This window comes from Heterodontus francisci, unplaced genomic scaffold, assembly GCF_036365525.1.
Source record: "Heterodontus francisci isolate sHetFra1 unplaced genomic scaffold, sHetFra1.hap1 HAP1_SCAFFOLD_222, whole genome shotgun sequence".
In the NCBI taxonomy this organism is placed as follows: Eukaryota; Metazoa; Chordata; class Chondrichthyes; order Heterodontiformes; family Heterodontidae; genus Heterodontus; species Heterodontus francisci.
In genome coordinates this window covers 3,019,978-3,092,066 of record NW_027141699.1, presented here as the reverse complement: position 1 = coordinate 3,092,066, position 72,089 = coordinate 3,019,978, and the positions used below count along the sequence as shown (strand labels likewise).

General features: G+C 45.3%; 2 non-coding genes and 1 pseudogene across 2 annotated transcripts; all 3 read right to left on the bottom strand.

The window, feature by feature from the left end:
• Positions 1 to 32,476: 32,476 nt before the first annotated feature.
• Positions 32,477 to 32,559, bottom strand: trnal-caa (transfer RNA leucine (anticodon CAA)). The gene has a single exon. It is a non-coding gene; the product is annotated as a tRNA-Leu (tRNA).
• Positions 32,560 to 38,587: 6,028 nt separating this feature from the next.
• LOC137364429 (histone H2A-like) lies at positions 38,588 to 65,291 on the bottom strand (annotated as a pseudogene).
• Positions 65,292 to 69,194: 3,903 nt separating this feature from the next.
• trnat-ugu (transfer RNA threonine (anticodon UGU)) lies at positions 69,195 to 69,268 on the bottom strand. Its single transcript has one exon. It is a non-coding gene; the product is annotated as a tRNA-Thr (tRNA).
• Positions 69,269 to 72,089: the final 2,821 nt, after the last annotated feature.

Here is a 72,089-nt window from a genome sequence, read left to right as displayed (position 1 = left end):
AAGCAGCAAGACCTGAACAACATTCAGGCTTGAGCTGATAAGTGACAAGCAACCTTCTGGCCACACATTTTCCAAGCAGTGAACATCTCCAATGAGAGAGAAAAAAATCTACCTTTTGATATTCAGAAGCATTATCATCGTTAAATCCCCCACCATCAACATCTTGACCAGAAACGTAACTGGACCAGTCACATCTATGATGTGGCTCTAAGCGCAGGTCAGAGATTACGATTCTGCAGCAAGTATCTCACCTCCTGACACCCCAAATCCTGTCCATCATCTACAAGGCACAAGTCAGGAGGGTGATCGAATACATCCCACTCAACAAAACTCAAGAAGCTCAACACCATCCAGGACAAAGCAGCACACTTGATCGGAACCTCACCCGCCACATTAAACATTCAATCCCTCCACAACCAGTAAACAGTGGCTGCAGTGTGTACCATCTCCATATGCACTGCAGCAAATCGCCAATTATCCTTCAACAGCACCTTCCAAACTCGTGACCACTACCACCTCGAAGGACAAGGGCAGCAGATGCATGGGAACTCACTACCTGCAGGTTCCCCTCCATAACACTCACCATCCTGACTTGGAATGATATCGCCATTTCTTCACTGTTGTTGGGTCACAATCCTGGAACTCCCTCCCCAATAGCACTGTGGGAGTTCCTGCACCATTTGGACTGCATCAGTTCAAGAAGTCAGCTCTCCACCACCTTCTCAACGGCAATAGGAATGGGTAATAAATGCTCGCCTTATCAGTGATAATCACACCCAAGAATGAATAAAAACCAAATCACTCTCCACAGATTCCCCACAATCTGGTCTTGGACATTTACTTCAGGAGCACAGAGCTTTATATCGCTGAAACATGAGTTCCAATCTTCATATTCTGTTCACTTTTCACATTATTTTCCAGCAGTCCACTAGCTTTTATTAATTCAGTATTCGAGTCTCTGCTCCTCCGCCGTTTCTAACATCTCACCTCTTACAAAAAAACACTCTGATGTATCGTCGGTAGTCGATGACCCCTCATTTTAAACTCCATCTGCCAAAGCATTGCTCACTCACTTAATCTATCAAGAAGATTTGAAAATAAATTTCTTGCCAAAGGATAATTTTCTGCATCTGCTCCCTCGCCATTTGCTTTTCCCATTTGTCTTGCACTTGGTGCAAATCGAGAGAAAGTAAAGATGGAAGGAAGGAGGGGAGGGAAAATCCTGCTCCGTTTCGTGATCCCTATTTGATCTTCATTCCAGTGCAGTTTGGGTGAAGAATTCCAATTGTCTGTCTCAATTTTAATAAAGTATAACCAATTCTGGAATCACTGTCTGGACATCGAAAAGAACAGGTTTCGAGGCTGACTTGACAAATAAACTCACTCAACATCAACAATACACGAAACAATTCACAAACTAGCGACAAGGATGGGATTCGAGCCCACGTGAGCAGAGCACAATGGATTAGCAATCCATCTCCTCAACCTCTCGGCCACCTTGTCAGTTGCATGGGTACAGTTGTCATCTTCAGCACAGCTTCTGGCTGTGCAGCCAGCTGTGTAATGATGGAAATATATCTTCTGCAAGTAAATGAAGTTGGGACTGGAGCGGTGTGAAACATTTCCAGACCATGTCCAACACGTTTCTACTCAGTGTGAAAACCCACCACGGAAAGACTGGAACATACAATCATTTGATCACATCATGATTAACATCACTCAGACACCTGAACCATTCGGTCACTGACGAAGTCATGATGACCGAATTTCTCATGAAATGACAACTGAACTAACTGACTGGAAGAATTGCTTTAACCCCACATGATCAGCGAGGCACTGCATTAGGTCGACTTGTCGGGTGGTGTAAACAGATATCACTGCTTCTGATCTTCACCAGAACAGAGAGTGAGATGTAACATTGATCATCAAACAGACTGTGAGAGAATACAAGAGAATAAAACACATGGAGAGACACTGTGGAATAACAAATAGATTTGATTGGAATGTTGAAATTTTGATTGGAATAGATAAAACACCAGAAACAGCTGATTAATTGGGATTCTCATCATTATATTGATCTGGGACAGAAAAGAGAAACTGATGGAAAGAAGAGAAGAAGGAAGAAAAGAAAGGATGGAACTGTTCAATTTTTTCAGTTTTTTCACTCGCCCATCAAAGCTAATAAAAAAAATTGCAAATAACAGAGAATTTCACCAAAAAGGGAAATTAAATGTTGCTGAAACCTTGGATCGAATGATGCCCCAACAGATCACCTGTTTAACTGTCTCCTCACTGGGGGATTTCAATCAGTGAGCAATATTATACTCTGCTTTTTTTGTTAATTGGTCCCAGAACTGTCACTTGGAATTAATATCTGTGTTCCGACTCCTGAATAATAAAATTGTGAGTTTCTCGATATTTTCTGGACACAGTTCCTGCTGAAAGAACTAACAACTCTTTTCTAATTTGCACAATACTATATACACACTCATCAAGCCTGCTAAGCTAGCATCCTTGGTGTTGCTCTCTCTCTTCTCCCAAACTTCATCTCATGTGACTGTTCCATCATCACTCTGACAGTGGGAGGGGTTGATCCCACTATCTTCAGCATTAACTCTTTACATCCTTATACCATACTGTCTGTCCAAAATAAATGGGTGGAGGGAACTTCCTTCATTTATCAAAACACCAACAGCAGCACAGTGGCGCAATGGTTAGCACCGCAGCCTCACAGCTCCAGCGACCAGGATACAGTTCTGGGTACTGCCTGTGTGGAGTTTGCAAGTTCTCCCTGTGTCTGTGTGGGTTTCTGCCGGGTGCTCTGGTTTCCTCCCACCTCCAAAAGACTTGCAGGTTGATAGGTAAATTGGCCATTGTAAATTGTCCCTACTGTAGGTACGTGGTTGGAGAATGGTGGGGATGTGGTAGAGAATATGGGATTCATGTAGGATTAGTATAAATGGGTGGTTGCTGTTTGGCACAGACTCAGTGGGCTGAAGGGCCTGTTTCAGTGCTGTATCTCTGAATAAGAAAAGTAAAATAAAATCTACCAGTCGTAAATCAACTCAAACCCTTTAGAGAGATAGAGGGAGACTGTCAGAGAACTTCCTGCATCCGGTCCTGAACCTATCACACTCAGCAGCTTCTCACCCAGACCCCACTATCATCAACACTGAACATTGTTACCGAGACCCTTCAAATACTGTTTATAAAAGATAGAAAAATTCAAACTTCATCACTGCTAGATTGAATAGAACAAAGTTCAATATCTTCTCGTCGTCACTCGGTAACCACATGAGACAGTCTTGAAATCAGTAGCATAAATTATTAGCTGTAAGAATGTTTGTCATTGGGTTGAATCATTTCTGTGTGATGAATGTTCCAGCATCATAAACCAGGGGAACGTGTTGACTGAGCTGTGTCTTCATCTCTTCTGGACAGTTCACCCTTCATTCTGCTCTGATTCACTTTCCCAAAGCGGATCTACAGATTCTCAAATCTGGAGACTGGGTTTTCTTATTTTGTTCCTTTTGATTTTTCTTGCTCCTGAATGATAATATATTCCAACCTCGGATCAACCTTGCCCTGTCTCCCAGTCTCGGTTAAAAGCGAAAAATAACGGCACCAACATTCTGAAACATACAACACGGTCACATTCTGCTTCAGTGAGATTAATGCTGAGGCAGTTTCCGTGTCGAATGCGATTGTGAACAAATTTCTCTCAAGGAAATTGTGAGTGATCAAGTATTTGCACTGAATTTCTGTGCAAGAAGGGACAGTTTCAAACAGCCATTCCCAAATCACTTCCTTCACAAAGACAAAGACTGTGCTGTCTTAACGTGTGACTCAACTTCACAAACAAATTTGAACTCTAAGTTCAGGAGAAGACAGAAATGTGAATGATTGACAGTGTAATCTTTAAATCATAATTTTCCGTTTCTTCGTTGAAGTGAGGCTCAACCCTAATCCACGAGAGATTGCAGAAAGCTACAAACTTGGATCCAGAAATCAGAAAAGTAGTGAAACAGTTGGCGAGTGCATTGTGACACTGAAGAATTTATCACCACATTGCAACATTGGCACATTCTTAGACCGTACATTATGAGACAGATTTGTGCTTATATTGGTGGATGAGGAAAGATACTAAACACACAAAATCCCAATTTGAGCTTGTGTGTAAGATTGCTCTTTCCACAGAGATAGCATCAAAGAATGCTCGTGAATTTCGTCCTATGCCAGTGACAGTAACACATTTCAGAGGAACTTAAACACACTGGTAAAATGGGCTTTCACACAACAGATAAAATTTTACACAGAGAATTGTGAAGTGATACAGTTTGGGAGGAAGAATGAGACAATGTACACCAATCTTTTTTGATCAAGGTTTGAAAAGGTTGCTAAGAGCAAAAAGGACACTTGGCTTTATTAATAGAGGCATAGAGTAAAAGCAAATAAGTTATGCTGAACCTTTATAAAAGAATGGGGCTGAATGGCCGACTCCTGCACCTCCACGGAAAGCTTCCACTCCAGGCTCGGACACCCTCTTCAGGATCACTCTCCATACATCCCGCCACTCCACGCACGGATATCTCCCTCAAGATCAGTTCACAGCTCCACAGTCCTGCCACATCCATTCGTGAATGGTGGTGGATAATTAAATAACTAACAAGATGAGGAAGCTCCAAAAACATTCACATCCTCAATGATGGTGGTTCTGAGCACGTCAGTGCAAAAGATGAAGCTGAAGCATTTGCAACCATCTTCAGTCAGAAATATTAAGTGGATTTGATCTGTGCTAATTTCAGCTCCTCATGCTCGCTGGTGACTTGGTTCTCTGGTGCTAATTTCAGAGTAAATCATGCAGCTTGACAATTGGAGCCAAAGAAAAAGACACAGGAGAGGTTGAAAGTGCCAAAACCTGGTATTGAACCAAGAACTGTTTAACTGTTAGTACAGCACGAACTCAACAAAGCTATTTCAACAACACACTAAAGCCACCATTCTGTCACTGCTTTGGAAGACAATATATACATTAAAGTGTTTGTAAAAAGTTACAGAACACAACATGTGAGTAATATTCCCCATTGTTTTCACAGTACTGATGGACTGCGAAGTGGGAGACAGCCAGATGTCCCACTGTGCCACACTGACCCTGAGCTGTGAGTGAAATGAGATAAAGTTCAATCTTTAGCAGAGAGATTCTGGAGAGAGGTAAGAGTCCTGAATCAAGGAAAGACTTTCTGACACAATAAAAGCAAAATACTGCAGATGCTGGAAATCTGAAATAAAAACAAAAAGTGCTGGAAATACTCAATAGCTCTGGCAGCATCTGTGGTGAGAGAAACAGAGTTAACGTTTCTGTTCTGTGACCTTTCATCAGAACTGACACAGGTTAGAAAAGAATTAGGTTTTAAACAAGTGAAGGGGAGGGGCATGTGGGAGAGAACAAAGGAGAAAGTGTTTGATAGGGCAGAGGGCAGGAGAGATTAAATAACAAAGCTGTCCTGGGACAAAGGCAAAGAGTGTGTTAATGCTTGTGGTTGCCTGACACCAGTCATGCTCTGAAGTTATTGAACACAAGGTTCAATCCACAAGGCTGTAGAGTGCCGAATCAAAAGGTCGGGTGCTGCTCCTCGAGCTTGGGTTGATTTTCACTGGAACACTGGAGCAGACCAAAGAAAGAAATGTTGACATGAGAGCAGGGGGGAGTGTTGAAATGGCAAGCAACCAGAAGCTCAGGGTCATGCTTTCGGCCTGAGCAGAGGTGTTCCACCTAATCTACGTTTGGTCTCCCCAGTTTAGAGGAGACTGCATTGTGAGCAGTGAATACAGTATACATAATTGAAAGACGTATAAGTAAATCGCTGCTTCACCTAAAAGGAGTGTTTGGGGCTTTAGATAATGAGCAGAGAGGAGGGAAAAGGGCAGGTATTATATCTCCAGCGATTCCATGGGAAGGTGCCTTGGGAAGGGGACGAGGTTTCAGGGTAATGGAGGAGTGGACCAGGGTGTCGCGGAGGGAACAATCCCTTCAGAATGTTGACAGGGGAGGGGAGGATGCGTTTGGTGGTGGCATCACGCTGGAGGTGGCGGAAATGGTGGAGGATGATCCTTTGGATGTGGAGGCAGGTGGGGTGGAAAGTGAGGACAAGGGAATTCCCTGTCACGGTTCTGGGAGGGAGGGGAAGGGGGAAGGCAGAGGTTGAGAGTCCTGTCAACTACACTGGGAGGGAGCGGGGGGGGGGGGTGGGGTGAGTATTTGAAATCTGGTTATGTTGTTGAATTTAATTTCAAACACTCCTTGAACTCTCTGCTGATGAAGACTGATAAAGGGAAGAACAACCACACAACAAGGGTCTCAAATCCAAGACCCTGAGATTAAAAGTCTCATGCTCTACCAACTGAGCTAACAAGGCCTGATACAGTACTTCTACTCTGTCTGTTATTGGACGGATGCAGCTGTTGGCTCCACCCCAAGGGCGGGAATTTGTTCCACCAACTATGAAGCAGCTTCCCATCAATTCCCCAGATTATCAGTAAATCCACTTCCAGAAGCCCCAAAGTGTGATATATTCCTCTCACTCATCAATAATAAAATTGAAATCTTTTTACCTTCCAAATGCTGCCATCTATTTTGTCAGTATTTATTTCTCTCTCCTTTATACTTAGTTGATGCATTTCTTCAGAATTGTTTTTTCAATTATATCTGATGGAAGAAATGAACAGATCTTTCAGCTCAAAACTGGGCATCGATGAGGCACTGTGGGTCATCAGCAGCAGCAGAATTGTATTTAAACACAATATGTTACCTCATGGCCTGACATATCCCTCACTCTACCATTACCATCAAGCCAAGGGAGCAATAGTGGTTCAATGAAGTGTGCAGGAGGGCATGTCAGAAGCAGCACCAAGCAGACCTAAAAATGAGTGAAGCGACAACACAGGATTACTTGCATGTCATATAGCGCAAGCAGCATGCAATAGACAGAGCTGAGTGATCTCACAACCAACAGATCAGATCAAAGCTCTGCAGTCCTGCCACATCCAGTCCTGAATGGTGGTGGATAATTAAACAATTAACAGGAGGACGAGGCTCCACAAATATCCCCATCATTAATGATAGGGGAGACCAGTATATCAGTGCAAAATACAAGGTTGAATCATTTGCAACCATCTTCAACCAGAAGTGCCAAGTAGATGTTCCATCTCGGCCTCCTCCTGAGGTCCCCAGCATCACAGGTGCCAATCTTCAGCTAAATCCACTTCACTCCACATGATATCAAGAAATGGCTGAAGGCTCTGGATACTGACAACATCCTGGCTGCAGTGCTGAAGACTTGTGCTCCAGAACTAGCCACGCCGCCCGCCAAGCTACAACACTGGCATCTCCCCAGCAATGTGGAAAATTGCGCAGGTATGTTCTGTATACAAAAGGCAGGACAAATCCAACCCGGTCAATTCCTGCCCCATCAGCCTCCTCTTGATCATCAGTAAATTGATGGAAGGTGTCGTTGACAGTGCTATCAAGCAGCACTTCCACAGCAATAACCTACTCACCAATGCTCATTTTGGGTTCCGCCAGCGCCACTTAGTTCCTGACCTCATTATGGCCTTGGCCCAAATATGGACAGAAGAGCTGAATTCAGGAGGTGAGGTGAGGTGACAGTGACTGCTCTTGCCAAGGGCATCAAAGACCCCTTGCAAAATTGAAGTCAATGGCAATCAAGGAGAAAACTCTCCACGGGTTGGTGTCATACCTTGCGCAAAGGAATATGGGGCTGGTTGTTGGTGGCAAATCATCTCAGTACCAGACATCGCTCAGGAGTTCCTCAGGGTAGTGTCCTGGGCCCCAACCGTCTTCAGTTGCTTCATCAATAAACCTCCTTCCATCATAAGGTCAGAAGTGGAAATGTTCACTGATGATTGCAAAATGTTCAGTTGCATTAGTAACTCCTCAGATACTGAAGCAGTCCGTGTCCACATGTAGAGAGACCTGGGCAAGATTGGGCTTGGACTGATAAGTGGCAAGTAACATGCACGCCACAAAAATGCCAGGCAATGACCATTTCCAACAAGAGTGAATCTAACCATCTCCCCTTGACAGTCAATGACATTACCATTGCTGAATCCTTCACTGTCAACATCCGGGGGGTTACCAATGAGCAGAAACTGAATTGGATCAGTCATATAAATACCGTAGCTACAAGAGCAGGTCAGAGGCTGGAAATTCTGCTGCAAGTAACTCACCTCCTGTCCACCATCTACAAGGCACAAGTCAGGAGTGTGATGCAATACTCCCCACTTGCCTGGATGAGTGGAGCTCCAACAACACAAAAGAAACTCAACACCATCCAGGACAAAGCAGATCACTTGATCAGCACTCCATCCACTACTTTAAATATTCACTTCCTGCACCACCAGTGAACAGTCGCAGCAGTGTGTACCATCTACAAGATGCACTGCAGCAACTCACCAAGCCTCCTTCGACAGCACCTTCCAAACCCCCAACCTCGACCACCGAGAAGGACATTGGATGAATGGGAACACCACCATCCGCAAGCTCCCCTCCAAGTTACACACTGTCCTGACTGGGAACTACATCACCATTCCTTCACTGCCACTGGATCAAAATCTTGGAACTCCCTTCCTAACAGCACTGTGGGTTTACGTACAACACATGGACTGCAGCAGCTCCAAAAAGGCAGCTCACCACCACCTTCTCAAGGGCAATTAAGGATGGACAATAAAGGCTGCGTTTGCTGACAACGCAACCACTAGGTGGCACAACTCGCTTTCTCCCCCTCCTTCGCACCGGCCGTTTCCACCCTCCACAGTCGCTCGCTCCAGACCTCGCTGCTCCCACCCCCCCTACTTCCCTGGCCGATTGTCTCCCGATCACATCACCCCATTCTCTGGTCGTTCGCTCACTCCCAACCCCCCCTCCCCTCCAGCCACTAGCTCTATGCTGCGCTGCTTCCCTTCTCTCGGCCACTTGCTCCCACGTTTGTCCAGTCTCCACGCGCTGCCCGAAGAAGCAAGGGGGGCTGCAAAGTGTGACATAGGAGCGAGTAGTGAGTGGCCTAGAGGAGGGAAGTGGCATGGCCTAGAGCTAGGGGCTGGAGCGGGGGTTGGGGGGCAGAGAGCAAGCGGCCATTGAGCTGGATGACGCGAGCGGGGAACTATTGTCCAGGGGAGCATCGAGGTGTGGAGCGAGCGGCTGAGGGGAGGAAGTGTCGAGGCCTGGAGCGAGTTGCCGAGGGGGGAGAGCTCCAGCCTCAAAGTCTCCTATTCAGCCGCTTCCTCCAGCTGAGTGAGGGGCTGGATACCCAATGACGCTTTAGCGTGCATGTGCGAAGATGGACCAGGCGCGGATATGCGATGACATTGGCGCTGTGCAATGACATCATCCTGCGCATGTGCCACTTAATCCTGGCAAGATGTAGCTGTGCCTATGCACAGCTTGGCACAGTCCGATGATGTCAGCGGGCCGCTGCGTTGACAGGAATCACATTGTGTCAGCAGTGCCCACATCCCATGAAAGAATGAAAAAGAGATTTACCACAATGGTAGCAGGGTGAGAGATTTCAGTTATGTGGAGAGATTGGAGAAGCTGGGTTTGTTCTCCTTGCAGCAGAGAAAATTCAGAAGAGATTTGACACATTTGTTCAAAATCATGGAGGTTTTCAATAGTTTAAATAAGGAGAAACTGTTTCCAGTGGTAAAAGGGTCAGTAAGCAGAGGACACACATATCAGGTGATTGGCAGAAGCACCAGAGGTGACATGAAGAACCATTTTTACACAGTAATGTGTTGTGATAAAGAAAGAAAAGACTTGCATTTATATATCACCTTTCCTGACCACTGGACATATCAAAGCACTTTATAAACAATGAAATACTTTTGAAGTGTAATCACTGTTGTCATGTCAGAAATGCAGCAGCTGCTACCCACAAACAGCAATGTGATAATGATCAACTGATCTGATTGAGGGGCAAATATTGACCACAACACCAAGGAGAATTGCTCTTCACTTGTTTGAAATTGCAGCATGGGATTTTTTACATTCACCCAAACATGCAGACCAGGTCTTGGTTTAACATCACACCTGAAAGGCAGCACCTTCAACACCCTCAGTGCTGCACTCGAGTGTCAGCTGTGAAATCTGAACCCAGAAGCTTGTGATTTCGAGGTGAGTGTGACCAACTGAGCCACAGCTTTTACCTGAGTCTCAATCCTTCCACCAACAGTTTCTCTCTACCCGGTCTGTCACGACCCCTCATGATTGTGAACACCTCTATCAAATCTCCTCTCTAAGGCGAACAACCCCAGCTTCTCCAATCTATCCACATAACTGAAATCCTAACCACATGTTGCAGAAATGAATTTTTCCTCATGTTCCTTCTGGTTTTGTGAGTCACCTTAAATCTGTAACCTTCGGTTATTGACCGTTCAGCAGTTAGAAACAGTTCCTCCGTATTTACTCTACCTCAAACCTTCAAGGAAGCTCTGCAAAGTAACTGAAAATCAAGTTGTCAGAAGTGGGATTTAAACACATGCCTCCAGTGAAAGCTGCAACCTGAACAGAGAAGCTGAAACCGCTCAGTCACCTCAACTGTTCAGACTTTTTTGACCTCGTCATCACTTCTGTACTTTGAAAGGTTCACTCAGTTCAGGAACTTGTTCAATGTTACTGGAATGCTCAGTGATTGGGATATTATCTCCCCCGGGTTTTCCTGAAATGTTGCTGATTGTCCCGGCCTCACTCACTCTAAGAAAAAGTGAATAATAGATGCGTCTGTTTCTGTATCTGAAATGTGACTTAGATATGCTGTTATTAACCGAGGCAGCGCTGCAGAATGATACGTTAATGTTAAAAAGTATAATGGTGATGTAATGAATACAGACTCCGAGCACAGAGCTTCCTGTGGGGAATTGGGGACATGAAAACCAGCAGACTCTGCAGGAATTTCCACTGGGAGCGAAAATTCACAAAATCTACCTTTTATATTTCGATTCATTTTGATTGTCCTTCTGGAAAATTATTTTGAAACAATTTAAACATCAACCCACAGCTCCATGACTGGGTCAATTATGAGGTCATCCTCTGACAGGTCATGTGACAGCTGGAGCCACAAGACATCAGAACCAGATTTGTGACTGGATTAAAACCCGGAATCCTGTCATCATGGATTTTCGAAAAAAGCTGTTGCTGTTTGAAAACACAGCAGTTAAACCTTCTGCCTGACCATGAGGGGAGCTAGGGAGAAATTTACAAAACTAAATCCTTTTTCAAAATAGTTCAAAAACCATTCACTGAGAAATCATGTGAGGATTCATATGCAGTAGAGATACAAGCAGAATACAGAAAGTCCAAAGGACAGCTGGAAAAGGAACTGAGATGAGCAAGAGAGTGTATGAGAAAAGATTAGCGGCACACGTAACTGGGAACACTGAAGTCTTTTACCAACATATGGACAGTCAATGAAAGAGTGGGTCAATTAGGAGATCCTGTGGAGGCAGAGGGTGTGGCTGAGGTACTAATTAAGTACATTTCAACTGTCATCACAAAACAAACGGATGCTGCAAATGTCACAGTAAAGAAGGTAGAAGTGGAGAATTTGGAGGGGATGAAAATAGATAAAGAGGAGACAATTACAAGGTTAGCAGTGCTCACAGTAGAAAAGTCACCCGGTCTGGATGGGCTGCATCCTGGGTTGCTGAGGGAAGTCAGGGTGGAAATAGCAGAGACTCGAACCACAGTCATTCAATCCTCCTTGAATATGGGAATGATGGCAGAGGACTGGAGGATGGAGGTAAGCTTGGGTAGTTCAATCTTAGTTTAACTTGACCATTTGTATGATGTATTCATTGTCATAACTAACAAGGTTAAGAAAGCCATTTTATAATGAACACATGACCAAAGGAGCCATTTTGTGTTCAGTACTAACGTTTATATCCTGTATAATTAATGAGTAGCTACCCATCCTGAAACAGATGATTGTAAAAGTAATGAACCTTGATTGAGGTATAATTAATGAATCAATGAACATTGTAGAGAGAATGGGTTTTCATTTAAAGTTTGTTAAATCTAATTACTGTGAGTTTCTGTGTCTGTGTGGGAAAGGGCAGTTTCTCCTAAATGTATTCAAACAATGGACCTTTCTAGGACCCCTGATAAAACCCATGGTATGGTACATCGTGACCTTCAAGACTCTAGATTTAATGAATAGGAAACGTGTTTCAGATCAGATTGGGAGACAGTGTGAAACCATTCCATTGTACTCATGTCTGAGATTCTGAGGACAGGTGGCTGTTAGTGGAAGACATTATTAAGAGCTAATTAAATGGATCTAGCAACAGCTCGGGCCAATTATTATTTTACAAGGTGGTGTGATGGCCATCCAGGGGTTAAAAGTAGGGATCTTGTAAGGTTTCAGTGTGCAGGAACACGAGAAGAGCTCAGGGGTAAAGGCTCAGATTATCAACCAAGTTCTCCACCTGATGAGGGATCTAGGCTGGACAAAGAGGACCGTGACACTCTGAGACCAAGCTCGACCAGTCCACACACCTGCCAGAGCTGTAAAGTTATATTCCCCAAGTTTGTTAAGTATAATTTTACTTTCAATTATTAAGTACTATTTTACTCTCAATAAAAGTTCTGGACTTATTAATCAAGTATCCTGTTGCTTTAATTGGTTAAAGTCATGCCCAAAGTGATTGTCTGCAATAGACTTTCCAGAATTAAAAGATAAGTCTGCAAGGGTTGCGAATATTACAGCCCTGTTTAAAAAGAGAGATAAACCCAGGAACGACAGACCAATTAGTCTAATGTCAGTGGTGGGGAAACTTTTAGAGAAAATTATCCAGGAGGAAATTAACTGTCACTTGGTAGAACATGGGCTAATAAATGACAGCCAGTGCAGATTGGTTAACAGAAGATTGTGTCTGAAATAATTAATGAATTAATTTCTTTGATGAAGTTTCAGAGAGAGTTGACGAGGGTGGTGAGGTTAATGGTGCGTGTCTGGACGTCAGAATTGTGTTTAAAAAGCTACCATAAATTCAACTTGGTGCTGCACAATGGCACAGTGGTAGGCACTGCAACCTCACAGCTCTCACAACCCAGGTTCAGTTCTGGGTACTGCCTGTGCAGAGTTTGCAAGTTGTCCCTGTGACTGTGTGTGTTTCTGCTGGGTGCTCCGTTTTCATCCCACAAGCAAAGACTGCAGGTTGTTAGGTAAATTGGCTGTTGTAAATTGTCCTTAGTGTAAGTAAGAGAATGGTGGGGATGTGGTAGGGAATATGGGATTGGTGTACGATTACTATAAATGGGTGGTGGTTGGTCAGCACAGACTCAGTGGGCCGGATGGCCTGTTTCAGTTTTGCATCTCTCTATCACTTGTTAACAAAATTCAAGCAGATGGGATTAAAGGGGCAGTGGCAGTGTGGATACAAAATTGGTTGCAGGGTAAGAAGTAGGGTGAATGCTTGTTATTCAGAATGGAGGGAGTAATACAGTAATGTCCTTGTTGTTGCAATATGTTCAATGTCAGACCCCGAGCTGACCGAGGGATGGGGCAATTTGTGACGTTCCTGTGGTTGCAATATTTGCAGTGTCTGACCTTGATCTGTCACAGGGACGTGGCATTTATGAGGTCCCTGTGGGGTGCTGTTTGTTTGGTGTATCAGACTGACCTGTCCCAGAGAGCGGGAAGGTTGTGATGTCCTTGTGGGTTGCGGTCTGTTCAGTGTCTGACTCTGAGCTGTCCCATGGATGGGGCAGGGTGTGATATCCTTGTGCATGTCACACAGGCCCACTGGTGTGTGGTTCCATCCTGATGCCAAGAAACAGAGCCCCATCTCTGGGCAAAAAGTCTCACTTCTCAATGGGTGTCTCGAGAAGACACAGTGGCGCAGTGGTTAGCACCGCAGCCTCACACCTCCAGTGACCTGCGTTCGATTCTGGGTACTGCCTGTGCAGAGTTTACAAGTTCTCTCTGTGACCGCGTGGGTTTCTGCCGGGTGCTCCGGTTTCCTCAAACAGCCAAAGACTAGCATGTTGATAGGTAAATTGGCCATTGTAAATTGCTCCAAGTGTAGGTAGGTGATGGGGGAATTGAGGGGATGTGGTAGGAATATGGGATTAATGTAGGATTAGTATAAATGGGTGGTTGAAGGTCGGTACAGACTCGGTGGGCTGGAAGGGCCTGTTTCAGTACTGTATCTCTAAATAAATAAATAAGAAGGCTGAGGGAGTAAACCTGGACAGTAAATCCGGAGTGGAGTCCTGGAGGCGGTTACCTGTTACTTATCAGGCAGTTTCCAGCAACTCCAACAGCAGATCTGGTAACAAACAATACTGGTTTTTCCTTTCCTTTGGACAATACCAGCAATGCTGACAGGGGGTCCTGATGCTCAGGGTCTCCATACTATTTGCCCAGGCCTGTGCCCTAGAGAGGACACTCCAGCTTCGTGGTTAAACATGAGCACAACCCGGGAATGAACAGTTACTGATTATAAGCTCTCATTCAATTGGTGTAGAGTATGAGCGCCAGGGGTTACTTCGGACAGTGGGAGAGCTCTTTGTATCTCATTGGATAGCTACCATTCACTCCAAGCTGGGCAGCCCCCAGTCAGTTAGGTGCTGTGAAGCCACGACCTGCTTGCTTCAATGGGTGCTTGGAGCTCAGAGAGTCATCTCTCAACAGACGGATTGATAATCTATGCACCAAGAAAAACAAACTCAACAAAGAAGACACCAGTCCTTCGCATCACAAGCTGGAATGTGAGGACCATGTGTCCTGGCCTTACCGACAACCTTCTGCAGGTTGATGACATGCACAAGACAGCTGTGATCGACAAGGCTCAATGTGGACATTGCTGTGCTGCAAGAAACTAGACTCGTTCAAAGTGGATCCCTCAAGAGAAACACTACACCTTCTTCTGGCAGGGGAAAGACGAAGAGGCAACTCGTGAGCATGGAGCGGGTTTCACAGTAGAATACACGCTACATGAGATGAGTGAACCCCCCACAGTAGGCTCTGAGAGACTTCTTACTCTTCACTTGTCAACAAGCTAATCCAGTTAATCTCATGTGCATCTATGTCCCGACACTCACCCCCACCCCAGATGTCAAGGATCAATTCTATGTGACACTTGACACTGCCATCAGTAGAATTCCCAGCACTGAGGGACTGTACCTTCTAGGAGACTTCAACACAAGCTTGGGTACTGACTACACAGCTTTGCCAATGTGCATAGAGCACCAGGGGATTGGCAAGATGAACGAAAATGGACAGAGGTTACTGGAGCTGTGCTGTAACCATGGATTCTGTGCGATGAACAGCTACTTCCAGGTCAAGCTGTGCTACAAGGTGTCCTGGAGACATCTGAGATCACGCCATTGGCACCAGCTAGACCTTATCATCACCAGACGTACCACCCTCAGCAGTGTCCTCATCACTCACAGCTATCACTGCGCTGACTGTAACACTGACCACTCCCTGGTGTGCAACAAGGTCAGGCTTCAGCCAAGGAAGCTTCATCCATCCATGAAGAAAGCTCGTCCTCTGATCAACACTTGCCGAACCACTGACCCAGAAAGGACCCAGGAGTTCCTCAACATCCTCGATCAGGCTCTTTCAGACAACAATGCTCAAGGCCTCAGTGCAGTGTCAAAGTGGAATCATCTGCACACCACCATCTATAACTCTGCACTCACTGTGTATAGGAAAAGAGATGGGAGGAATGCTGACTGGTTTGAGGCTTATTGGACTGAAATGGAGTTAGTTACTGTAACTAAGAGGAGAGCCCTCAGGAACTACAAACAAGTCCCCCGCAACCAACATCTAGATGCTCTCGGAGCTGCCAGAAACAAGTCTCTGCAGACTGCTTGACACTGCACCAATCAATGCTGGTTAAAACTCTGCAACAGCATACAATCTGCTGCTGAATCCAAGGATGCTCGAGGGATGTATGAAGCAATTAAGAAAGCAATGGGCCCAGTAGTAACTATTTCAGCACCTTTTGAAGACAAAGAGAGGGGTGATCATCACTGAACCTAACAAGCAGATGGAAAGGTGAGTGGAGCATTACCTTGAACTCGACATAACGGAGAACATTGTGATTGAAGTAGCTCTCAGTGCCATTCCAGACTTCCCTGTCATGGAGGAACTGGACAGTGAGCCCACCATAGTCGAGCACAACAAGGGCTCAAAACATGCGTGATGCAAACATTGTCACCTTGTACAAAATTAAGGGGGATCGCAGTGACTGCAAATATTATCGGAGCCAGCTACTCAGTTCCACTCAGCTGCTCGATCCCTTTCCTCCTGCAAGTTCCTTTGCTTCAAGTATCCATCCAATTTCCTTTTCAAATCATTGATTGTCTCTGCTTCCACCACACTCGTGGGTCAGTACATTACCACTCACAGCATAAAAAAATTCCACTTCACCCAAGGATGGGAAATATTTATATCTTCTATATTTAGCGTATTCTCTATCTCTATGAGAATAGAATGGCAGTCAACATGAAAGGGAACCCAAAAATCTTCAAGCAGCATATAAATAATAAGCAGGTAGTAAGCGGTGAAGTGGGCCCCATTCGGGAAAAAGAGGGTAATATATACTTAGAGCTGCAGGGCAATGTTAATCTAGTTAATGAGTATCTTGTATCAATGATCACTAAGGAAGTGGAATTTGACAAAATATCAGTAGAAGTGGAGAGTGTAGAGACAATGGAGAGGGTACAAATTGAGAGAGGGAGGTACTTAAAAGTCTGGTTATGCTTCAAGAAAATAAATTACCTGGTCCGGATGGCTTTCATCCCAGGTTACGATAGGAAATGTGGATGCCGACAATGGAAGGGCATGCTGTAATCGTTCCAATCTTCCCTGGATACGGGAGAGGTGCCAGAGGATTAAATAGTGGCAAATGTGACGCCGTTGTTCAAGAAAGGGTGTAAGGATAGTCCGGCTAGCTACAGGCCAGTTAGATCAACAGGGAAAAAAATAAACAGTCACTTGGAGAGGTTTGAGTTAATTAAGGAGAGCAAGCATGGATTTATAAATGGAAGTTCATGCTTGACTAATCTAACTGCATTTTTGATGACCTGACAGACAAAGTTTATGAAGGGCATGCAGTGGATGTTGTTTATATGGATTTTAAGAAAAGACGAATAAATGGGTGAATAACAAAATTGAGGTTCATGGAATAGGAGGGTCAGTGTCCAATTGGAAAGAAAATTGGCTTCAGGACAGAAAACAGCAAGTAATAATAAAAGGCTCTTTGTCAGACTGGAAGGTAGTTGACAGTGCTGTTCCCCAAGGGTCACTGCTGGAACCACTGCATCTATTCTGCCCAGTTCTCTCAGAATTTAGTATGTTTCTATGATACATTTAATTCCCTCATCTATATCATTAATATATATTGTGACTGTCTGGGCTCCCAGCACTGATTCCAACAGTACCCCACTAGTCACTGCCTGCCACTCGGAAAAAGACCCGTTTATTCCTACTATTTGTTTCCTGTCAGTAAACCAATATTCTATCCCTGTCAGTACCTACCCCCCAATCCCATGTGCTTTAATTTTGCACGCTAATCTCTTGTGTGGGACCTTATCGAACGTCTTCTGGAAGCCCAAATACACACCACATCCACTGGTTCTCCCTTATCTATTCTACTAGTTACATCCTCAAAAAATTCCTGTAGATTTGTCAAGCATGATTTCCCTTTTGTAAATCCATGTTGACTTTGTCTGATCATGTCAATGTTTTCCCAGTGCTCTGCTATTACATCTTTCATAATGGGCTCTTGGCAGCACAGTGGCGCAGTGGTTTGCAGCGCAGCCTCACAGCTCCAGCGATCCAGGTTCAATTTTGGGTCCTGCCTGTGTTGAGTTTGCAAGTTCTCCCTGTGTCTGTTTGGGTTTCCTTCGGGTGCTCCGGTTTCCTCCCACAAGCCAAAAGACTTGCAGGTTGGTAGGTAAGTTGGCCATTATAAATTGCCCCTAGCACAGGTAGGTGGGAGGGAAATATAGGGATAGGTGGGGATGTGGTAAGGATATGGGATTAGTGTAGGTTTAGTATAAATGGGTGGTTGATGGTTGGCACAGACTCAAAAGGCCTGTTTCGGTGCTGTATCTCTAAACTAAACTAAATTTCCCCACGACTGATGTCAGGTTAACCGGTATATAATACCCTGTTTTCTTTCTGCCTCTTTTTTTAAATAGTGGAGTTCAATTAGCTACCCTCCAATCCATTGGAACTGTTCCAGAGTCTATAGAATTTTGAAAAAAGACCAGAAATGCATCTGCTATTTCAAGGGCCACTGCCTTAAGTACTCTGGGATGTAGATTGTCAGGCCCTGGGGATTTATCGGCCTTCAATCCCATCAATTTCCCAAACATTCCCCACTGATTTCATACAGTTCCTCCTTCTCACTAGACCCTATGTTCCCCAACATTTCTGGGAAATAATTTGTGTCCTCCTTTGTGAAGACAGAACCAAAGTAAGTATTTAATTGGTCTGCCATTTCTTTGTTCCCCATTATAAATTCCCCCTTTTCTGACTGGAAGGGACCCACATTTGTCTTCACTACTCTTTTTCTCTTCACATATCGATAGAAGCTTTTAAAGTCAGTTTTTATGTTATCTGCTAGCTTACTCTCATACTTTATTTTCCCCTTCTTAATCAATCCTTTTGTCCTCCTCTGCTAAATTCTAAACTGTTCGCAATCTTCAGGTTTGCTGCTTGTTCTGGCCATTTTATATTTCTCCTCCTTGGATCTAATACTTTCCTTAATTTCTTTTGTTAGCCACAGTTGAGCCAACCTTCCTGTTTTACTTTTGCACAGACAGGAATGAACAATTGTTGTAATTCATCCATGTGCTCTTTAAATGCTAGTCATTGCCGATCCACTGTCAACCCTTTAAGTAACGTTCCCCAAACTATCATAGCCAAACCCCCGCCTCATACCTTCATGGTTTCCTTTGCATAGATTCAGGACCCTAGTCTCAGAATCAACTCTCTCACTCTCCATCCTAATGAAGAATTTTATCATATTATGGTCGCACTTCCCCAAGGGACCCCACACAACAAGATTGTTAACTAATCCTTTCTCATTACAGAATACCCAGTCTAGGAGGCCTGTTCTCTGGAGGTGTTATACACCTCTATCAATTCTCCACTCAATCTCCTTTGATACAGGCAGAACAGCCCTCGCTTTTCCAACCTAACCTTGTAACTAAAATCTCCCATCCCTGGATCCATTCTGGTAAATTTCCTCTGCATCCTCTCAAGGACCCGCACATTCTTTCTAAAGTCTGCTGAGCAGAACTGGAAGCAACACTCCAATTGGAGCCTAACCAGAGTTTTATAATGGTTCAGCATAACTTCCCTGCTTTTGTACTCAATGCCTCTATTTATCAAGCCCAAGATCCCAGATGATTTGCGAACCACTCTCGCAATATGTCTTGCCACCTTCAAAGATTGATGCACATGAACCCCAAGTCCCTCTATTCCAGCACACTCTTTAGAACTGTGCCATTAAGTATATATTGCCTCTCCCTATTCCTTATGCCAAAATACATCACCTCACACTTGTCACTATTAAATTCCATCTGCCACCTGTCTGCCCATTCTGCTAGCCTATCACTGTCCTGTTGCAGGCAGTTCATTTCATCCTCACTATTTGCCGCTCCTCCAAGTTATGTGTCATCGGCATATTTTGAGATTCTACTCTATATTCCAAGATCCAAGTCACTTATCTTCAGCAAAAAAAGCAGTGGTTCTGGCACTGACCCTTGGTGAACACCATTTTCGACTATCCTCCAGTCTGACAAAGTACCATTTAATAAGACTCGCTGTTTTCTGTCCTTAAACCAATTTTCTATCCAATTGGATACTGACCATCCTATACTACGAACCTCAATATTGTTAACCACCCTTTTATGTGGTACCTTGTCAAATGCTTCCTTAAAATCCATACAAACAACATCCACTGCATTCCCTTCATCAACCTGCTCTGTTAGTTCATCAAAAAATGCAGTTCGATTAGTCAAGCATGAACTTCCATTTATAAATCCATGCTCGCTCTCCTTAATTAACTCAAAGCTCTCCAAGTGACTGTTGATTTGTTACCCTGATTATTCTTGCTAAAACCTTACTCACCACTGCTGTTAATCTAACTGGCCTGTTGTCACCCAGACTGTCCTTACACCCTTTCTTGAATAAGGGCGTCGCATTTGCCTCCGGCACCTCACCCGTATCCAGGGAAGATTGGAACAATTACAGCAAACCCTTCCGTTATCTGAATCCGCATTTCCTTTCGCAACCTGGGATGCAAGCCATCCGGACCAGGTGATTTATCTCCCCTAAACACAGCCAGCCTTTTTAGTACCTCCCTCTCTCAATTTGTACCCTCTCCATTGCCTCTACTCTCTTCACTTCGACTGATATTTTGTCAAATTCCACTTCCTTAGTGATCACTGATACAAAGTACTCATCAAGTAGATTAACATTGCCCTGCACCTCCAAGCATATATTATCCTTTTTGTCCCTAATAGGCCCTACTCAACCTCTTACTATCCACTTATCATTTACATGCTGCTCGAAGATTTTTGGATTCCCTTTCATGTTGACTGCCAGTCTATTCTCATGGAAATAGAGATTTATAAAATATAGAAGATGTAAGTATTTCCCATCCTTGATGAGGTGGAACTTTTTTATGTTGTGGGTGGTAATGACTTGGCCCACGAGTGTGGTGGAAGCAGAGACAATCAATGATCTGAAAAGGAAATTGGATAGATACTTGAAGGAAAGAAACTTGAAGGAGGAAAGGGATCGAGCTGGTGAGTAGAACTGACTAGATTGCTCCGGGGAGAGCCAGCATGGACGTGATAGGCCAAACGACCACCTTCCATGCTGTAAATGACTCTGTGTTGTTTCTCAAATCCAATCCACTGGTGCTTGGTAAAGAATTTCACAGTAGAGTGTGCAACTGGAAAATCATAACAAAGGCAAGGGACGCAGAAGAAAACAGAATTGCTGAAACCCGGGATTGCACCAGGGATCTTTAGATCTTCAGTCTAACACTCTCCCAACTGAGCTATTTCAGCCCTACATTAACAATGGCTTGGTGTCCTTATTTTGGAAGAAAATACATACATTCAAGTTTTCCAAAAAATTTAAGAACACAACATGTGAGTAATATTCCCCATTGCTTTCTCAGTACTGATGGATTGTGAAGCGGGAGACAGCCAGAAGTGCCACTGAGCCGCACTGACACCGAGCTGAGAAAGAAATGAGATCAAATTCAATCTTTCATCGTGAGATGCTGCTGAGAGGTAAGAGTCCTGAATCAAAGCGAGACTTGCTCATTTCAAACACTCCCTGTACTCTCTGCTCATGAAGCCTTAAAAAAGGGAAAAACAGAATGGCACTCAAACTCACAACCCTGCCATTAAAAGTCACATGTTCGACTGACAGAACTGTCACTTCCACTCGGTCTCTTATTGGATGGATGCAACTCCAACGCAGGGGTGGCATTCAAATCCTCCCATGGGTCCACATGTCAGACTGAGTTCCATGTTGTAGACTCAATCAAATGAAATCTGCTCAGTTCCAAAACTATCAGCGAATTGAAGCTGATTACGATCAACATCATCAGAGGTCAACACTACCTGGTGAAAGAAGACACTCTGAAGAAGGATCCACAATTATTCAAAGGCATCGACAAAGTGAAAATCAAGAAAATCAATGAGTCAATGCAAGCCAAAGAACAGAAACACTGAGGAATTCTATTCTATATCCGAACCCAGTCCTGTTGTTTTTGGAGTCAGGTCTCAATTACTGCGACAACTTTATCTACCCACTTGGCTTTCTGTGCATTTCGTTCATTTCAATTTTGCCGACAAGCTCTTTGAATCCAGTTGTCTGGTCCTCAAGCCAGCTCCGTATGGAAGTCAATCCACCTTCTGCAAGGCTGAAGCCATTAGATAACCTTCATCTAAAAATGCTAATCGGCCAGGGCCCGTCCAGGATTTGAACCTAGGACCTCACGCATGTTAACTAACCATACAACTCTAAGCAAGAATCATACCCCTAGACCAACGAGGAACTGCCAAATGAAGCTTTATTAGCTGCTGTGGAATTTCACTGGCACCCCACAGCCAATGATCCATTTTTTTCAGATCAAAGCAACATCCTGGAAATGCTGAAATAAAAACAGAAAGTGCTGGAAATGTTCAGCAGCTCTGGCAACATTTGTGCTGAGAGAAACACAGTTAACGTTTCAGGGCACTCACCTTTTGTTTCAGCCATCCTTTCAGACTGCTTCTGTCCATCCAATCTCACTTTCTATTCTTTCCACTTTCTAACCACTCACTACGTAAATACATTTCCCATGAATTCATCTTTCCTTTATTATTGACAGTTTTATATTTCTGGCCTTTGCTTCGGACACCACCACAAGTGTCTCCATCTACCCAATCAAACCTCTTCGCTATTTCCTCACATTGCAATGTTTCTTTAACCCTGACAGACTGTGGAGTTCTTGCTGCTTGATTGCAGTTCTTGCTTCCCGCCAGTAGATGTCACCTCACTCCAATACAGTGAAGTTTACAAATCTGAGAGAGACAGAACAGGAAATAATTGTTCACATTATAGTGAATGTATGCGATTTAGAAATACTAAGAGTGAAGACGAGTTATTATTGCATTTTGTCAAGCTAAACATAAGTTATAATGTTGTAATAAATCCGTCACTCTGTTGTCTTGACTGTGAGAGTGACCAAGAGTCATCGGGTCACTGAGTCATTTGTGGCACAGAAGGAGGCCATTCGCCCCATCGAGCCCATGCCGGCTCTACATGGAGCGATCCAGTCAGTCCCACTCGTCTGCTCGATCCCCGTAGCCCTGTAAATTTATTTCCTTCAAGTGCCCATTCAAATTTTGTAATCATTGATTGTCTCCACTTCCTCCGCCCTTGTGGGCAGCGAGTTGCAGATCCTTACCAATCACTGTGCAAAAATGTTCTTCCGCACATTCCCCCTGTATCTCCCTCTCTCTCTCTCTGCCCCTGTCTCTCATTTTCTCTGCCCCTGACAGTTGCAGAGAGCGAGAATTCTCAACTTTGTGGTTAGTCTGCTTTTAAAAAATCGCAGCCGTCAGTTTCACAGCTGACAGGTGCTTTGAGCAGAGACAGCACTTCCGAAACTCGGACAAGCTCTGGTTTTTCTGGAGGGCTTTTAAAAGAAATCAGAACTGCCGGAAAGCTCCGAACTTGTCCGAGGTTCTGAAACGTTGTCTCTGCTCTGAGGACCTGTCAGCTGTGAAACTGACGGCTGCAATTTGATTGAAAGTCAGACTGGTCTGGAAGAAGATTCCAATGGGAAATTTCTCATCCCTGAAATTATCAATCACGGACCTCAAAAACCTTTAACGCGGACACTGGTGTCCATGTACAGACATGTTGCCAACCCCTGTTCTTCACAGAGACTTACCAATCACGCACCGATCAACGGTAACAAATAATTTGACTTCTTTTTTATTGAAGACTGACAATACTATATGCAAGTTACAGGAGATCTCTGCAGGCACATCTTACTGAGGATCAACACATCTCCTGCTCTGTGTCACATACTGTATGACATCACTTCCTGAAATGATGATGCACACACATAAAGCAAAATCACAATATCCCCTTTTTCCTTGGCTGGTGCAGACATGATGGTTTCAAATAATTTAGGAATGATTAAGACAGATAGTAAGAGTTTCGATAGATATTTAAACAAGAAAAGAGTTAACAAAGCGAGCATTGGTCCTTTCGAAAGTGAGTCTGGGGAATGAATAATGGATAATAATGAGATGGTAGATGAATTGAAGAGATATTTTGCATCGGTTTTCACTACTGAGGATACAGTAACATTCCAGTATTGGCTGTAAGTCAGGGAATGGAAGGGAAGTAGGAACTCAAGAAAATTACAATCAACAGAGAAGTGGTACTGAACAAATTGTTGGAGCTGTGGGCTGACACATCCCCGGGTCCTGATAGACTTCATCCCAGGATGTTAAAAAAGTGGCTAATGAGATAGTTGATGCGTTAGTTTTAATTTTCCAATATTCCCTAGATTTGGGGAAGGTTCCTTTACGTTGGAAAATAGTGAATGCAACTCCTTTATACAAAAAGGGAGGGAGACAGAATGCAGGAATCCACAGGCCAGATAGCTCAACATTTGTCTTAGGGAAAATGTTGGAAGCTATTATTAAGGACAGCAGGGTATTTAGAAAAATTCATGGTAATCAGGCAGAGTCAACATGGTTTTGTGAAAGGAAAATCATGTTTAACCAATTTATTGGAGTTCTTTGAGGGAGTTACATGTGCTGTGGATAAAGGGGAACCGGTGGATATATTGTACTTAGATTTCCAGAAGGCATTGATAAGGTACTACATCAAAGGTTATTGCAGAAAATAAAAGCTCATGGTGTCAGGGGTAACATATTGGCATGGATAGAAGATTGGCCAGCTAACAGGAAACAAAGAGTAGGTATAAATGGGCCATTTTCTGGTTGGCGAGATGTAACTAGTGGAGTGCCACAAGGATCAATCCAAGGGCCTCAATTATATACTATGTATATTAATGACTTGGAGGAGGGGGGAGAGTGTAATATATCCAAATTTGCTGATGATACAAAAATAGGTAGGAGGGCATGTTGTCATGAGGACATAAGGAATCTGCAAGGGGCTAGAGATAGGTTGAGTGAGTGGGCAAAAATTTGGCAGATGGAGTTTAATGTAGGAAATTGTGAGGTCATGCACTTTGGTGGGAAGAATCAAAAGACAGACTATGATTTAAATGGAGAGAGACTCCAAAAAAGAGGGATCTGGGTATTCTTGTGATTGAAACACAAAAAGTTAGCATGCAGGTGCAGCAAGTAATTAAGAGGGCAAATGGAATTTTGGCCTTTATTGCTAGGGGGTTGGAGTTTAAAAATAGAGAAGTCTTGTTACAACTGTACAGGGTGTTAGTGAGGCCGCACCTGGAGTATTGAGTACAGTTTTGGTCCCCGTATTTAAGAAAGGATATACTGGTATTGGAGTTCAAAAGAGATTCACTCGGCTGATTCCTGGGATAAAGGGGTTGACTTATCAAGAATGGCTAAACAGGTTAGGCTTTGTACATTAAAGTTTAGAAAAATGAGGGGTGATCTGATTGAAATGCATAAGATTCTGAGGGGGCTTGACAGGGTAGATGTTGAGAAGATGTTTCCACTAGTGGGGGAATCTCGAACGAGGGGACATAGTTACAGAATAAGGGGACAGTCATTTAAAACTGAGATGCAAAGGAAATTTTCCTCTCAGAGGGTAGTGAATGTCTGGAATTCTAACCCCAGAGAGTTGTGGAGACTAAATCACTGAAAGCATTTAAAGAGGAGGTAGATAGATTTTTTAAATATTGGGGAGTTGAGGGCTATGAGGAGCTGGCATGAAAGAGGAGTTGAGGTCTGGGGCAAATCAGCCCTGATCTTATTGAATGGCGGGGCAGGCTTGGAGGGGCTGAATGACCTACTGCTGCTCCTATTTCTTATGTTCTTATAAGGGAGCTACAAAGAGATGTAGATCGGTTAAGTGAGTGGGCAAAGACCTGGCAAATGGAGTATAATGTGGGAAAGTGTGAAATTGTCCACTTTGGAAGAATAAAAAAAGAAGCATATTATCTAAATGGTGAGAGATTGCAGGCCTCTAAGATGAAGAGGGATCTGGGTGTCCTAGTGCATGAATTGCACAAGGTTCGTAAGCAGGTACAGCACGTAATTAGGAAAGCTAATAGAATGTTATCGTTTATCGCGAGGGGAATTGAATACAAAAGTAGGGAGGTTATGCTTCAGTTATACAGGGCTTTGGTGAGACCACATCTGGAGTACTGTGTACAGTACTGGTCTCCTTGTTTAAGGAAGGATGTGAATGCATTGGAGGCAGTGCAGAGAAGGTTTACTGGACAAATACCTGGAATGGTGGGCTGGCTTATGAGGAAAAATTGTATCAGCTTGGCTTGTATCCGCAAGCGTTTAGAAGAGTAAGAGGCAACATGATTGAAACATATAATATCCTGAGGGGTCTTGACAGGGTGGATGTAGAAAGGATGTTTCCCCTTCTGGGAGAATCTAAAATTAGGGGTCACTTTTTAAAATATGGGATTGCCCATTTAAGACACAGATGAGGAGAATTCTTTTCTCTTAGAGGGTTGTGAGTCTTTGCAGTTCTCTTCCTCAAAAGACGGTGGAAGCAGAGTCTTTGAATATTTTTAAGGCAGATGTAGATAGATTCTTGATAAGCATGGGGGTGGTCAGGGGTAGCTGGAAATGTGGGTAATCAGTTCAGCTATGAAATTATTGAATGGCGGAGCAGGCTCGTAGGGCCGAGTGGCCTAATCCTGCTCCTAATTCATCTGTTCATATGCTTGTATGTTTGTATAGCTTTTAGTTAGGGCTAAAATGAGCAGATTTAAAGAGCAGGGGAGTTTAAATCAATCTCCATCAATTAGTCTAAAACAGGCCCAGATGAGGGGCAGGATTTTGTATTCCCGCTGCCGGGAGCAGTGGCAGTTGCGAACATGGCAACCATTCCCTCCGTTATCTTCTATGTACAATTAGTTTAGTGTATGTTACCTGGATCCACTGCCCTCCCCCAGCCACACCTGCTGTTTGTTTTCTCAACGAAGTTGATCCGGCCGAAACTGAAGAGCTCAGCTGTCGATACTTCAATCTCTGATCCTGCTGTCTTCACCGCCCAGAGTGTCTGCGGCCACGGCGTGCGGTAAGTCCATTGAGGAGAAGAAGGAGCAGCGGGACCCTAGGGAAGTCTTGAGAAAAGGTGCCCCGAACACCCAAAAAATCCATGAACGGCCGCAACTTCAAAGCGCCCGCGGGAGATGGCTCGGAGAGCATCTGCAGTGTACTGTCGGCAATGCGGTATGCCTTTATTTAAACCACATCAAGAACATTTAAAGGAATATAAAACACAACTTTCTGGATTTTGCACCAGGGCTGTACTAAATTCACCATGGATTTAGTCTGTGAATGATGTGACTGGCTGCAGTAGGAAATGTGGCAGTTAAGGTGGCCACTTCTCGAACATTTTTGCCTCAGAGTCTTTCCAGAGGCGGAGGAAATGGCTTATTACCTGCACCTGCTTTCCTCCCCTTCCCCTTCCCCCCCTTTCCACCCACCTTCCCCTTCCCCCCCTTTCCACCCCCCTTCCCCTTCCCTGCTCCACCCTCTCAGCGCACCCCCTCACAACCCCGTCCCAGCCCCCGCCTCGCACCATCTTCCCCCGGCACCCCCTTCCCCTGCACCCCCATCCCCTTACAGCCCCCTTCCCAGATCCCCCTCGCACCCCCTCCCTCCACCCCTCCCCCTCGCATCCGCTCCTCCCACCGGCATCATCCTACCCCTGTTTAGGGGCCCTAACAACCTCACTGCCTTGTGGGTGTCTCGGGAGAGACCATGGCTAAGGGAGTATACCCTAACAGAAAATCTGGAGCGGAACTCCGTAGGCGGTCATGTGTCAACTTTGGCATGTTTCTTGCATTTCCTGCAGCCATCCCGGTGCCAAGCGTCGTGCTCTGCACTCCTTTGGACCCCACCAGAAAGGCCGAGAGGGGGGTTTTGACGACTGGGCAACTCTCAACCTCCAGAAATTCACCCAGGCATGCACCATGGAGAGGTCACTCCATAGTTGCCTCACAGCGACTGAAACAACATAGAAGGCAGCAGTTCTGGGTTATAAGTCCAGATAAATTGGCATAGAAACTGGGCGACACGGGTTGCTTTTGTCGGTGGGAGAGGTCATCGCACCTCACTGGTCAGCTACCGCCCGCCTCAAACCGGGCAGCCCTCGGTCAATAAGGTTCTGTCCCGCCACAGTCTACCTGCTTCAATGGCTGCTTGGAGCTCAGGGTCATTGGCCGAAAGGTGGACTGATACACTGCACCAAACAACACAAAAAAAGAAAAGAAGGTACCAGCCCTTCGCTTTGCAAGCTGGAACGTCAGAACTATGTGTCCTGGCCTGTCGGAAGACCTTACACAAATCAACGATTCTCGGAAGACCGCCATCATCAGCAACGAGCTCAGAAGACTCAATGTCGATATTGCAGCACTTCAGGAGACACGCCTCCCCGCAAGTGGATCTCCAGCAGAGCAAGACTACACCTTCTTCTGGCAGGGTAGGGATCCTAAAGAACCAAGACAGCATGGAGTGGGCTTCGCCATTAGAAACCTCTTGCTCAGCATGATAGAGCCTCCCTCAAATGGCTCGGAACGCATACTGTCCATCCGACTGCTCACCACCTCTGGTCCAGTACACTACTCAGCATCTATGCTCCAACACTCTGCTCCCCACCTGAAGCTAAAGATCAGTTCTCCGAGGAACTCCATAACATCATTAGCAGGATCGCCAACACCGAACGCCTATTCCTGCTGGGGGACTTTAATGCCAGGGTTGGGGCCGACCATGACTCATGGCCCTCCTGCCTTGGGCGCTATGGCATTGGAAGGATGAATGAGAACGGGCAGAGACTGCTTGTGTTGTGTACCTGTCATAACCTCTGCATCACCAACTCGTTCTTTCACACTAAACCCTGTCACCAGGTTTCATGGAGGCACCCAAGATCGCGTCGTTGGCAACAGCTAAATCTCATTGTCACGAGGCGAGCCGCCTTAAGCAGTGTTCAAATCACACGCAGCTTCCACAGTGCGGATTGCGACACCGACCACTCCCTGGTGTGCAGCAAGGTTAGACTCAGACCAAAGAAATTGCATCATTCCAAGCAGAAGGGCCGCCCGCGCTTCAACACAAGCAAAACCTCTCACCCACAGCTGTTACAAAAATTTCTAAGTTCACTTGTAACAGCCCTTCAAAACACTCCCACAGGGGGTGCTGAGACCAAGTGGGCCCACATCAGAGACACCATCTATGAGTCAGCTTTGACCACCGACGGCAAAAGTGCGAAGAGAAATGCAGACTGGTTTCAATCTCACAATGAAGAGCTCGAACCTGTCATAGCCACTAAGCGCATTGCACAGTTGAACTACAAGAAAGCCCCCAGTGAGTTAACATCCGCAGCACTTAAAGCAGCCAGAAGAACTGCACAAAGAACAGCCAGCCGCTGCACAAACGACTACTGGCAACACCTATGCAGTCATATTCAGCTGGCCTCAGACACCGGAAACATCAGAGGAATGTATGATGGCATTAAGAGAGCCCTTGGACCAAACATCAAGAAGATCGCCCTCCTCAAATCTAAATCAGGGGACATAATCACTGACCAACGCAAACAAATGGACCGCTGGGTTGAGCACGACCTAGAACTGTACTCCAGGGAGAATGTTGTCACTGAGACTGCCCTCAACGCAGCCCAGCCTCTACCAGTCATGGATGAGCTGGACATACAGCCAACCAAATCGGAACTCAGTGATGCCATTGATTCTCTAACCAGCGGAAAAGCCCCTGGGAAGGACAGCATGACCACTGAAATAATCAAGAATGCCAAGCCTGCTATACTCTCAGCACTACATGAACTGCTATGCCTGTGCTGGGACGAGGGAGCAGTACCTCAGGACATGCGTGATGCCAATATCATCACCCTCTATAAAAACAAAGGTGACCACGGTGACTGCTTCAACTACCGTGGAATCTCCCTGCTCAGCATAGTGGGGAAAGTCTTTGCTCGAGTCGCTCTAAACAGGCTCCAGAAGCTGGCCGAACGCGTCTACCCTGAGGCACAGTGTGGCTTTCGTGAAGAGAGATCGACAGTCGACATGCTGTTCTCCCTTCGTCAGATACAGGAGAAATGCCATGAACAACAGATGCCCCTCTACATTGCTTTCATTGATGTCAACAAAGCCTTTGACCTCATCAGCAGACGTGGTCTCTTCAGACTACTAGAAAAGATTGGATGACCACCAAAGCTACTAAGTATCATCACCTCATTCCATGACAATATGAAAGGCACAATTCAACATGGTGGCTCCTCATCAGACCCCTTTCATATCCTGAGTGGCGTGAAACAGGGCTGTGTTCTCGCACCCACACTTTTTGGGATTTTCTTCTCCCTGCTGCTTTCACATGCGTTCAAATCTTCTGAAGAAGGAATTTTCCTCCACACAAGATCAGGGGGCAGGTTGTTCAACCTTGCCCGTCTAAGAGCGAAGTCCAAAGTATAGAAAGTCCTCATCAGGGAACTCCTCTTTGCTGACGATGCTGCTTTAACATCTCACACTGAAGAGTGCCTGCAGAGTCTCATCGACAGGTTTGCGGCTGCCTGCAATGAATTTGGCCTATCCATCAGCCTCAAGAAAACGAACATCATGGGGCAGGACGTCAGAAATGCTCCATCCATCAATATTGGCGACCACGCTCTGGAAGTGGATCAAGATTTCACCTACCTCGGCTCAACTATCACCAGCAACCTGTCTCTAGATGCAGAATTCAACAAGCGCATGGGTAAGGCTTCTACTGCTATGTCCAGACTGGCCAAGAGAGTGTGGGAAAATGGCGCACTGACACGGAACTCAAAAGTCCAAGTGTATCAAGCCTGTGTCCTCAGTACCTTGCTCTATGGCAGCGAGGCCTGGACAACGTATGTCAGCCAAGAGCGATGTCTCAATTCATTCCATCTTCGCTGCCTCCGGAGAATACCTGGCATCAGGTGGCAGGACCGCATCTCCAACACAGAAGTCCTCGAGGCGGCCAACATCCCCAGCTTGTACACACTACTGAGTCAACGGCGCTTGAGATGGCTTGGCCATGTGAGCCACATGGAAGATGGCAGGATCCCCAAAGACACATTGTACAGCGAGCTCGCCACTGGTATCAGACCCACCGGCCGTCCATGTCTCCGCTTTAAAGACGTCTGCAAACGCGACATGAAGTCCTGTGACACTGATCACAAGTCGTGGGAGTCAGGTGCCAGCGTTCGCCAGAGCTGGCGGGCAGCCATAACGGTGGGGCTAAAGTGCGGCGAGTCGAAGAGACTTAGCAGTTGGCAGGAAAAAAGTCAGAGGCGCAAGGAGAGAGCCAACTGTGTAACTGCCCCGACAAGCAAATTTTTCTGCAGCACCTGTGGAAGAGCCTGTCACTCTAGAATTGGCCTTTATAGCCACTCCAGGCGCTGCTCCACACACTTCTGACCACCTCCAGGCGCTTACCCATTGTCTCTTGAGACAAGGATGCCAAATAAATGTTTGTGTCAAGCCCAAGATGCCATATATTTTACTAACCACTCTCTCAATATGCCCTGCCACCTTCAAAGATCGATGCAAATGCACCCCCAGGTCCCTCTGTTCCTGCACACTCTTCAGAACTGTGCCATTAAGTATACATTGCCTCTCCCTATTCCTTCTGTCAAAATGCATCACCTCACACTTAACAGTATTAAATTCCATCCGTCACCTCTCTGCTCATTCTGCTAGCCATTCTATGTCCTATTGCAGGCGATTCATGTCATCCTCACTGTTTGCCTCACCTCCAAGTTTGGTATTGTCAGCAAATTTTGAGATTCTGCTCCGTATTCCAAGATCCACATATTTTATACGTAGCATGAAAAGCAGTGATCCCAGCACTGACCCTCGGGGAACACCACTGTCTACCATCCCCCAGTCTGAAAAGAAACCATTTACTACAACTTGCTTGTTTCTGCCCTTAAGTCAATTTTTCTAACCAATTGGAAGCTGACCCTCCTATTCCACGAGCCTCAATCTTGTTAACCAGCCTTTTATGTGATACTTTATCAAATGCTTTCATAAAATCCATAGAAACAGCACCCACTGTATTTCCTTCATCAAACTTCTCTGCTCCTTCATCAAAAAATTCAATTAGATTAGTGAAGCATGATCTGCCTTTTACAAATCCATGCTGGCTATCCTTACTTAACTCAAACCTCTCTAAATGTCCATTGATATTTTCCCTGATTACCATTTCTGAAACCCTACACAGCATTGATGTTAAATTAACTGGCATGGAGTTGCTTGGACTGTCCTTGCACCCTTTCTTGAATCTGGGTGTTATTTGCCACTCTCCAATCCCCTTACCTGGGGATGATTGGAAGATTATGGCAAGCACTTCCTGGAGGGTGTCTGGAGCGGTGGCAGACCTGCAAGGAATCAACTACCGGGGAGTGAATAAAGTGAGACCCAGGCTCGCGGCCTTCAGCTGCCTGGACGGGGGTCGGAGAGGCAGCGGATCCAGCGAGGAACCACAATTCAGGGAGAATGAGAAGGTCCTTGTGAGGGGACAGAGAAGATTAAGTTGCGGGTTTATCAGTTTATAAACACGTGCAGAGCCAAGGAACGGTGCCGGGGAAGATCCAATAATAGAAAGCTGCAATCGGTTGTCAGGCAGGAGTGATTAAATGACAGAAGAGATGATAGTGCAAAGCAAATAAAAGGGGAACAAAAAGTAGCATTTGTTAAGCATAAACACCAGGAGTGGGGATCGAACCCACGCAGACATTCGTCTATTGGATCTTGAAACCAACGCCTTAACCACTCGGCCATCCTGGTACATTAGCCAAATAATGAAAATGAAATTTAATGTGATCCGGGTGCCATCTAGCCTTTTCCAAAATCCAATTGTGAAGCCTCTCCCATGCTAAATTGGACCCTTCATCATCTTATCAACCTCAATCAGATCACCCCTCAGTCTAGGTTTCTCTAAGGTGCAGGGTCCCAACTCTTTTAGTCTAACTTGATAACGAAGATGTCTTATGCTGGGAATTAGTTTAATGTCTCTCCTCTGTACCCTTTCCAAGGCCTCAATATCACCCATCATGTGAGGAGACCAAGACTGGATACAATATTCCAAGTGAGTCCTGACCAAGGTTTCATAAAAGGACAAATGGGGGACATCTCAGATACTGAAGGAGTCCGTGTCCAGAAGCAGCAAGACCTGGACAACGTTCAGGCTTGGGCTGCTAAGTGGCAAGTAACAGTCACACCACATAAGTACCAGGCAATGACCATCTCCAACAAGAGAGAATGTAACCATTTCCCTTTGACGTTCAACAGCATTACCATTGCTGAATCCCCCCCACCATCAACATCCTGGGGGTTACCATTGACAGAAGCTTAACTGGACCATTCATATAAATACTGTGGCTACAAGGGTAAAACAGATAGTGGGAATTCTGCAATGAGTAACTCAGCTCAAGGCACTAGGTGAAATGCTCATTTAGGAGAGCTGGAGAAATGGACTGGTCAGGTGGGCAGAAAAGTGGCAAATTAAATTCAACTTGGAGAAGTGTGAGGTGATGCATTTGGTGAGGTCAAACACGGCAAAGGAATACACAATTAATGGGTGAATGCTGATAGGTGTCGAGGAAGTGAGAGACCTTGAAGTGAATGTCCACAAATCCCTGAAAGTAGCAAGACAGGTTGATAAGTTGGTTGAGAAGGCTTATGGAATCCTTTCCTTTATTAGCCGATGTATAGAATATAAGAAAAGGGAGGTTATGCTGGTACTGTATCAATCATTAGTTAGGCCACAACTTGAGTTCTGTGTGCAGTTCTGGTCACCTCATTACAGAAATGATGAAATTGCACGAGAGAGGTTACAGAGGAGATTTACGAGGATGTTGCTAGGACTGGCAAAATGCAGCTATGAGGAAAGATTGGATAGACTGGGGTTGTTCTCCTTGGAACAGAGGAGGCTGATGGGAGATTTGATTGAAACGTACAAAATTGTGAGGGGCCTGGATAGAATGGATGGGAAGGGTCTATTTACCATAACGGAGAGGTCAGTGATGAGGGGGCATAGATTTAAAGTGATTTGTCGAAAGATTAGAGGGAAGATGAGGAAATGTTTTTTTCACCCAGAGGGTGTGAAGGGTCTGGAACTCACTGCCTGTGAGGGGAGTTGAGGCAGAAACCCTCAACTCATTTAAAAGGAGTCTGGAGATGCACCTCAAGTGCCTGAACCTGCAGGGTTACGGACCAAATGCTGGAAAATGGGATTCGGCTGGGTGGCTCATTTTTGACCTTCCTGTGCTGTAAACTTTCTATGTTCTATGTTTTATGATTCTTTGCAGAAACGATTCTGTGATTCTTGACTCTCTAAAACTTGTCCACCACCTACAAGGCACAAGCCAGGATGAGTACAGCTCCAACAACACTCTAGAAACTCAACAATATTCAGGACAAAGTAGCCCACTGGATTGTCACCCCATTCACCACATTAAACATTCACTCCCTTCACCACTGGCGCACAGTGGCAGCAGTGTGTACCATCTACCAGATGCACTGCAGCAACTCGCGAAGGCTCCTTTGACGGCAACTTCCAAACCGAAGACCTCCACCACCTTGAAGGACAAGGGCAGCAGATGCATGGAACCACCACCATCTGCAAGTTCCTCTCCAAGTACACACCATCTGATCTGCAGATATATCGCTGTTCATTCACTGATGTTGGGTCAAAATCCTGGATCTCCCTTCCCACCAGCACTGTGGGTGTACCTACACCACATGGAGTGCAGTAATTCAAGTAGGCAGCTCACCGCCACCTTGTCAAGGACAATTAGGGATGGATAACAAATTCTGGACTTGCCAGCGGCGCTCACATCCCATGAAAGAATATGCCTCATCTTGTACTCAATTGTCCTCTGAATGCAGCCCAATACCCTTATTGCTCCAGCTATCACTTCACAGCATTGCTGCTGTACCTTTAGAGATCTGTGCACTGGAACATCCAGATCTCGGCTCAAAATTATTTTCTTTTTCCACCTACTTTCATGTTTTTCCCTGAAGGGTGTATGAATGTTGAGCATTCGCCCTGTCCACATGAATAACACTGCACTTACCCAAATTAAACATCATTTACCATTCATGAACCCAATCTCCCAACACATTAAGATCAGCCTGAAACAGTCGAGCATCGTCTACAGTCTGAACACTCGCACAGATCTTTGAATCATCTGTAAATTTACAGATCGTGTTCCTGACACCTGCATCCTGATCATTGATCAAATAGTAAAGAGCGACAGTCCCAACACCGATCCCTGTGGGACACCACTGCTGACCAGTTTCCAAACAGATCCAGATCCATCTGTAACGACTTTCTGCCTACGTCCTGCCAGTTAGTTCCCAATTCAGATCAATATATTACCACTGATACCAGGCACTTTCACCTTGCAGAGAAGCCTCTTGAGTGGAACTTGATCAAAATCTTTTGGATAAGATCAGCTAATTGAACTCAGGCCGGTGATTAGGCCTAGGCCCGTTCTGCTCTGTGTGGGTCTTAGGACCAAATAAGGTGCGATCAGTTCACTGAGCACAGGCTCTTCCTGCTCTATATTCTGCTCCAGGACCTGTTCTGCTGCCTCTGCAGCACAGGTCATGTTCTGCTGTCTCGACTGCCTGATAGTTAAGGAGCTGAATGCGAGCCTGCAGCAGCCATGGCTGAAGGAAGACACCGGGTGGCCCCATGGTGTAGCGATGCCTCCCTGCAGGTTCTCCTCCAGGCTGCAAGGGAAAGGTAGAAGGTCCTCTTCCCCAGGGATGGGAGGAGGAATCCTGCCCGCCTGACCAAGCAACGCTGGCTGAAGATAGCGGGGGAGGTCAGTAGCCCTGGGGTCACCCCCAGGACATGGATCCAGTGCAGGAAGTGGGTCAATGACCGGATCGGGCTGCTCAGGTGAAAACTCCAAACACTTTGGACCCTTTGGACATTGCATGTGGCAGAGTGAGAGGGAGTGTTTGGTAGAAAGGGAGTGACAACCCAGTCATGTGTATTGGGGAAGGGCAGCAGGACATGCTGCCTGAGGCTTGGCTGCATCTCGGTGAGAGGTGCACGTCAGTCATTGTAGAACCTCACACAATCCCTCGAGAGGGGGCCACATGCAGGAGGCATATGTGTGTCCACATCATGGTCTGCTGGACTGTCACCATCAGAGATGTTGGGCTTGTCCCCGCTGGGAGACTAACTTTGTTCATCATTGTGTCTGCAGGAGAAGACAGCCCACAATTGGAAAGAGCGTGTCAAGACTGGCGGTGGATGACTTATCTCCATGTCCTCATCCCGATGGAGGAGGAGGCCATGGAACTGGCTGGCAGCAAAGCAGCTGCTCCATAGCTGATGGAGAGACAGGGGCACCTACCCAAGAGAGTGAGTGAACATCTCCTGGGGCACAAGGGAGCATCTGCTGCAAAGGAGCCACACTGCACATCTGTTCACCACTGCATCAATGGAGCTGCACAGTAGGGGTGGTTGGAATGTCATGATGGGCAGACCCTAACACTTCAATGTCCCTGTTTTCTCATGCAAGTCTGGATGAAACACAAGAGCGAAGAGCTAGAGAGATTGGGGGACAGACAGACACCTCTGAGGAGCTGGAGGACTCCTCAGAGGGTCCACCGTCACATCATTCCCCCGCATCCTCCAACAGCACAGAAACTCTCACTCGGTGGGTATCCACTCGCTGTTAGATTCGGGCTCACCAGCTGGTGAGCACATCACAGACAGGCCCAGGCAGCTGATGAAGGCTGTGACAGCCGAGGCCACTGACAGTAGGAGGACTGTGGGAGGCCAGGCCCATGCTGAGCCCTAGGTTGATGACGTGCCTCTGGTGTCTTCAGCAACACGGGAAATGCTGCAGCTGCAGCAAGAAGTCAGGCCACATCTGGCAGAGCTGCCAGAAACTATGTGTACCCAAGCAAGGATGATGGAGGAGTCCATCCAAGCCTTGGGTGCTGTACTGCCTCTGATGGGGGTGCATCTGGCTTCCTCCATTGAGAGATTGATGACTCTGATGGAGATCCAGATCCAGCAGACCAATCAGTGGCAGCCGGAGATGTGCGCAGACCTGCACTCCATCGCTTTGTCCATGAGCTCCATCCAGCGGTGACAAGGCGAGAGGGGAACGAGGCACCTGAACTCTTCACCAGGTCCACGTCCCTCTCAGGTCAGCAGCGAGGTACAAGTGAGTCTTATAACCGGGGAGGAGCAGCTGGCTGCAACAGTTGGGGTCTCCTCTCAGGGTGCTCCTGGTGTGGACAGTAGCCCCAAAGCCCCTCTGCCAGTGACACCAGTGCCTCCATCATCCTCATTGACAGAGGGGATACCGGTACCTGTGTAGGAGGCCCTCCAGGGCTCAGGCTGTCAGAGGACGGCCACCAATGTCATCCCAAGCCATGGGGCAGCAAGGTCAGCAGCCTGTCTCCACCTCAGCTGACAGGACAGGGCGAGCACCACGTAGGAGCACCCAGAAAAGATTGAAGAAGAGCACCTAGATTCACTTCGGGGTTCACGGGTGAATGTAAATTCCAGATGGATAGGGTTGTGTTTGGTGTCACACGGAATAAAGTTAGTTTAGTGATACAGCACTGAAACAGGCCCTTCATCCCACCAAGTCTGTGCCGAACATCATCCACCCATTTATACTAGTCCTGCACTAATCCCATTTTCCTACCACATCCCCAGCTGTAGCTATATTTCCCTACCACCTACCTATACTAGGAGCAATTTATAATGGCCAATTAACCTCTCAACCTGCAAGTCTTTGGCATGTGGGAGGAAACCGAAGCACCCGGAGAAAACCCACGCAGACACAGGGAGAACTTGCAAACTCCACACAGGCAGTGCCCAGAATTGAACCCGTGTCGCTGGAGCTGTGAGATTGCGGTGTTAACCACTGCGCTGCCAAAGAAATGATGCTCTCTCACTATGTCTCCTTCCTATTGTTGATGCCCTTTGGGACTTCATTTCAACCCTTCCTCCCAAGGGGCTGGAAGTGAGGGACCAAGCCCCGAGCTCACAAAGCTTCGGCCTGGCCACTGTGCGATGTGTACCTGGAAGCTGTAGTGTAGAAGGAAGGAGGTGACAACAGGGCTGCTTAAAGCTCAGGCTTTATTGCTGTCGTTGCAGAAGGTGGTAAGGCTCAAAGGAAACGTGAATGTATAAGGGTGTCTCGTGTCTCCCTTGTGTGTATCTAATGGCCCCTTTCCTGCTGTGCCTGAGGTCCTTCATCTGGCACTGCCTGACCAGCATCCTCCTCCACATCCTCATCATCAGAGGAGGCATCACACTCCATGATATCCTCACTAGTCAACACCTCACTCCTCTGTAATGCCAGGTTGTGCAGTGCACAGCAAACCACCATGATACGCGAGACCCTCGCCGGGACATACTGAAGGGCTCCACTGGATCGATCTAGGCACCTGAATCTCATCTTCAAGAGACCAATGGCCTCCTTGATGGTCGCTCGGGTTGACCCGCAGCGGGTGTTGTACCTCTCCTCTGTATCCGTGCGTGGGTTCCTCACAGGCGTCAGTAGTCATGTCCTCACTGGGCAGCCCTTGTCTCCAAGGATCCATCTCAGAAAGCGCATGGGGCCACGGAAACGTTCTGGCACCAGGGATGCCTTGGTATGCAGGCGTTGTGGCTGCTTCCCACGATTTGTGCACACACCTGCAGGATCCATTTGTGATGGTCACAGACCAGTTACACACTGATCAAGTGGAAGCCCTTCCTGTTGAAGGCTGCTGGTTGGTCTGTGGGAGCCATGATGGTCACACGGGTGCAGTCAATGACACCCTGCACCTAGGGGAATCCAGTGATGGCCCCGAATCCTATAGCTCTCTCAGCCTGACTGTTTGGATCGATGTTCACATAGTCACCGGACCTCCTGAACAGGACATTGGTGACCTCCTTGATGCACTGATTCACCACAGATTGTGAGATTCCACACATATCTCCAGTGGATCCCTGCAATGACCTGGTGGTGAAGAAGTTCAGTGGCATGGTGAGCTTCAGTGACACTGGCATTAGGTGCCCACCAAGTCCCATGGGACACAGATTAAAGTGAATGAATCTGCTCTTTACCTTGTCTTACTGGAACGTTCACTGTCTGGAAATGTCTGTTTGAAAATGTTTTCCTGTTATATTAATGGAGCAGAGGAGCAGATGTGAGGTACTGTTCAACAGAGTGGTTTGGAAGTGGGTGAAGGGGTGGAGTGACGGTGTGAGTGTGAGGCGCGGTGAGTTGGCCATTCTCAATAGAGTGACAGGAATGAAGGTCAGAGGAACAGACCAGGCAGGAAACACAGAAAGAGTGAGGAGAAGCTGGTGTGAAAAACAGAGATTAAACAAGAGGTCTGTTCAGTTGGTTTGGGTCTGGTGTTTAGAATCCCCGGAATCTGGGTTCACTTCCCTTCCAACTCAGGGAATTGTATCAACATTGTGTTCATAAAACCATTGAATGATACCCAAAGAAGGAGACCATTTGGTCCATTGTGTCAGTGCTGTCTCTTTGGTTGTGCTATCCAATTAGTCCTGCTGCTCAGCTGTATCCTGTAATCTGTACATTTTTCCTTCCAGTATTTATCCCTATTGCTTTTCAAAGTTACTACTGAATCTGCTTTCAAGTCCTGATCAGACAGTGCATTCCAGATCACAACACATCACTGTATAAAAAATCATTCCTCATTTCGCCTCTGGTTCTTTTCTCAATCACCTGATAAATACATCCTCTGGTTACTGACCCTTTTGCCACTGGAAACAATTTCTCCTTATTTAACTTATTGAAAACCTTCTTGATGATGTCACATACTAGACTGCCAGTAAAACTGAAGCCCATGGAATAAAAGGGACAATGACAGCATGGATATGAAGTTATCAGACTGATAGTAACATAGGAACATAGGAGCAGGAGTAGGCCATTCAGCCCATCGAGCCCACCCCTCCATTCAATATGATGATGACTGATCATCCACTTCAATGCCTTTTTCCCACACTATCTCCATATCCCCTATATCATTTGTATTTAGAAATCTGTCAATCTCTGCTTTAAACATACTCAATGACTGAGCTTCCACAGCCCTCTGCGGTACAGAATTCCAAAGATTCACAACCCTCTGAGTAAAGAAATTTCTCCTCATCGCTGTCCTAAGTGGCTTCCCCCTTATGTTGAAATTGTGTCCCCTGGTTCTAGATTCCTCAACCGGAGGAAAACTTCATCTACCCTGTCTATCCCTTTAAATATATGGTAAGTTTCAATGAGATCACCTCTCATTCTTTGAAACTCTAGAGAATACAGTCCCAGTTTCCCCAATCTCTCTTCATAGGACAGTCCTGCCATCCCGGGAACGAGTCTGTTGAACCTTCGTTGCACTCCCTCTATGGCAATGATATCCTTCCTAAGGTAAGGGGACCAAAACTGCACACAGTATTCCAAAGTGCAGTCCAACCAAGGTTATATACAATTGAAGCAAGACTTCACTACTCCTGTACTCAATTCCTCTTGCGATAGAGTCGAACATGTCATTCGCCTTCCTAATTGCTTGCTGCACCTGCATGTTAGCTTTGAGTCACTTATTGACAAGGACACCCAGGCCCCTTTGTACATCTACACATTCTGATCTCTTACCATTTAAGAAATAATCTGCACATCTGTTCCTCCTACCAAAGTGGATAACCTCACATTTTTACACATTATATTCCATGTGCCACTTTCTTGTCCACTCACTAAGTCTGTCCAAATCCCCTTGAAGCTGCTTTGCATCTTCCTCACAACACACATTCCCACCTAGTTTTGTGTCATCCATGAACTTGGAAATATTAGATTTGGTCCCCACATCCGAATCATTGATATATATTGTGAACAGCTGGGTCACAGTGTGGTGGTGAACAGTTGTATTTCTGTCTGGAGGAAGGTTTACAGTGGGTTCCACATGGTTCCTCATAACTTCAGTTATGTGCAGAGACTGGAAAAGCTGGGGTTGTTCTCCTTGAAGCAGAGCAAGTTCAGAACAACTTTGACAGAGTTAGAATCAAGGAATCAAATGGTTACAGTACAGAAGGAGACCATTCAGTCCATCATGTCCATGACAGCTCTTTGCAACAGCAAATCAGCTAATTCCACTCCTCTGCCCTTTCATTGTAACCCTGCACATTTTCTCTATTCAGGTGTTTATCCAATTCCCTTTTGAAAGCCACGATTGAATCTGCCTCCAGCACACTCTCAGGCAGTGGATTCCAGATCCGAACCTCTCGCTCTGTCCCACACCCCGGTACCATTGCAGAAAATCTCTTCTGTTCATTTCATCCCTCATCAATAATTGAAATGAAATGTTTATTAGGAAATGCACAACATAAAAAGGAGAGAGAAATAAATGCTGAGCAAAATAGAAGTCAATGTTTGGAAGGTAAAAAGTGCAAAAGATGTAACTTTTATTCTGGATGAGTGAGAGGAATATATCACACTTTGGGGATTTTGTAAGAGGATTTACTGATAAACCTGGGATTTGAGAGGAAGCTGGTTCATGGTTTCCAGAACAAATTCAGCCCCTGGGGTGGAGCCAACAGCTGCACAGTCCAATAACAGACAGGATGGGGACACTGTCTCAGGCCTGGTGAGCTCAGTCGATGAAAGCATGAAACTCTGAATCTCAATATTTTTGAGTGTGAGCCCCACGGTGGGTGTCTTTTATTTCCTCTTTAGGCTGATTTTGCAGGCATTCTCCAGCTCTGAATTCCTCGGCAGAGAGTTCAAGGAGTGTTTGAAATGAGATTCAACAGCAGTATGAGAAAGTCTCTCCTTGATTCAGGACTCTTACCTCTCTGCAGCATCTCACTGCTGAAGATTGAACTTTGTCTCATTTCATTCTCAGCTCAGGGTCGGTATGGACCAATGGGACTTCTGGCTGTCTCCCACTTCACAATCCATCAGTGCTGAGAAAGCAATGGGGAATATTACTCACATGTTGTAATGTTTTATAAATACTTGAATGTATTTCACACTGTGTCTAACAGTGTGTATCTCCCCTGGTTTATCAGCTCACCAATACTTCAACAGAACATTCACATAAAGTGAGCTCTGAGATCTGTTCGAATCCCATTCCCAAGACCTAGAAAGTGGGATTGGGCTGGATCGCTCTTTTTCAGCTGGCACAGACACGATTGCTAAATGGTTTCATTCTGAGCCACAAATTTTCTCCATTTTCTATGTTCTATGAAGTGAGGTGTGATTGGGAGGGGCAATTCCACCAGTGTTATATTTTCTCCCAAAAAAATGACACAAGGGATACTTCACTTTTTTATTCATTCATTCATGCGATGTGGGCATCGCTGGCAAGGCCAGCATTTACTGCCCATCCTTAATTGCCCTTGAGAAGGTGGTTTGGTGGGCTGCCTTCTTGAACCACCCTTGAGTGAGTGTGGCATCAAGGATCCCTAGCAAAATTGAAGTCACTGGGAATCAGGGGGAAAACTCTCCACTTGTTGAAGTCATACCCAGCACAAAACAAGATGTTGTGGTTAGTGGAGGCCAATCATCTCAGTCCAGGACATTGCCTCAGGAGTTTCTCAGGGTAGTGTCCCCGACCCAAACATCCCAGCTGTTTAATTGACGACTTTCTCTTCAACATAAGTCAGAAGTGGGAATGTTAGATGATGACTCACAACTCTTCAGATACTGAAGCAGTCTGTGCCTGCAAGCAGCAAGACCTGAACAACATTCAGGCTTGAGCTGATAAGTGACAAGCAACCTTCTGGCCACACATTTTCCAAGCAGTGAACATCTCCAATGAGAGAGAAAAAAAATCTACCTTTTGATATTCAGAAGCATTATCATCGTTAAATCCCCCACCATCAACATCTTGACCAGAAACGTAACTGGACCAGTCACATCTATGCTGTGGCTATAAGCGCAGATCAGAGATTACGAATTCTGCAGCAAGTATCTCACCTCCTGACACCCCAAATCCTGTCCACCATCTACAAGGCACAAGTCAGGAGTGGGATGGAATACATCCCACTCAACAACACTCAAGAAGCTCAACACCATCCAGGACAAAGCAGCGCACTTGATCGGCACCTAACCCGCCACCTGAAACATTCAATCCCTCCACAACCAGTAAACAGTGGCTGCAGTGTGTACCATCTCCATATGCACTGCAGCAACTCGCCAAGTATCCTTCAACAGCACCTTCCAAACTCGTGACCACTACCACCTCGAAGGACAAGGGCAGCAGATGCATGGGAACTCACTACCTGCAGGTTCCCCTCCCAGTCACTCACCATCCTGATTTAAAACAATATCGCCATTTATTCACTGTTGTTGGGTCACAATCCTGGAACTCCCTCCCCAATAGTACTGTGGGTGTTCCTGCACCATATGGACTGCATCAGTTCAAGAAGGCAGCTCTCCACCAACTTCTCAACGGCAATAGGAATGGGTAATAAATGCTCGCCTTATCAGCGATACTCACACCCAAGAATGCGTCTGCGTGGGTTTCCTCTGGGTGCTCCGGTTTCCTCCCACATGCCAAAGACTTGCAGGTTGATAGGTTAATTGGCCTTTATAAATTGTCCCGAGTATAGGTAGGTGGTAGGGAAATATATAGGGACAGGTGGGGATGTGGTAGGAATATGGGATTCGTGTAGGATTAGTATAAGTGGGTGGTTGATGGTCGGTACAGACTTGGTGGGCCGAAGGGCCTGTTTCAGTGCTGTATCTCTAAACTAAACTAAACTAAATGAATAAAAACCAAATCACTCTCCACAGATTCCCCACAATCTGGGCTTGGACATTTACTTCAGGAGCACAGAGCTTTATATCACTGAAACATGAGTTCCAATCTTCATATTCTGTTCACTTTTCACATTATTTTCTACCAGTCCACTAGCTTTTATTAATTCAGTATTCGGGTCTCTGCTCCTCCGCCGTTTCTAACATCTCACCTCTTACAAAAAAACACTCTGATCTATCGTCGGTAGTCGATGACCCCTCATTTTAAACTCCATCTGCCAAAGCATTGCTCTTTCACTTAATCTATCAAGAAGATTTGAAAATAAATTTCTTGCCAAAGGATAATTTTCTGCATCTGCTCCCTCGCCATTTGCTTTTCCCATTTGTCTTTCACTTGGCGCAAATCGAGAGAAAGTAAAGATGGAAGGAAGGAGGGGAGGAAAAATCCTGCTCCGTTTTGTGATCCCTATTTGATCTTCATTCCAGTGCAGTTTGGGTGAAGAATTCCAATTGTCTGTCTCAATTTTAATAAAGTATAACCAATTCTGGAATCACTGTCTGGACATCGGCAAGAACAGGTTTCGAGGCTGACTTTACAAATAAACTCACCCAACATAAACAATACACGAAACAGTTCATGAACTAGCGACAAAAATGGGATTTGAACCCACGTGTGCAGAACACAATGGATTAGCAGTCCATCGCCTGAACCTCTCGGACACCTTGTCAGTTGCACGGACGTAGCTGTCACCTTCAGCACAGCTTCTGGCTGTGCAGCCAGCTGTGTAATGATGGAAATATATCTTCTGTAAGTAAATGAAGTTGGGAATGGAGCGGTGTGAAACATTTCCAGACCATGTCCAACACATTTCTACTCAGTGTGAAAACCCACCACGGAAAGACTGGAACATACAATCATTTGATCACATCATGATTAACATCACTCAGACACCTGAACCATTAGGTCACTGACGAGGTCATGATGACCGAATTTCTCATGAAATGACTACTGAACTAACTGACTGGAAGAATTGCTTTAACCCCACATGATCAGCGAGGCACAGCATCAGGCCGACTTGTCGGGTGGTGTAAACAGATATCACTGCTTCTGATCTTCACCAGAACAGAGAGTGAGATGTAACATTGATCAACAAACAGACTGTGAGAGAATACAACAGAATAAAACACATGGAGAGACACTGTGGAATAACAAATAGATTTGATTGGAATGTTGAAATTTTGATTGGAATGGATAAAACACCAGAAACAGCTGATTAAATTGGGATTCTCATCATTATGTTGATCTGGGACAGAAAAGAGAAACTGATGGAAAGAAGAGAAGAAGGAAGAAAAGAAAGGATGGAACTGTTCAATTTTTTCAGTTTTTTCACTCGCCCATCAAAGCTGATAAAAAAAAGTTGCAAATAACAGAGAATTTCACCAAAAAGGGAGATTAAATGTTGCTGAAACCTTGGATCGAAGGATGCCCCAACAGATCACCTGTTTGACTGTCTCCTCACTGGGGGATTTCAATCAGTGAGCAATATTATACTCTACTTTTTTTGTTAATTGTTCCCAGAACTGTCACTTGGAATTAATATCTGTGTTCCGACTCCTGAATAATAAAATTGTGAGTTTCTCGATATTTTCTGGACACAGTTCCTGCTGAAAGAACTAACAACTCTTTTTAATTTGCACAATACTAGATGCACACTCATCAAGCCTGCTCAGATAGCATCCTTGGTGCTGCTCTCTCTTCTCCCAGACTTCATCTCATGTGACTGTTGCATCATCACTCTGACAGTGGGAGGGGTTGATCCCACTATCTTCAGCATTAACCCTTTACATCCTTATTCCACACTGTCTGTCCAAAAAAAATGGGTGGAGGGAACTTCCTTCATTTATCAAAACACCAACAGCAGCACAGTGGCGCAATGGTTAGCACCGCAGCCTCACAGCTCCAGCGACCAGGATTCCGTTCTGGGTACTGCCTGTGTGGAGTTTGCAAGTTCTCCCTGTGTCTGTGTGGGTTTCCGCCGGGTGCTCTGGTTTCCTCCCACCTCCAAAAGACTTGCAGGTTGATAGGTCAATGGCCATTGTACATTGTCCCCAGTGTAGGTACGTGGAAGGAGAATGGTGGGGATGTGGTAGAGAATATGGGATTAATGTAGGATTAGTATAAATGGGTGGTTGCTGGTTGGCACAGACTCGGAATGACATGACACAGAATGTTTGTCATTGGGTTGAATCATTTCTGTGTGAGGAATGTTCCAGCATCATAAACCAGGGGAACGTGTTGACTGAGCTGTGTCTTCATCTCTTCTGGACAGTTCACCCTTCATTCTGCTCTGATTCACTTTCCCAAAGCGGATCTACAGATTCTCAAATCTGGAGACTGGGTTTTCTTATTTTGTTCCTTTTGATTTTTCTTGCTCCTGAGTGATAATATATTCCAACCTCGGATCAAACTTGCCCTGTCTCCCAGTCTCGATTAGGAGCGACAAATAACGGCACCAACATTCTGAAACATACAACACGGTCACATTCTGCTTCAGTGAGATTAATGCTGAGGCAGTTTCCGTGTCGAATGCGATTGTGAACAAATTTCTCTCAAGGAAATTGTGAGTGATCAAGTATTTGCACTGAATTTCTGTGCAAGAAGGGACAGTTTCAAACAGCCATTCCCAAATCACTTCCTTCACAAAGACAAAGACTGTGCTGTCTTAACGTGTGACTCAACTTCACAAACAAATTTGAACTCTAAGTTCAGGAGAAGACAGAGATGTGAATGATTGACAGTGTAATCTTTAAATCATAATTTTCCGTTTCTTCGTTGAAGTGAGGCTCAACCCAAATCCACGAGAGATTGCAGAAAGCTACAAACTTGGATCCAGAAATCAGAAAAGTAGTGAAACAGTTGGTGAGTACATTGTGACACTGAAGAATTTATCACCACATTGCAACATTGGAACATTCTTAGACCGTACATTATGAGACAGATTTGTGCTTCTATTGGTGGATGAGGAAAGATACTAAACACACAAAATCCCAATTGAGTTTGTGTGTAAGATTGCTCTTTCCACAGAGATAGCATCAAAGAATGCTCGTGAATTTCGTCCTATGCCAGTGACAGTAACGCACTTCAGAGGAACTTAAACACACTGGTAAAATGGGCTTTCACACAACAGATAACATTTTACACAGAGAATTGTGAAGTGATGCAGTTTGGGAGGAGGAATGAGACAATGTACACCAATCTTTTTTGATCAAGGTTTGAAAAGGTTGCCACGAGAAAAGAGGACACTTGGCTTTATTAATAGAGGCATAGAGTAAAAGCAAATAAGTTATGCGAAACCTTTATAAAACACTGGGGGTGAATGGCCTACTCCTGCACCTCCACAGAAAGCTTCCACTCCAGGCTCAAACACCCTCTTCAGTATCACTCTCCATACATCCCGCCATTCCACGCACGGATATCTCCCTCAGGATCAGTTCACAGCTCCACAGTCCTGCCACATCCAGTCGTGAATGGTGGTGGATAATTAAATAACTAACAAGATGAGGAGGCTCCAAAAACATTCACATCCTCAATGATGGTGATGCTGAGCACGTCAGTGCAAAAGATGAAGCTGAAGCATTTGCAACCATCTTCAGTCAGAAATATTAAGTGGATTTGATCTGTGCTAATTTCAGCTCCTCATGCTCACTGGTGCCTTGGTTCTCTGGTGCTAATTTCAGAGTAAATCATGCAGCTTGACAATTGGAGCCAAAGAAAAAGACACAGGAAAGGTTGAAAGTGCCAAAACCTGGGATTGAAGCAAGAACTGTTTAACTGTTAATACAGCACGAACCCAACAAAGCTATTTCAACAACACGCTAAAGCCACCATTCTGTCACTGCTTTGGAAGACAATATATACATTAAAGTGTTTGTAAAAAGTTACAGAACACAACATGTGAGTAATATCCCCCATTGTTTTCTCAGTACTGATGGACTGTGAAGTGGGACACAGCCAGAAGTCCCACTGTGCCACACTGACCCTGAGCTGTGAGTGAGATGAGATAAAGTTCAATCTTTAGCAGAGAGATTCTGGAGAGAGGTAAGAATCCTGAATCAAGGAAAGACTTTCTGACACAATAAAAGCAAAATACTGCAGATGCTGGAAATCTGAAATAAAAACAAAAAGTGCTGGAAATACTCAATAGCTCTGGCAGCATCTGTGGTGAGAGTAACAGAGTTAACGTTTCTGTTCTGTGACCTTTCATCAGAACTGACACAGGTTAGAAAAGAATTAGGTTTCAAACAAGAGAAGGGGAGCGGCATGTGGGAGAGAACAAAGGAGAAAGCGTTTGATAGGGCAGAGGGCAGGAGAGATGAAATAACAAAGCTGTCCTGGGACAAAGGCAAAGAGTGTGTTAATGCTTGTGGTTGCCTGACACCAGCCATGCTCTGATGTTATTGAACACAATGTTCAATCCACAAGGCTGTAGAGTGCCGAATCAAAAGGTCGGGTGCTGCTCCTCGAGCTTGGGTTGATTTTCACTGGAACACTGGAGCAGACCAAAGACAGAAATGTTGACATGAGAGCAGGGGGGAGTGTTGAAATGGCAAGCAACCAGAAGCTCAGGGTCATGCTTTCGGCCTGAGCAGAGGTGTTCCACCTCATCTGCGTTTGGTCTCCCCAGTTTAGAGGAGACCGCATTGTGAGCAGTGAATACAGTATACATAATTGAAAGAAGTACAAGTAAATCGCTGCTTCACCTAAAAGGAGTGTTTGGGGCTTTAGATAATGAGCAGAGAGGAGGGAAAAGGGCTGGTATTATATCTCCTGCGATTGCATGGGAAGGTGCCTTGGGAAGGGGACGAGGTATTGGGGGTAATGGAGAAGTGGAACAGTGTGTCGCGGAGGGAACAATCCCTATGGAATGCTGACAGGGGAGGGGAGGATGCGTTTGGTGGTGGCATCATGCTGGAGGTGGCGGAAATGGTGGAGGATGATCCTTTGGATGTGGAGGCAGGTGGGGTGGAAAGTGAGGACAAGTGGAACCCTGTCGCAGTTCTGGGAGGGAGGGGAAGGCAGAGGTTGAGGGTCCTGTCAACTACGCTGGGAGGGGGCAGGGGGCGGGGGAGTAGTTGAAATCTGGTGATGTTGTTGAATTTAATTTCAAACAATCCTTGAACTCTCTGCTGATGAAGACTGAAAAAGGGAAGAACAACCACACAACAAGGGTCTCAAATCCAAGACCCTGAGATTAAAAGTCTCATGCTCTACCAACTGAGCTAACAAGGCCTGATACAGGACTTCTGCTCTGTCTGTTATTGGACGGATGCAGCTGTTGGCGCCACCCCAAGGGCGGGAATTTGTTCCACCAACTGTGAAGCAGCTTCCCATCAATTCCCCAGATTATCAGTAAATCCACTTCCAGAAGCCCCAAAGTGTGATATATTCCTCTCACTCATCAATAATAAAATTGAAATCTTTTTACCTTCCAAATGCTGCCATCTATTTTGTCAGTATTTATTTCTCTCTCCTTTCTACTTAGTTGATGCATTTCATCAGAATTGTTTTTTCAATTATATCTGAGGGAAGAAATGAACAGATCTGGCAGCTCAAAAGTGGGCATCCATGAGGCACTGTGGGCCAGCAGCAGCAGCAGAATTGTATTTAAACACAATATGTTACCTCATGGCCTGACATATCCCTCACTCTACCATTACCATTAAGCCAAGGAGAGCAATAGTGGTTCAATGAAGTGTGCAGGAGGGCATGTCAGGAGCAGCACCAAGCAGACCTAAAAATGAGTGAAGCGACAACACAGGATTACTTGCATGTCATATCTCGGAAGCAGCATGCAATAGACAGAGCTGAGTGATCTCACAACCACAAGATCAGATCAAAGCTCTGCAGTCCTGCCACATCCAGTCCTGAATGGTGGTGGATAATTAAACAATTAACAGGAGGACGAGGCTCCACAAATATCCCCATCCTTAATGATAGGGGAGACCAGTATATCAGTGCAAAATGCAAGGTTGAATCATTTGCCACCATCTTCAGCCAGAAGTGCCAAGTAGATGATCCATCTCGGCCTCCTCCTGAGGACCCCAGCATCACAGGTGCCAATCTTCAGCTAAATCCACTTCACTCCACCTGATATCAAGAAATGGCTGAAGGCTCTGGATACTGACAACATCCTGGCTGCAGTGCTGAAGACTTGTGCTCCAGAACTAGCCACGCCGCCTGCCAAGCTACAACACTGGCATCTCCCCAGCAATGTGGAAAATTGCCCAGGTATGTTCTGTATACAAAAGGCAGGACAAATCCAACCCGGTCAATTCCTGCCCCATCAGCCTCCTCTTGATCATCAGTAAAGTGATGGAAGGTGTCGTTGACAGTGCTATCAAGCAGCACTTCCACAGCAATAACCTACTCACCAATGCTCATTTTGGGTTCCGCCAGGGCCACTTAGTTCCTGACCTCATTATGGCCTTGGCCCAAATATGGACAGAAGAGCTGAATTCAGGAGGTGAGGTGAGGTGACAGTGACTGCTCTTGCCAAGGGCATCAAGGAGCCCTTGCAAAATTGAAGTCAATGGCAATCAAGGAGAAAACTCTCCACTGGTTGGTGTCATACCTTGCGCAAAGGAATATGGGGCTGGTTGTTGGTGGCCAATCATCTCAGTACCAGACATCGCTCAGGAGTTCCTCAGGGTAGTGTCCTGGGCCCCAACCGTCTTCAGTTGCTTCATCAATAAACCTCCTTCCATCATAAGGTCAGAAGTGGAAATGTTCACTGATGATTGCAAAATGTTCAGTTGCATTAGTAACTCCTCAGATACTGAAGCAGTCCGTGTCCACATGTAGAGAGACCTGGGCAAGATTGGGTTTGGACTGATAAGTGGCAAGTAACATGCACGCCACAAAAATGCCAGGCAATGACCATTTCCAACAAGAGTGAATCTAAACATCTCCCCTTGACAGTCAATGACATTACCATTGCTGAATCCTTCACTGTCAACATCCGGAGGGTTACCAATGAGCAGAAACTGAATTGGATCAGTCATATAAATACCGTAGCTACAAGAGCAGGTCAGAGGCTGGGAATTCTGCTGCAAGTAACTCACCTCCTGTCCACCATCTACAAGGCACAAGTCAGGAGTGTGATGCAATACTCCCCACTTGCCTGGATGAGTGGAGCTCCAACAACACCAAAGAAACTCAACACCATCCAGGACAAAGCAGATCACTTGATCAGCACTCCATCCACTACTTTAAATATTCACTTCCTGCACCACCAGTGAACAGTGGCAGCAGTGTGTACCATCTACAAGATGCACTGCAGCAACTCACCAAGCCTCCTTCGACAGCACCTTCCAAACCCCCAACCTCGACCACCTAGAAGGACATTGGATGAATGGGAACACCACCATCTGCAAGCTCCCCTCCAAATTACACACTGTCCTGACTGGGAACTATATCACCATTCCTTCACTGTCACTGGATCAAAATCTTGGAACTCCCTTCCTGACAGCACTGTGGGTTTACGTACAACACATGGACTGCAGCAGCTCCAAAAAGGCAGCTCACCACCAGCTTCTCAAGGGCAATTAAGGATGGACAATAAAGGCTGCGTTTGCTGACAACGCAACCACTAGGTGGCACAACTCGCTTTCTCCCCCTCCTTCGCACCGGCCGCTTCCACCCTCCACAGTCGCTGGCTCCAGACCTCGCTGCTCCCACCCCCTCTTCCCTGGCCGATTGTCTCCCAATCACGTCACCCCATTCTCTGGTCGTTCGCTCACTGCCCACCCCCCCTCCCCTCCAGCCGCTAGCTCTGGGCTGCGCTGCTTCCCTTCTCTCGGCTACTTGCTCCCACGTTTGTCCAGTCTCCACGTGCCGCCCGAAGAAGGAAGGTGGGCTGCAAAGTGTGACATAGGAGCGAGTAGTGAGTGGCCTAGAGGAGGAATGTTGCATTGTCCTAGAGCTAACGGCAAGAGCGGGGTTTGGGGGTCAGAGAGCGAGCAGTCGTAGAGCTGGATGACGCGAGCGGGGAACAATTGTCCAGGGGAGCATTGAGGTGTGGAGCGAGCAGCTGAGGGGAGGAAGCGTTGAGGCCTGGAGCGAGTTCCCGAGGGGGGAGAGCTCCAGCCTCAAAGTCTCCTATTCAGCCGCTTCCTGCAGCTGAGTGAGGGGCTGGATACCCGATGATGCTTTTGCGCACATGAGCGAAGATGGACCAGGCGCGGATATGCGATGATGTTGGCTCTGCGCAATGACATCATCCTGCGCATGTGCCACTTAATCCTGGCAAGATGTAGCTGTGCCTATGCACAGCTTGGCACAGTCCGATGATGTCAGCGGGCCGTTGCATTGACAGGAATCACATTGTGTCAGCAGTGCCCACATCCCATGAAAGAATGTCCTGAATCCTGGCACCGGCAGGCAACACAGCCGTCTGGACTCTTGCTCTTTGCTGCAGAGAACAGAGTCAATCCACCTTACTATACTGTCCCCTACTACCACTACATTCCTTTTTTCTCCCTCTTTGAGCCGCAAACACTTACTGCAGACGTGTTTGCCCTGGATCACACCGGCATCCTGGAGCTCCCACATGCTGCAGCTGTGACACATCACCTGTCCTGTCATCCATAACGTGTTTCAATTAACTACTTAAATATTTTATTCAATTATTCATTTTATTGCATATTTTATTAAGCTTACTTTTGGTTTGTTTACTATTTTAAACGTTAGGACTAAAATGGACCTTAATCACTTACCACATACTCATCAAACAGGTAGCTTCTTCCAAACAAATCAACGACCTGCTTGCCTGTGATGTCACAGCTTCCCAGATCCTCACCAAACAGCTCCTTCCACTGCACCGAAAGAAGAACCAAATCCTGTCAACTCACCCCAGCGGCTCTCTGTTTCCCTGCTCTCACTCTCCATTGTGATGTCACTCCTGCCGTGCTCCTCTCTCTCTCGCTCTGTCTCCAAGTCTCTGCTTTTGACGCACTGCTTTACTCTCTGTTCCATCGTGCTCCTCTGACTCTGGTCCAAAATCTGACTTTGGTGGGACTTGAACCCACAACCTTTAGAACATTTTCTCGATCAGCATTTAGTAGTCCAACACACTACCCATTGCGCCACAGATGCTTTGATAGACATCGCCAAGGCTTTGATCTTGTTCGCAGAGACGGACTCTTCAAACTGCGATGGAACATTGCCTGGACTCCTGAACTCTTGGGCGTCATCTCTTCTTTCCACGAGAACATGCACAGTTCCATCAGTTACAATGGAGCAACATCAGACGCTTTCAAGATCAGCAGTGGGGTAAAGCAGGGCTGCGCGCTGGCGCCAACTCTTTTACGAACAGAGGAACATAGGAGGACACCATTCAGCCCGTCGAGCCTGCTCCACCATTCAATTTGATCATGGCTGATTATCTACCTCAACGCCCCTTTCCCGTGCTATCCCCATATCCTTTGATGTCATGAGTATCAAGATTTATATCAATTTCTGTCTTGAACATGCTCAATGATTGAGCTGCCACAGCCCTCTGGGGCACAGTATTCCAATGATTCACCACCGTCTGAGTGAAGAAAGTTAACCCTATCTCAGTTTTAAATGGCCTACTCCTTATTCTGAGACTATGTCCCCTGGTTTTAGACTGACCAACCAGGGCAAACATCCTGTCTACATCCACACTGTCACGCCCTGGAATAATTTTGTCAGTTTCAATGAGAGCACCTCTCATTCTTCGAAACTTTAAGGAATACAGGCCCAGTTTCCTCATTGGACAATCCCAACATCCCAGGGATTAGTCTGGTGACCCTCTGTTTCACTCCCTCTTTGGCAAGTATATCCTTCCTGAGAAGAGCAGACTAAACTGTACACAATCCTCCAGTGCGGATTCACCAAGGCTCTATACAATTGCAGCAAGACATCTTTACTCCTGTACTCATGACCCCTCGTGTGGATACAACATATCATTTGCCTTCCTAATTGATTGCTGCACCTGCACAAGAGCTTCTAGTGTCTCATGAACAAGGACACCCAGGTCCCTTTGGACATCAACACTTCCCAACCTCTCACCATTGAAGAAATACTCTGTCTTTCTATTATTCTACCATCGTGGAGAACTTCACATTTATTCACATTATATTCCATCTGCCATGTTCTTGCCCATTCACTGAGCTGCTCCATGTTCCCTGGAAGCCTCTCTGCATCCTCCTCACAACTCACACTTCACCTAGCTTTGTGTCATCTGCAAACTTGGAAATATTACATTTAATCCCCACATCCAAATCATTTATATAGGTTGTTAACAGCTGTGGCTCCAACACTGATCCTTGCAGTACCCCAATAGTAACAGCCTGCCATCCTGAGAAGGACCCGTTATTCCTGCTCTCTGTTTTCGGTCTGTTAACCAATTCTCAATCCATACCAATATATTATCCCCAATCATATGTGCTCTAATTTTGTTTACTCACCTCCTGTGTGGGTCCTTACCAAACGAAAATGCAAATACCACACATCCACTGGTTCTCCTTTATCTGTTCTACAGGTAACATCCTCAAAAAACTCAACAGGTTTTTCAAACCTGTTTTTCTGTTCACAAATCAATGTTGACTCTGCCCAATCATATAATCATTTTCTAACTGTCTAGTTATCACATCCTTTATAATTGGTATATTCTTCTCCATGCTGTTATTGTACACTTTCAGTGACTCAGATGGGGGTGTCCACCTGCACATCAGAGCTGACGACAAGCTGTTCAACTTGGCAAGACTGTGCGCCAAGACCAAAGTGGGTAAATTCCTGGTCTGTGAGTTGCTGTTTGCTGATGGCGCTGTGCTGACATCCCATAATGAAGTTCTCTTACAGCAGCTTGTAGATCAGTTCCCCCTGTCCTGCAAGGAGTTTGGATGAAAGTTATGGGCCAGGACGTAGAGACTCCACCTTCCATCAACATCGACAACCTCACTTTGGAAGTTGTCAACAGCTTCACATACCTTGTATCAACAATCACCAGCAATCTGTCCCTTGATACTGAAATCAGCACCAGGATTGTCAATGCTGCAGCTGTCATGTCAAAGTTGAGAAAACGTGTGTAAACCGACAGCAAACTGAATGATACAAAGCTCCACTTGCACCAGGCTTGTGTTCTCAGCACCCTCCTTTATAGTAGAGAAGCATTAACAACTTATATAAGCCAAGAAAAGCGTCTGAACAGCTTCCACCTCCACTGCCTCAAATGGATATTGGGCATCTCCTGGCAGGACAGAGTGCCGAATGTGGAAGTAAACCAGCGTGCAGGGATCCGCAGCATGTTTGTCCTCTTGAGTCAGCGGTGGCTCTGTTGACTGGGTCAAATGAATGATGGCCACATTGCCAAATACATGCTCTATGGTGAACTTGCTATCAGCACGAGACCAACAGGCCAGGGAAAAAAATCAAGTCCTTTGGAGAGGTTTGTGTTAATTAAGGAGAGTGGGCATGGATTTATTAATGGAAGTCCATGCTTGACAAATCCAACTGCATTTTTTGATCAACTATCTGAGAAAGTTGATGAAGGGAATGCAGTGGGTGTTGTTCATTTGATAAAGTACCACTTGCAAACTCCACACAAGCAGTACTCAGAACTAAACCTGGGTCATTGGAGTTGTGAGACTGCAGTGCTCACCACTGCACCACCTTTCGAATGTGGATAGAATAAAAAGTGAGTTTGGATTGTCAGAAGCAGTCTGAAAAGATGGCTGAAACAAAAGGTGAAAAGCCTGAAATGTTAACTCTGTTTCTCTCTCCACAGATGCTGCCCGAGGTGCTGAGCAGTTCCTGCACTTTCTGTTTTTATTTCAGCTTTGCAGGATGTTGCTTTGATCAGAAAAAAATGGATGATCGGCTGTGGGTGCCAGTGAAATTCCACAGGAGCGAATAAAAAATTCGCTGGTAGTGGCTCGTTGGTCTAGGAGTATGATTCTCGCTTTGGGTATTTAAATGATTAATATGTGAGAGGTCCTGGTTTCAAATCCCAAACGAGCCCTTTTCTGTTGCCTTTTTTATTTTAAGGTCATCGATTGGTTTCAGCCTTCCAGAAAGCGGAATCGACTTCCAATCTGAGCCTGCTTGAGGACAGGGGAACTGGATTCAAAGAGCTTGTCGACAAAATTGAAATGAACAAAATATACAGAAAGTCAAGTGGGAATATGTTTAGATAGAGGATCTGGATCGGCGCAGGCTTGGAGTGCCGAAGGGCCTGTTCCTGTGCTGTAATTTTCTTTGTTCTTTGTTCTTTGCAGCAGTAACTAAAGGCCTGCTCAGGTCTGCAAATGAAACCCGACCCAAGCCTGACAGCACCACATCCGACCTGGTCCGAGTCCTTTCATTTTTTCCCGTGCCCGAACTGACCACCAGAATGTTCAGTTAAACTAGCTTCCATTTTTCACTTTTTAAGCTTGTGCATGTAAGGCAACAAAAACTGTAACTGGACTTGAAAGGTTGTTTCAATGTACATTAAGATGAGAGCTACGTACCGGAGGTGATGAGGTAAAGATTGTTACCATAGAAGTTAGTGATTGTTAGGTCACTGGTTATAGAGAAAGTCATGGAGTTGAGCCCAGACAGGTTGTCCCACACTGTATTGATTAAAATATTGCCCGAAGGCGAGAAAATATCATTATACATTCCCCAGACTCATGCTTTACAGGTTGAAATACTTGCTGCAAATTTATCCAGAGAGCAGGTGAGATGCAGAGACCAGTAAGGTCTTGAGTGATTAATTATTATAAAATATACATTCTTATATTAAAGAGATTGTGCTCTATCTTCGATGGAATCTCTCACTGCAGACTAGTGCGGAGTGTTTCCCGCCTTGATGTGCTGGCTGTCACTGGATCTTGAGTCCAGGCCTCTGGATTACTGGTCCAGTAATCTTTGAAATGTCTGCCTTGATTTAATATTTTAATCTGGTAAGTCAGATTTTACAAAAAAGAAAATTAACTGATTTTAGACTGCTTCGTATTTAGCAGTGTCAAATGAATAAAGAAATTAAAATATATTCAAAATTATATATCAACTATTAAGTACTAATGCCCAGCTTTGTATATAAAAAAATGCCTCTTAATCTCATTAATTATCCATAAACACTGAGGCCACATTAAACTAAAAGCAGCGATGTATCAAGTCTGACACTTAATTAATTAAATATATTCCAAATTCAGAGCATAATTCATTGTCTTTCCCCTCTAAATCTCTTAATTTGCATTCCAAGCCTCCTTTACTTTACAATCTTTATTCAATACAATATGTTTTGAGGCAGGCACGAGAAGTCTTGCCAACCCCTAACGGGATGCAGTCAATTCATTTGCAAACTGTGCAATTAAAGAAAAGGGTGAAGTTGCTATTAACGCAGATTGAAGCTGTTCACCTGCTATTGTCACCAAGCACGAAGGAAAACCAAGAGAGAAACCAAAACACAAAATGGTTAAATTTGTGTCAATGAAAAATAGAACTCATTAAAAACATCTTATTACACAACAGTGCAGCAACTGATTCTTTTGGGCCTCCTTATCTCGAGAGACAATGGATACATGCCTGGAGGTGGTCAGTGGTTTGTGAAGCAGCGCCTGGAGTGGCTATAAAGGCCAATTCTGGAGTGACAGGCTTTTCCACAGGTGCTGCAGAGAAATTTGTTTGTCGGGGCTGTTGCACAGTTGGCTCTCCCCTTGCGCCTCTGTCTTTTTTCCTGCCAACTACTAAGTCTCTTCGACTCACCACATTTTAGCCCCGTCTTTCTGGCTGCCCGCCAGCTCTGGCGAACGCTGGCAACTGACTCCCACGACTTGTGATCACTGTCACAAGATTTCATGTCGCGTTTGCAGACGTCTTTAAAGCGGAGACATGGACGGCCGGTGGGTCTGATACCAGTGGCGAGCTCGCTGTACAATGTGTCCTTGGGGATCCTGCCATCTTCCATGCAGCTCACATGGCCAAGCCATCTCAAGCGCCGCTGACTCAGTAGTGTGCACAAGCTGGGGATGTTGGCCGCCTCGAGGACTTCTGTGTTGGAGATACGTTCCTGCCACCTGATGCCAAGTATTCTCCGGAGGCAGCGAAGATGGAATGAATTGAGACGTCGCTCTTGGCTGACATACGTTGTCCAGGTCTCGCTGCCATAGAGCAAGGTACTGAGGACACAGGCCTGATACACTCGGACTTTTGTGTTCCGTGTCAGTGCGCCATTTTCCCACACTCTCTTGGCCAGTCTGGACATAGCAGTGGAAGCCTTTCCCATGCGCTTGTTGATTTCTGCATCTAGAGACAGGTTACTGGTGATAGTTGAGCCTAGGTAGGTGAACTCTTGAACCACTTCCACAGCGTGGTCGCCAATATTGATGGATGGAGCATTTCTGACATCCTGCCCCATGATGTTCGTTTTCTTGAGGCTGATGGATAGGCCAAATTCATTGCAGGCAGTCGCAAACCTGTCGATGAGACTCTGCAGGCACTCTTCAGTGTGAGATGTTAAAGCAGCATCGTCAGCAAAGAGGAGTTCCCTGATGAGGACTTTCCGTACTTTGGACTTCGCTCTTAGACGGGCAAGGTTGAGCAACCTGCCCCCTGATCTTGTGTGGAGGAAAATTTCTTCTTCAGAGGACTTGAACGCATGTGAAAGCAGCAGGGAGAAGAAAATCCCAAAAAGTGTGGGTGCGAGATCACAGCCCTGTTTCACGCCACTCAGGATAGGAAAGTGCTCTGATGAGGAGCCACCATGTTGAATTAACATCTTATTACACAACAGTGCAGCAACTGATTACATTGTTAATATTTCATTAAGATTAAAATGGCAAAGAGCTTCAACACCCCTCGAATCAGGAAAGGGCAAGAAAGAGCTAACCGGATAATTCTGTGCCTGGGGCTGAGTTCTGCTACAATGTACACAAAAACTGTTTATTGATTAATACAGTGTAAGTTGAAACACCAAGCAGAGTAGGAAGTACACTTCAAAAGATCTGCGGTTTCCAGTGTTTCACTAACACAATTATAACACAAGGTATTTAGAGTATTCGAATGTGTCTGACCCAGCCCGGCCTGACCTGAGCCCGAATGCTGAACCCAAATGCCGAACCAGGAGGAGCGACCCAAACCCGAAACATGTCATCGGGACCCGTCGGGTTAGGGTCAGGCAGGGAGCCATGTTCTAGCATTAACTGAGACCTGGCTCCAAAAGCAACAGTACTGTGTTCTGGTCTGGAATGGAATTCTTCTGTGTTTCTGTTTGGCTTGGATTGACTCATCGATTTTCTTGTTTTTCACTTTGTCGATGCCTTTGAATAATTGTGGATCCTTCTTCAGGGTGTCTTCTTTCACCAGGTAGTTCTGACCTCTGATTATGTTGATCGTAATCAGCTTCAATTTGCTGATAATTTTGGAAGTGAGCAGATTTCCTTTGCTTGAGTCTACAACATGTAACTCAGTCTGACGTGTGGACCCATGGGAGGATTTGAAAGCTGCCCTTGCATTGGAGAATACAGTTGCATCAATCCAAACAGAGGTAGAGTAGATGTGACAGTTCAGTCTGTCAATCATGGGACGTTTAATCTCAGGGTTGTGAGTTTGAGCGCCATTTAGATTTTCCCTATTTTTCGGCTTCATTAGCAGAGATGACAAGGAGTGTTTGAAATGAAATTCAACAACAGTATGAGAAAGTCTCACTTTCATTCGGGACTCTTAACTCTCTGCAGCATCTCGCTGTGAAAGATTGAACTTTATCTCATTTCATCCTCAGCTGAGGGTCAGTGCAGCTCTGTGGGACTTCTGGCTGTCTCCCGCTTCACAATCCATCAGTGCTGAGAAAGCAATGGGAAATATTACGCATGGCTGAGTAAGCAGAGGACACCGATTTAAGGTGATTGGGAAAAGAAAAAAAGGCAACGTGAGGAAAAACCTTTTTTATGCAGCAAATGGTTAAGATCTGATATGTACTGCCTGAGAGTGTGACGGAGGAAGATTCAACCATAGCTTTCAAAAGGATAGATTATAATTATCTGAAGAGAAAAAAAAGTCAGGTTTTCATGGAATACATGAGGATGTGGCATGAGCTGAGTTGCTTGTGCAGAGAGGCAGCACAAGCACGATGAGCTGAAACCTCCTTTTGTGCTGTAAGTATTCTGTGATCTATGATTCTATACAAAGTGAAACCAACACTCACAAATGAGAAACTGACACGTACAGTGTAAACCCCACACTAACAAACCATCAAATGCCAGGAACAGATTAAAACAACAGCTCTAGACAAGAAACGGACAGATACTGTGTGAAACCCAAAAATCATTTCGCAGGATTTGGCAGGTAATGTGTAAAAACCTCTCTTCAATATCCATACTGCAAGGTACAAAGAAAATTAGGTACAAACCCAGGCTCATACTTCGAAGACTGAGAGATAAAGAGAAAAACACAGACTCACCTGCAAGAGGCTGACAAGTACAGAGAATAAAACAGAGGGGGTGCAGATTAAAAACACATGCATGTTACAGAAATTGATAGGGATAGAATCAAATCCTTTCTCACACATGACATGAAAATTGGTGGTGTCGTAAATCGTGAGGAGGAAAGCATTAGATTACAGGACGATATAGATCGCCTGAGGCATAGAATATAAGAGCAGGGCGTTATGATGGAGCTGTATAAAATGCTAGTTAGGCCACAGATGGAGTACTGTGTACTGTTCTGGGCACCACATGATAGCAAGGATGTGATTGACCTGGAGAGGGTGCAGAGGAGATTCACCAGGATGTTGCCTGAACTGGGGAATTTCAGCTATGAAGAGAGACTGAAAAGGCGAGGTTCGTTTTCCTTAGAGCAGAGAAGGCTGAGGGGAGAGCTATACAGAATTATGAAGGGCATTGATAGTTTAGATAGGAAGAAAGTATTTCCATTAGCAAAGGGGTTAATAAACAGGGGGCGTAGATTTAAGGTAAGGGGCAGGAGGTTTAGAGGGGATTTGAGGAAAAAATCTTACCCAGAGGGTGGTTGGAATCTGGAACGCACTGCCTGAAGGGGTGGTAGAGGCAGGAACCCTCACAACATTTTAGAAGTATTTAGATGAGCACTTGAAATGCCATAGCATACAAGGCTACAGGCCAAGTACTGCAAAATGGGAAATAGAATAGTTAGGTGCTTGATGGCTGGCACAGACACGATGGGCCGAAGGGCCTGTTTCTGTGCTGTATAACTCTATGACTCTATATCAGAAACTGATAGATCTGGACAAAAGCTGATGCTCACATACAAGTTGTTGAAAGATAGGTGGTGAAACTCACATCGCAATAGCAGAAACAAACAGTCACTGACCAAAAACTGAAACAGAGTAAAAACCCACATTGTCACACCAGAAATTCACGGTTACGAAGAAAAGCTGACTCTCTCCTCCCAGGCACTGACAGGTACAAAAGAAAACACACACGAGCATACCAGGAAATGAAAGGCTGCATTTGCTGACAACGCCAACACTAGGTGGCGCTGCATCAGCACATGTGCAAAAGCAGCCTGTTCAAATAAAACGTCCCAGTCAGCGACGTTCTGGCAGCTGCCAGGACTAAAGATGGCGCTGCTCAAAGAATCACACAAAGGCAATGCAAAGCAAAACAAAGGCCATGTGTTCACATGGCAGCAGGGACTGGCTGGTGAGATCGGGCGGAGGGGGGGCGGTGGGGTGGAGGGGGGGTAGAATGTCCGGAGAGATCAGGGAGGAGGAGGAGAGCACACCCAAAGCCACCAAGGTCTTCGGCCGCTCCCTCCCCACTTCCCCCACGCTCTCTACTTGCTTCCCCCACACTCTCTACTCACTTCCCACCCCTCTCCCCGCCCTCTCCCCTCACTTCCCCCGCTCTGTCCCCCCACCCTCTCCAACCCCCACTTCCCCCGCCCTCTCCTTCTGTTAAGCTATTCCGTGACCTTGTCTTATCAATGCCTTCTCCTTTGATATCTCTTGCCCCACCCCCGCTTTACTTGCTTAAAATCTTTTGCATTTCTTATATCTGCCAGTTCTGAAGAAGGGTCACTGACCTGAAATGTTAACTCTGTTTCTCTCTCCACAGATGCTGCCAGACCCGCTCAGTTTTTCCAGCACTTTCTGTTTTTATCATTGATGTTCTTCTTTTTTACTTTGCTGATGTCTTTGAATATATTGCGGATCCTTCTTCAGAGTGTCTTCTTTCACCAGGGAGTTCTGACCTCTGATGATGTTGATCGTAATCAGCTTCAATTTGCTGATAGTTTTGGAACTGAGCAGATTTCCTTTGCTTGAGTCTACAACATGGAACTCAGTCTGACATGTGGACCCAAGGGAGGATTTAAAAGTAACTTGGATGATCCCTAGGACTGGTGGAGGAGTATCTGATCCATGGGAACCCAGGTTCAATCCCGGGTTTCAGCAATTCTGCTTCCTTATGCATCCCTTGCCTTGGTTCTGATATTCCGGTTGCACAATTTACTTTGAAATTATTTACCAAGCACCAGTGGATTGGATTTGAGAAGCAACACAGAGTTATTTACAGCATAGAAGGTGGTCGTTTGGACCATCATGTCCATGCTGGCTCTCCCCGGAGCAATCTCGTCAGTTCCACTCACCAGCTCCATCCCTTTCCTCCTGCAAGTTTCTTTCCTTCAAGTATCCATCCAATTTCCTTTTCAAATCATTGATTGTCTCTGCTTCCACCACACTCGTGGGCCAAGTCATTACCACCCACAACATAAAAAAGTTCCACCTCATCAAGGATGGGAAACACTTATATCTTCTATATTTAGCTTATTCTCTATTTCTATGAGAATAGAATGGCAGTCAACATGAAAAGGAACCCAAAAATCTTTGAGCAGCATGTAAAAGATAAGTGGGTAGTAAGAGGTAGAGTGCGGCCTATTAGGGACAAAGAGGGGAATATATGCTTGGAAGTGCAGGGCAATGTTAATCTACTTAATGAGTACTTTGTATCAGTGATCACTAAGGAAGTGGAATTGGACAAAATATCATTCGAAGTGAAGAGAGTAGAGGCAATGGAGAGGGTACAAATTGAGAGAGGGAGGTACTAAAAAGGCGGAGCAAAGCGGCACCGCAAAGTGCTTCGTGGTAATATCCAGGGCATCACCAAACCAGCAATCCGCCGCCTGGCTCGCCGTGGCGGGGTCATGCGGTTCTCGGGTTTGATCTATGAGGGCACTCGCGGGGTGTTGAAGGTTTTCCTGAAGAATGTGATCAGGGATGCGGTCACCTACACTGAACACGCCAAGCGCAAGACGGTCACTGCCATGGATGTGGTGTACGTTCTGAAACGGCAGGGCCGCACTCCACGGATTCGGTGGCTGAACAACTCGACCCTTTCCAGCAACCACAAAACAAATGCTCTTCTAAGAGCCACCCACCGCCTCACACAGAGAGAGCAGTGACCTGGAAACGGGAGCTGGGATAGGCTGTTCAGAACTGACTGGAATAAATCTGTGCTGTATTCGGGAATAAAACTGGAATCACCGAATTTGACATTTCACTTGCAGCAAGGATGTGCAGTGGATTTGATTTTCTAAATGGGCTGTGTAAACAGTGCCTGAGGTTCTACAGTTAGTTATTTCCCCAGTCGACACTGCCCTCAGTGAAAAGCCACACCTTCTTCGAGAGACAATGGGTAAGCGCCTGGAGGTGGTCAGTGGTTTGTGGAGCTGTGCCTGGAGTGGCTTTAAAGACCAATTCGAGAGTGACAGACTCTTCCACAGGTGCTGCAGATAAAATTGGTTGTCAGGGCTGTTACACAGTTGGCTCTCCCCTTGCGCTTCTGTCTTTTTTCCTGCCAACTGCTAAGTCTTTTCGACTCGCCGCACTATAGCCCCGCCTTTATGGCTGCCCGCCAGCTCTGGCGATCACTGGCAACTGACTCCCATGACTTGTGATCAATGTCACAGAACTTCATGAAGCATTTTCAGACGTCTTTAAAGTGGAGACATGGATGGCCGGTGGGTCTGATACCAGTGGCGAGCTCGCTGTACAATGTGTCCTTGGGGATCGTGCCATCTTCCATGCGGCTCACATGGCCAAGCCATCTCAGGCGCGGCTGGCTCAGTAGGGTCTATAAGCTGGGGATGTTGGTCACCTCGAGGACTTCTGTGTTAGAGATACTGTCCTGCCACCTGATGCCAAGGATTCTCCGGAAGCAGCGAAAATGGAATGAATTGAGGCGTCGCTCTTGGCTGACATATGCTGTCCAGGCCTCGCTGCTGTAGAGCAAGATACTGAGGACACAGGCTTGATACACTCGGACTTTTGTGTTCTGTGTCAGTGCGCCATTTTCCCACACTCACTTGGCCAATCTGGACATAGCAGTGGAAGTCTTTCCCACGCGCTTGTTGATTTCTGCATCGAGAGACAGGTTACTGGTGATAGTTGAGCCTAGGTAGGTGAACTCTTGAACCACTTCCAGAGTGTGGTTGCTGATATTGATGGATGGAGCATTTCTGACATCCTGTCCCATGATGTTCGTTTTCTTGAGGTTGATGGTGAGGCCACATTCGTTGCAGGCCACATTCGTTAGCCTGTCGATGAGACTCTGCAGACACTCTTCAGTGTGAGATGTTAATGCAGCATTGTCAGCAAAGAGGAGTTCCCTGATGAGGACTTTCCATACTTTGGTCTTCGCTCTTAGACAGGCAAGGTTGAACAACCTGCCACCTGATCATGTGTGGAGGAAAATTCCTTCTTCTGAAGACTTGAATGCATGTGAGAGCAGCAGGGAAAAGATGATCCCAAACAGTGTGGGTGCGAACAGTACCGGATCCAAAACGTTAACTCTGCTTCTCGTTCCACAGATGCTGCCAGACCTGCTGAGTGGTTCCAGCATTTCTTGTTTTTATTACATTGGTTAAAATTGTCGACCTGGCAGAAGGTTTGAATTCGCAAAAGGCGCCAACTTCAGTGTCGGAAAGAAGCGATTACTGGAAAATCTATTTAAAGTTGTTCGTAAAATATTTTCCACCAACCTTTAAAAACCTTTGTTTATTCCGCTATTTTCGCCACAAATTCCTGGCGCTATTTTACGCACAGCTTTAACCTGTCATTTTTTCCCACTTCTTATCTGGTACTGGCGGTAAAAGACTCCATTCAGCAATCCTTAAGGGACCAATAACTCAAACTTGGTGTGGAAAGGAATAAATTAGACTATTGGTAATTCCCTTCAAACAGGGATCAGGGGGACAGTGAGAAGCCACTGAAATAGTTGCTTAAACATTTTAAATAGATCTTATTCTGCCCTGTTACTGACATGCTGGAATTAGACAGTGATCAGCCCTTTCACAGAGACTGTGGGTGGCTCTGAAAAGAGCCTTTGGGGTATTAGATGACATTTTGGCCGCTTTCCTTTTTCTGGAAGCTCTGAGCACTGGTTTTCTTGGGCAGCAGCACGGCCTGGATATTAGGCAGCACCCCGCCCTGTGCGATGATCACTCCCCCCAGCAGCTTGTTGAGCTCCACGTCGTTGCGGATGGCCAGCTGCAGGTGTCTGGGGATGATGCGGGTCTTCTTGTTGTCCCGGGCCGCGTAACCTGCCAGCTCGAGCATTTCAGCTGTCAGATACTCGAGCACAGCAGACCGGGGCTCCTGCACCCACACGCTCAGCATAGTTACCCTTTCTCAGGAGCCTGTGAACACGGCCCACCGGGAACTGCAGTCCAGCCTGGGAGGAGCGAGACTTGGCCTTGGACCAAGCATTTCTGCTGGTCTTTCCTCTTCCAGACATTTCCACAATCTCACAAATACTTTCACAAAGAATGGATAACTACCTCAGCATTAAGCATACACATGGGGTAGACAGGATGGTCAAGCAGTATGAAATGGTGCATTCAGATCACAACGCTCTCTGGAGGGGTTGGTTTAAATCCCACTTCTGACAAGTTGTGCTTTGACATGACGACAGGCATTTGGGAGCAGTGGTGAAAAACACAGAGCATGAAAGAATTTTGACAAGCAACATCAAAACGAATTCAAAGATATTTCTTCAATACATGGGAGTAAGAGGCAACAGAGGAAAGAGTAGGGCCCATCAAAGAACTAAAAAGTAACCTATGTGTCAGGGTTGAAGATGTTGGTATATTTGTTAATGAATACTTGACTGTCTTCATAAATGAGGGGGTGATGCAGACATTATAATTAAGGAGAAGGAGTGTGAAGCATTGGACATGACAAACTGAGGGGGAGAAGAAGTATAAATGGGATGAGCATCAGGGCCGGATGAAATGTACCACAGGCTGTTAAAAGAAGCCAGTGAGGAAATAATGGAAGGTCTGACCATCAGTTTCCAATCCCTCACTGGATACAGGTGTGATGTCAGAGGATTGGAGGTCTCTGCAATAAAATAAAAATTCTGCAGATGCTGGAAATCTGAAATAAAAACTATCAGTGCTGGAATTACACAGCAGGTCTGGCAGCATCTGTGGAGAGAGAAGCAAAGTTAACATATCTGTTCTGATGAAAAGTCACTGACCTGAAATGTTAACTTTGCTTCTCTCTCCACAGATGCTGCCCGATCTGCTGTGTATTTGCAGTACATTTTGTTTTTATTGCTAACATTGCACCATTGTTGAAAAAGGAAGCAAGAGATAGACCGAATAATTAAAGACCAGTCAGCCTAACCTCAATGGTGGGTGAATTATTGGAATTAATTCTGAGAGACAGTTTAAACGGTCACTCAGAAAGGTTCGGATTAATCAAGTATCATCAGCCTGGATTTGTTCAGGGAAGCTCGTGTCTGACTAACTTGAGTGAATTTTTTGAAGAAGTAACAATGAGGATTGATGAGGGTAGTGCAGTTGATGTGGTCTACATGGATTTTAGCAAGACTTTTGACAAGGTCCCACATGACAAACCGGTTAAAAAAAATAAAAGCACATGGGATCCAGGGGAATGTAAAAGCTGGACATAACATTGACTCGGTGGCAGGAAGCAAAAAGGAATTGGGTACGGGTGTTTTTGCAACTCGAGGTCTGTTTCAAGTGGTGTTCCACAGGGCTCAGAACTAGGTTCCCTGCTTTTTGTGGTATATATTAATGATTTGGACATGAATGTAGAGGGCATAATCAAGACGATTGCAGATGACATGAAAATTGTCCGTGTTTTTGATAGCGAGGAGGATAGCTGCACACTGCAGAAAGATATCAATAGACTGGTCAGGTGGGGATAATAGTGGCAAATGGAATTCAAATTGGACAAGTGTGAGGTGATGCATTTGGGAGGTCAAAAAAGGCAAAGGAATAAACAATTAATGGGAGAACACTGAACGGTGTAGAGGAAGTGAGGGACGTTGGAGCGAATGTCCACAGATCCCTGAAGGTAGCAGGACAGGTCAATAAGGTGGTTCAGCAGGTATATGAAATCCTTTCCTTTATTAGCTGAGGTATAGAGTATAAGGGTGACCTGGGTGTCCTTGTCAATAAGTCACTGAAAGCTAACATGCAGGTGCAGCAAGCAATTAGGAAAGCTATTAGTTTGTTAGCCTTTATCGCAAGAGGATTTGAGTACGGGAGTCGTGAATTCTTGCTTCAATTGTACAGAAACTTGGTTAGACCGCACTTGAAATACAGTTTTGGTCTCCTTACCTTAGGAAGGATATTATTGCCATGGAGGGAGTTCAACGAAGGTTCATCAGACTTGTTCCAGGGATGGTAGGACTGTTGTATGAAGAAAGGTTGGAGAAACTGGGGCTGTATTCTCTCGAGATTCGAAGAATGGGAGGTGATCTCATTGAAACCTACAAAATACTTAAACGACAGTCAGGGTAGATGCAGCTAAGATCCCTGGTTGGGGAGTCGAGAACCAAGGGAAGGAATTTCAAAATAAGGGAGTAGCCGCTTAGGACAGAGATGAGGAGAAATGTCTTTAATCAGAGGTTTGTGAATCTTTGGAATTCTCTACCCCAGAGGGCTGTGGAAGCTCAGTCATTGAGTATGTTTAAAGAAGAGATTGACAGATTTCTAAATACAAATGACATCAGGGAATATGAGGAAAGTGTGGGGAAAAGGGCATTGAAGTGGACGATCAGCCATGATCATATTGAATGGTGGGGCAGGCTCGAAGGGCTGAATGGCCGACTCCTGCTCCTATGTTCCTATGTTCCTAACTCCACATGATCAGCGAGGCACAGCCTCAAGCCGACTTGGTGGGTGGTGCAAACAGATATTACTGCTTCTGATCTTCACCAGAACAGAGAGTGAGATGTAACATTGATCATCAATCAGACTGTGAGAGAATACAGCAGAATAAAACACATGGAGAGACACTGTGCAATAACAAATAGATTTGATTGGAATGTTGAATTCTGATTGGAATGGATAAAACAGCAGATTAAATTGGGATTCTCATTGATCTGGGACAGAAAAGAGAAACTGATGGAAAGAAGGGAAGAAGAAAGAAAAGAAAGGATGGAACTGTTCACTTTTTTCAGTTTTTTCACTCACCCATCAAAGATGGATAAAAAAAGTTGCAAATAACAGTGAATTTCACCAGAAAGGGAGATTAAATGCTGTCGAAACCTTGGATCGAAGGATGCCCCAACAGATCATCTGTTTAACTGTCTCCTCACTGGGGGATTTCAAGCAGTGAGTAATATTATTCTCTACTTTTGTTAAATGAACCCAGAACTGTCACTTGGAGTTAATATCTGTGTTCCGACTCCTGAATTATAAAATTGTGACTTTATCAATATTTTCTGGCCACATTTCCAGCTGAAAGAACTAATAACTCTAATTTACACAATACTATATACACACTCATCAAGCCTCCTAAGCTAGCATCCTTGGTGCTGCTCTCTCTTCTCCCAAACCTCATCTCTTTTGACTGTTACATCATCACTCTGACAGTGGGAGGGGTTGATCCCACTGTCTTCAGCATTAACCCTTTACATCCTTATCCTACACTGTCTGTCAGAAAAAAATGGTCAGAGGGAACTTCCTTCATTTATCGAAAAACCAGCTGCTCCCAGTTGAAAATCAACTCAAACCCATCAGCGAGAGAGAGAGACTGTCAGAGAACTTCCTGCATCCAGTCTTGACCCTGTCACACTCAGCAGCTGTTCACCCAGACCCCACTCTCCTCAACACTGAACATTGTTACCGAGACACTTCACATACTGTTGAGAAAAGGCAGGAAAGGTCAAAGTTCACAGCTGTTTTGAATAGAACAAAGTTTAATATCTCCTCACCGTTTCTCGGTAACCACATGAGACAATGGTTTTCTTATTTGGTTCCTTTGATTTTTCTTGCTCCTGACTGAGAAATATTCCAAACCTCAGATCAACCCTCCCACTTGTGTCGTGTCCCAGTCTCAATTACAAGCAACACATAATGACACACACACTTTGAAACATACAACACGGTCACACTTTCCTTCAGTGAGATTAAGGTCGAGCTTATTTTCCAGGTCGAATGCAACTGTGAACAAATTTGTATCAAAGAAGTTGCCTTTGAAATATCAGCACTGAATTTCTGTACGAGGAGGAAGAGCCATTCCAAACTCACATCCTTCACAAAGGCTGTTTTCTCCTGTGAATGAAATTCATTATGTAATTTGAATTCAAAGTTAAAGTTCACAAGACACAGACATAAATGTTGAAACGGAAACTTCTCAAGCATATTGCAAATACGAAATAAGACTCTGCTGGGAATCGAACCCAGGATCTCCTGTTTACAAGACAGGTATTTTAACCAACTAAGCTACAGAGCCAGATCGGAAGTGCCCTTGCAATTGAAATCTGAGGTGGTTACTATTCATTCTCATCCCACTTCTCCACAGGTCACAACGAAAATTTTAACTTTTCCCACTTACTGATACAGTCAATCAGATGCTCTATTTTTCCCAGAATAGAAGACACTTAATGAACAACAAAATTATCAGTTTCTTATAGAACACGTTTTAACTAATCATGAAGTAAAGCATAAACACACAGGTGGAAATTTTAAAAGTTCCCTTTTTACCTTAACCAACATTTAAAGTCCCTTTCTTACCTCAGCTGAACACATGCACACACACATACTGAAAAAAAGGGATTTTTCTATACAATTCAGGGCTCTGTTAAAGACAAAAAAAACACTTGGACTGATTACTTGCTCATTTCTGAAGAAAACAGCAGATGAGATATGTTGTTCCAAAATTGACAGACAGTCTAATTTCCGAGTACATGTACACAGGTCACTCGGTTCTTTTAGAAGAGTTTATTTAGAGGCGGGGTTGAGAATTAATTTTAGCAGGCTTTCTTCAAAGACAGAATATGAGACGAATTGACACAGTGAACTTCTCAGAGTCTTTTCAAGATTTGCTGCAAAACACGGTGGGTTGCGTTCTTCTCTCATTCCTTGACACTTCGTCTGGCTAAATTTATCAGCTGCTCACTCCAGAAGGTAAAACACAATGACTGCTACAAACAAAAGCTTGCGATTTTTCTGCCCTCTTTGGTGCACGCTGCTGCTGCCGAGCTTGTCCAATCAAGAGGCCCGACTGACTTCTCTGTCCACATTTCCCCGTTACCAGGGCTTCTGTTCTCCATTTAACTTGAGTCGTGACAACTTGTCAACATAGTTGTCAAATTAATACTTTCAGTGCCCTCTTGAAAAAGAACTGGTCTTACATTTATTCAGTTTGATTATAATTTCCTCAACAAAATAAAATTCACAAAAAAAAAATTCAAAGTCCCTTCCATAACATCATGTACTTTCCCTGAGCTACAGGTTATTGCAAGTCTCTCTGGCTGTGTTTTTTTCTGTTGATTTTGCACTCAGGTTCTTTCTGAATCCATGTGTTTGCAGTTCTTTGTGCGTGAGAGACATGGAGATATGCTTAAACATTTCCCAACAAATTATTCATATCTCCGTCTTTCTCCGAACTTTGCACAAACACATTAATGTGGGAATCACACACACCAGGCCGTCAAACCTCTCCGCTAAACATTGAAAGGTGACAGTGTTTATTGTGATGGGGTTCCATTTATTCAGACGCATCTGGTATAAAGGTAATAGTGATCAAGATGTGATTCACACATGTAATTTATCTGTATATTATGTTCATGAGGTAATTATGCAAATAAACACGTCCTTGCACTTCCCACACTTGGTGTACATTTTCTCTGCTGATGCCCCCTGAATATATCAGAGAAAATGGTGATGAGGATGAGATAAAAGTCCGAAAATATTGGCAGCAAACAGCAGCAGGGACTGCAGTGAACAAGATCAGCCAGCTTCTGGTGAACTACCTGTCGGATGGTGGAGATTTTGGGTGGATTGTGTGAAGCCTGGGCCACAGACTGTCTCCTCAGTTGAATGAGATGCCGCAGGGTCTTAGTGTGCATCCGATTCAAAGTGATATTTTGGGAAAATATGGCTACACCCATGGGATACATGGCTCGGAACATATGAGAGGGCTCGAGAACTATTCAGTCCATATATTGAAAGAATTGAAATGTTTTTCAGAGCTAATAACATATTGGAATGTGAAGATGAAAATATAGAGGTCAAGACTCAGAATGAAGCAATTCTTGAGGGCAAGAAAGCAATTTTGCTAGTGGACATTAGCCTGGAAGTGTATGACCAGCTAACAAAGCTTCCTGCTCCCATCAAGGCAAAAGATGTGCCATTCAAAACAATCATCACCAAGTTAGAGGAACATTTCAACCCTAAGCCACTAGAGATCACGGCAAGCTAGAAATTTGGAACCAGAAAGCAGAAAAGTAGTGAAACAGTTGGTGAGTACATTGTGGCACTGAAGATTTTATCACTGCATTGCAGCTTTGGCACATTCTTAGACGGTACATTATGAGACAGATTTGTGCTTATATTGGTGAATGAGAAAAGATACTAAACACACAAAATCCGACATTTGAGCGAGCGTGTCAGATTGCTCTTTCCATGGAGATAGCTTCAAAGAATGCTCGGGAATTTCATCCTGTGCCAGTGAGAGTAACACACTTCAGGGGAGCTTAAAAAAAAACTGGAAAATGGGCTTTCAAATGGCAGATAAAATTTACACAGAGAATTGTGAAGTGATACAATTTGGGAGGAAGAATAAGGAGAGGCCATATAAATGAAATGTTACAATTCTAAAGTGGGTGCAAGAACAAAGAGACAATGTACACCAATCTTAGAAGGTTTGAAAAGGCTGCTAAGAGAAAAAAGGACACTTGGCTTTATTAATAGAGGCATAGAGTAAAAGCAAATAAGTTATGATAAACCTTTATAAAATACTGGGTCTGAATGGCCTATTCCTGTACCTCCACAGAAAGCTTCCATTCCAGGTTTACACACACTTGTCAGGATCACTCTCCATAGATCCCACCACTCCATGCAAGGATATCTCCCTCACGATCAGATCACAGGTCCTGAGTCCTACCACATCCAGTCATGAATGATGGTGGACAGATGAGATGAGGAGGATCCAAAAACATCCCCATCCTCAATGATGCTGGAGCCAAAGCTGAAGCATTTCTAACAATCTTCTGTCAGAAATTGCTCAGTGGATGATTCATCTCAGCCTCCTGAGGTCCCCAGCATCACAG